Genomic DNA, 72,089 nt, shown 5'->3' on the forward strand with positions numbered 1-72,089 from the left:
TTGAGCCCCTACCACATATAAAAATGTGTGTAATTCCTACACCATTCACCCAATTTGGATGTAACTACCTTCAAATAAAACATGCAAGATACACTTAAAGCACATCTGGATTGTTTCCTTTCAAATCCACTGTGGTGGCATACAGAGCCAAAATGGTGATAATTGTGTCACTGTCCAAATATTTATGGACCTAACTGTGTTTTTTTAAATTTTAAATGTACATTGTTTCCAAAACAGCAGTAATATAATTGCCTGATGTGATGTAATTTACAAAATGTTTGTCCATATACATGTAACATAATTACTGGGTCATCATTCCTTTGTGTTTTGCACATATCCTCAAAAACCCCAGTAGACTCTGAAACTGTACATATCCTTTCGAAAAGGGGCTTTTGATGATGATCACACCTTCTGATACATGTTTCATATTCTGTTAAACGTTTTTATTTGCATCTGCAGTTTTTAATACTGACTTGAAAAATGTGAAAAAACGTCAAAATCTCAACATGGTGTCTGCATAGCCACAGATATCCATGATGTAGTTAGAGCTTGCACCCAGCAAAATGAATACCTATAATCATCACCTTCACATATTTGAACACATTCATATTTCATATACAGTGAGGGAAAAAAGTATTTGATCCCCTGCTGATTTTGTACGTTTGCCCACAGAGTGAGAGACAGAATAACAGCAAAAAAATCCAGAAAAACGCATTTCAAAAAAAGTTATAAATTGATTTGCATGTTAATGAGGGAAATAAGTATTTGATCCCCTATCAATCAGCAAGATTTCTGGCTCCCAGGTGTCTTTTATACAGGTAACGAGCTGAGATTAGGAGCACTCTCTTAAAGGGAGTGAGGTGAGGGATCAGTCCAGAACTACACGAGAGGATCTTGTTAATGATCTCAAGGCAGCTGGGACCATAGTCACCAAGAAAACAATTGGTAACACACTACGCCGTGAAGGACTGAAATCCTGCAGCGCCCGCAAGGCCCCCCTGCTCAAGAAAGCACATGTACAGGCCCGTCTGAAGTTTGCCAACATCTGAATGATTCAGAGGAGAACGGGGTTAAAGTGTTGTGGTCAGATGAGACCAAAATCAAGATCTTTGGCATCATCTCAACTCACTGTGTTTGGAGGAGGAGGAATGACCCCAAGAACACCATCCACACCGTCAAACATGGAGGTGGAAACATTATGCTTTGGGGGTATTTTTCTGCTAAGGGGACAGGACAACTGCACCGCATCAAAGGGACGATGGACGGGGCCATGTACCGTCAAATCTTGGGTGAGAACCTCCTTCCCTCAGCCAGGGCATTGAAAATGGGTCGTGGATGGGTATTCCAGCATGACAAAGACCCAAAACACACAGCCAAGGCAACAAAGGAGTGGCTCAAGAAGAAGCACATTAAGGTCCTGGAGTGGCCTAGCCAGTCACCAGACCTTAATCCCATAGAAAATCTGTGGAGGGAGCTGAAGGTTCGAGTTGCCAAACGTCAGCCTCGAAAACTTAATGACTTGGAGAGGATCTGCAAAGAGGAGTGGGACAAAATCCCTCCTGAGATGTGTGCAAACCTGGTGGCCAACTACAAGAAACGTCTGACCTCGACTAAGTCGAAGGGGTCAAATACTTATTTCCCTCAATAACATGCAAATCAATTTATAACGTTTTTGAAATGCATTTTTCTGGATTTTTTTGTTGTTATTCTGTCTCTCACTGTTAAAATACACCTACCATTAAAATTAGAGACTGATCATTTCTTTGTCATTGGGCAAACGTACAAAATCAGCAGGGGATCAAATACTTTTTTCCCCCACTGTAGAAACGCGTATAATGCCATGTCGTACCCAGGGCAAGCAATAATCCTTAAGGCAGCTAGTGTTGGTATCCTGATTGTATCTCAAAATGTGGATGTGGTATTCAATTTATTTTCCCTATGTAACCCGTTTTGTTCATCTGACAGAAAATGACAACATATTTTTGCAAGTACTGACAAATGACAAACCATTTTTGAATTAAAACCAATGTCACCGATTATTTGTTTTTCGCATGGATTTCATAGCATGGTACCACAGATATCAGTATATAGAGTAATTTCCCTGTATTTTGTAATATTTCTGTTTGCAAAGGATTTTGACACTTTAAGCATAACATGGATACATATGTTCAAACATGACAGTAATGAAAAGCATGTTTATTTCAGAAAAAGTGAAAAACTAAGTCTTTAAATAAAAGTGTAACTACACTTGCATTGCTCTCCCGGGTACCAGATTTCCTCTTTGGCACCCTGTGTTTGAACTGGTTTGCTCAACATTACATTTTTCTGTTATAATAGTTACACACATATCAAAGAATACCACATGCCTTGACACAAACTGAGTGGTTACAGTACACATAAAAACATAAAGAGTACTGGACGATGAAGAAAAATTACTCAATTCCCATGATTGTGGATAATGACATATAAAATCAAGGTTCAATAGTGGCACAAGCTAATTAAACCATTCTGCTCAAGTCCATCATTTTCAATTAATGCTTCGGCTCTTCATAGTAGCGCTGCTTCATGGCTCTGTACTTTCTAAGGTAATACAAGGCCTCCAACTCCTTAATCACAAATTCCCCGCGATCGATCAGTTTTTTTATCTTTTCAGGGTCTGTGACATCTTTGTTTTTCATGAAGGCTGTCTTCAGACGATCTCTGAAATAATCTGCTCCTTTGGGGTATTCCCTTCCCAGATAAAGCAGCTTTAAGTGAAAAACAGACAGAGAAACAAATGCCAATTTAAAAGTACTGTAATGTACAGAACAATCAACAGAAAGAAACTAAACCAAAACCAAAACAACATGGACAAAACAACATGGACTGTTACACTCCAATTTATTTAAAATATATTTATGTCTAAACAGAAAAGGGCATGCAACAGTATTTATGCAATAAGGCCTGGTTTCAACATTTTTCATACTGTTCAGTGAATGATATTATGAATATTACTATATATATACACTCACCTAAAGGATTATTAGGAACACCTATTCAATTTCTCATTAATGCAATTATCTAACCAACCAATCACATGGCAGTTGCTTCAATGCATTTAGGGGTGTGGTCCTGGTCAAGACAATCTCCTGAACTCCAAACTGAATGTCTGAATGGGAAAGAAAGGTGATTTAAGCAATTTTGAGCGTGGCATGGTTGTTGGTGCCAGACGGGCCGGTCTGAGTATTTCACAATCTGCTCAGTTACTGGGATTTTCACGCACAACCATTTCTAGGGTTTACAAAGAATGGTGTGAAAAGGGAAAAACATCCAGTATGCGGCAGTCCTGTGGGCGAAAATGCCTTGTTGATGCTAGAGGTTAGAGGAGAATGGACCGACTGATTCAAGCTGATAGAAGAGCAACTTTGACTGAAATAACCACTCATTACAACCGAGGTATGCAGCAAAGCATTTGTGAAGCCACAACACGTACAACCTTGAGGCGGATGGGCTACAACAGCAGAAGACCCCACCGGGTACCACTCATCTCCACTACAAATGGGAAAAAGAGGCTACAATTTGCACAAGCTCACCAAAATTGGACAGTTGAAGACTGGAAAAATGTTGCCTGGTCTGATGAGTCTCGATTTCTGTTGAGACATTCAGATGGTAGAGTCAGAATTTGGCATAAACAGAATGAGAACATGGATCCATCATGCCTTGTTACCACTGTGCAGGCTGGTGGTGGTGGTGTAATGGTGTGGGGGATGTTTTCTTGGCACACTTTAGGCCCCTTAGTGCCAATTGGGCATCGTTTAAATGCCACGGCCTACCTGAGCATTGTTTCTGACCATGTCCATCCCTTTATGACCACCATGTACCCATCCTCTGATGGCTACTTCCAGCAGGATAATGCACCATGTCACAAAGGTCGAATCATTTCAAATTGGTTTCTTGAACATGACAATGAGTTCTCTGTACTAAACTGGCCCCCACAGTCACCAGATCTCAACCCAATAGAGCATCTTTGGGATGTGGTGGAACGGGAGCTTCGTGCCCTGGATGTGCATCCCACAAATCTCCATCAACTGCAAGATGCTATCCTATCAATATGGGCCAACATTTCTAAAGAATGCTTTCAGCACCTTGTTGAATCAATGCCACATAGAATTAAGGCAGTTCTGAAGGCGAAAGGGGTCAAACACAGTATTAGTATGGTGTTCCTAATAATCCTTTAGGTGAGTGTATATATATATATATATTAATACAACATCTGAACATTCTCCATATCAGGAATACTTCACTGAAATGGGTGAAGAGGAGACTAAAATGAAGTTCAGTTGGACAAGAACAAAGAAATTGCGTACATTCTTGTATAGCCTGACCACTTCTCCTCTTAATGGGTTGGCCATCATCGGCCTCCGCTCATTTATATGGGACCACTTTCGGTCTTCCAAAAGTTGAAACTGAAAAACATGGGGGAATTAATGTTGTTAACAATTACAAATCAATGAACTACAACAACGCAGAAAATATTGTATTAGTTATTGGTGTGTTGTTATACATCGATTGTTCAACCCATGACGTCATTCAGCAACCATCCACTTGTACAATGTGGCGAGAAAAGGTAACTGCGAGGTTTGCAGTAAAAACAAGTCGACTGCAGCAGGGCATTGGGACCAAACAGCGCCATTGTCTTTTGGATTTCTAATTTCGTTCTTTCTAGATTCATATAGAATGTATTTTCGGTTTAGACAGATTTAGAACATGGAGCTTGTATGGCCATTAGCCAACTCCTACTGTGTAAAGGAGTTGCAATCTTTCCCTTTTTCGCATTTTTTGTCACAACCTACATGACAGTTTGTAGTCAGTCAAAATGCAGCTACATTATTCGTTCTAAATTACAATTAAGACGGAAAAAAGTATATATGATGCCGTGTTTCATTTCATTATTTGTGTTATTTAGAAGTGTGCCTATATACTTCCATGACACTGTACCTTCTGAACAGCTTGCCCTTCGTCCAGGGATCTCATAAGCAACGTCGTAAATCGTCCCGAACCGTCGTGATTGACACCATCTTGGTTTATGTGCTACATCCGCATTCCAATACGGCCGTGTTGCTTCAGAGTCACTTTAGAAATGCGGTCACGTCAGAGAAACCAAGCCGGTGTCGTGCGCCCGCTGCGCTACGGCACACAGTTCATTTAGCTGCGCATGCCCCAGTTCCCATAGCACCGTGGACGCTAAACACAGTTTTGCTGGTCAAGTGAAACTGAAAGATGGTGAGTTTGGACGTGTTTCTCTGTCGGTAATGATGCCGCTCAAATATCCTTTGATGTTTGTAACATACGTGCATCACGCGCTTGGTATCTTATAACATATTTTGTGTTTAAATATATAGCCATAGATCTGTTTTCTTTAACCAGTTATGAACACAGTGTGTCATACATGTCACTTACAGTTACACATATGTGGTTAAAGGGGATCATATATATATATATTGTCAAGCCTGTGTTAAAGTGTTTATGACATACATGTCAAAGTAGGTTTTCAAGTGTAAAAACAGAAAACATCAATACAAAGCATTGTGAAATTTGATACAATTAAAAAAAGAATAGCCTAAACGTTAGAGCAATTGTCATAGCTGCATTTCTTCTGAAATAGTTTCCAATTTAACATCTGTCTGGTGCCGATCTATCATTCATCTGTCTATCCATTTGTATCCATCTTAAACTAAACCATAAAAATCAACTCTTATTCTCACCATGCATGCCAACTGAGCTATGTATTTCCGGTTAATCCCTTCCAGTGCCAGTGACTGTCCACCTTTCTCTTCTCTCTAATTGTCTGCTTTGCTTTTTCATCTTTGCCTGCTGTTAGCCTCCGAAGCATAAAAAGGTAGGGATTGCGAGGAACTCCGTTATCAGAGATCCATATATACAGCTCTGGAAAAAATGTAGACCACTTAACATTGATTTCTGAACTTGGAGTGGTCTCTTATTTTTTCCAGAGCTGTATATATATATATATATATATATATATATATATATATATATATATATATATATATATATATAAAACAACCTTTAATTAATCGATTCATTCAGAATATAATTAAGTTGACATATAGTCCACCACAGCATTTTCATACTAATACTATTCTTCTACAACCATTACTAACAATAATAATAATAATATTCATAGAAATAATAATATTAATCATAATAAATGTCATCCTAACCATGCTCAAGTATATATAATGTAGGTAATGCAGGCTAAATAATTTGATTTACTGAGTATATTAACTTACTTCAAGTCTGCAAAGAAGAAAGGCAAGCTCAGTAAAGCTGAACGGGACAGAATAAAAAATGAAGAGGAGGAGAAGAGACAAAAGGAGGAAGGTAGTAACTATTTATTCTATAATGTAATGTCAATGCAGATTATTCATAATAAATTACAATTGGTTTGTTCTGTACTATCTTCAGCCATGTAATTTTGTCCCTGAACTATACATGTATATGTCCTGATATTCTTGTGGTGATGTTTTATTGTGTGCTTTACTGATTAAAGAACAAGCACGTCTGATTGCGGAGCAAGAGGAAGCAGAAAGAGCAGAGAAGGAGCGGAAGGTGCAGGAGGAACATGAGAGACTTGAGTCAAAGGTCTGTGTTTGTGTGGGACTCTTGTGGAGAGTATGTGCATGTAAAGACTACTTTCATTTGGAAAGATATACAAATCGAAAGAGTCAAAATATTATGAGGCCAATGGGCCGGACATATTTCAAGAAGAACAGATCAAAGATGGACAAAGGAAGCTATTGAATGGATCTCGAGAGACCACATAATAGATGGGAAGATTAAATAATAAACTTTGCTGGCGTGACATGGAAGAGAGAAGCTGTAGATCTGAAAAAGTGGAAACATCTTGGGGAGGCCTTCATCCAGCAGTGGATCAATATAGGCTACTGTATATATACATATAATATATATAACATGTTGAGCACTAGTGGGTAAGACTGTGACACCAGAGCGGGTCTAACTCATCTCTGCACTGTGTGAACAGGACAGAGAGCGCAGGGACGATGAGCTCAATGAACTTCGCCTCACAGTTGAAGAAAACCAGCTTTCTGCCAGCAGATGGCATAGTGACCTCAGAGCCAAGGCTAAGGTAAACCAGAGATACACTGAGAAGGTAGTGACCAGTTTATATACACATCACTGTTCAAACATCTCTCCTTATGGACAGTTTTTAAACAAAGGATTATATGCATTATATGGGGGTTGTGAATTAGCCTTGGCTAACAGGGTTTAACAATGCATCTGAGGTTTTTATTTTTCACAGTGAATCCAATGATACAATTGTGCACACAAATGTCTACATGCAAACCTAAACATGCTTTTGTTCTTTTTGTTCCAGTGGGATCGGTACATGCGATGTGACGGCAGCCCAGATCCATCTGTGCCACAGGAGATTAACACCTACATCAGCCTCTGGAGAGAAATGAATGATGTGGAGATCAATGATGTTCTGTCTCAGTGTGCATTAGCATTCTGTGTAAGTGTCGCCTACAACACAACACCAACAGGCTGCAAAGACATGGGTAGAAAGTATAGAGGTGTCTCGGACTGCTAGTCAGTTGTAGCTAATAACATATGTGTGTCTTCTGTAGTTATTATCATTATTATTATCATCATTATTATTATCATTATTATCAGGTTAATGAGGGACATCAAGTATATTGAAAGCAAGGTGTTTCACATGCATTAATTAAGCACATAACATCCCAGCATGCTTAGGGACATGTATAAAAATGCTGGACAGGCCTGGTAACCTATAAGTATGGCTAGCATGGCTACAAGAGGATATGTCAGTGACTTTGTCAGTGATTTTTGGAGCGCATTTGGCAGGAGCTTCAGTGACCAAGATAGCACAACTTGCGGATGTTTTACGAACACCAACCAGGCATGAGTTCATTGACTTGTTTGTGGAAGAATGGTTCCGCATCCCTCCTGCAGAATTCCAGATGCTGATAGACTCTGTGCCACAGTGCATACAGGTAAAGGGAAGACCTAACTCATGTTATATTCTTTCAGCTTATAGATGAGCTGGAGTTCCTCTTGAATGAAACACCTAGTTCTGAGCTGAATGAAGAAGACGTGCTGCAGTACAAGGAGACCATCCTTACCTTGCAAAGCCTCATACACTCTAAACATAACAAAGCCACTGAAGAAATACTGAAGGTACTGCACTGATAGAGTTTTTATTGAATGAATGCTCTTTCGAGATAATGCATTTAAATACATGTACAGCCCTCACTATAGCCTACTAACTATAGACTTAATATGATGGGTTTAAATGCACATATTAGTCATGGTTTTATGCCTTAACTTGTGAGATGAAAAGTGACACTTAGTCCCTTACTTATCTTGACTACGCCAGGACGAGGTGGGGGGGGACCAGGACATACCCTTTATCAGCAGGTTCAAATAAGACCTAAATGCTCCCAATCACAGACACCAACATAGAAGCAGTTAGAACAGTGTATTAAATCTTTGTTCAGATAGCAACAAACAAGAAGCAGGGTAAGACTTCTATTTTTATATACAGAAAGGGGGTTAAACGAATAAAAGTAAAATACGCAATTTATTAAAATCGCCTTTAATGACCCAGGCGAATAAAATACTCCATCCCCGATCCCCAAACTCCAGCTACCGCCCCCTTTTTAATAGGGAGTCTTAATGGGGCCAAGTGGGCCCAATAAAAATGTACATAATTAATATCTTCATCTTAAGCCTCACTTGGGCTTTTATGTTTCATTAGCATTCTAGTGCTCTTGCAGACATAGAGACTGGGAATATGCAAACTGTGATCAAGACCAAAGATGTTACTCTGTGTCTCTGGGCAAACCTCAACAAGAACCCAAGGTATTTTTTCTTGTTGTTAAAAATACAAAACGCGTGGGAATACATTTTTCCTTAAAACATGCATTACTGTTCAACATCTCCCTGTCGATGTAAATGGCCACTGAAAAGCAAATGGAAAGCTGATGAAAACAGGGTGAATTTCTATATTTTTTATCATAATCTTGATACACTGAAATATTAAATTCAAGATTATGTATATCTATTCATTTATATCATAGATGGGTGAAAATATGCTACACCAGAGCAAGATTATACTTTAAAACCTACCACTACTTTTTTGTAAATTGCACCAAGCAGTGCCTAAATAATTAAATATTTTTCTAATTTTGATTTTGATCAAGTGGTAGAGCTTTAATGCAGAGAACTTATGCATTTGATGATATTTGTATGGCTGTATCTCAACTATCTACAGATTCAAAGGATACAAATTCCAGGAAGCTGGAATGGCCTTTGAGCTGTCCAAACAGTTAGCTGTGAGTGACATTGCCGTGCGGCTCCTCCACACTCGGTACGACCACCTGTCCCCACCCAGCCCCCCACTCCAGACACACACGAGCCCCTCCATCGCAGAGAGCTGGCCTGCATCTCTGGCGGAGAGCAGGCAGGGACAGGGCGAGCAGGAAGGGGAACACGGGGAAGAGACGGACAGTGTTCTGGTGGCTGAGGAAGAAAACCAGTCTGTCAAATCTGAAGGCAGGAAGGTAAACATTTTTTTTATTTGAAGCACATTCCTTTTTGAAGCACTTAAACATCAACTCACGTAGAAGTGTGAAGTAAGCTTATGGGGGTTGTAAGTATTAGTCTGAGAATGCATTTGTGTTAAATAGACCCAAAATGGTAAGAAGAATGCCAGTTTGATGACTAAGTGCTTCATTATTGTCTCCTAGAGCACCCAGAGTGCTGTGTCGGTAAAAGAGGAAGCGAGTTCTGCAGAGATGAAGGCAGAGGGCGATGGGGAGAAGAAGCCAGAGAGCCCTGGGGGGAAGACAGCTGATGGTAGGTGATTCAAAGCCCGCGGGGACACGTTTGGAGAAGATGTGCCTTTGATTGCCAGGGCGTTTCATGAGATGTGTGGTTGCTTGAGCGTGGATGCGCTTTATGATGTCTGTGCGGTTTCTGCGTAGGTCAGGATGAGTCAACTGCAGCTCCCCAGGAGAGAGAGGAGGATGTTATGGAGGAAGATGCAGTGGACCTGCACCAGTACACACCACTCGGAGGAGTCTTTTACTTTGATGTGTTCAAGCTGCCACCTCAGCCCTCGCTTATCAAAGGTTGGACAATCACGAAGGTAAATATTTCATTAGTACAGGGAGATAGAAATAGAAATATATAAACAAATGCTTGTTGAAATCCCAGGACAGGCAAGGGTGCAGGGAATATAACCTGTAATTCAGTTTATCAAAAAGGCAAAGGGAAATACTTGTTTCAAGGCTTTCAAGGGATGGGCAGCTATTGCTCTAAAGACACCCAGAGTGAAGCAGGCTGGGGCTTCAGGCAAGGTTTATTCTGAATGCTGGAATTCGTTTTTAAAAGGGCAGCTTTCACATTCCTGTATAGAACTTTGTGCTCAATATTTAGATTTGTATCACGTGATTTTATTATTTATTAGAGGAAAATGAGCCCACTAACTAACAGCCCCAGTGTGTGTGTGTATATATATATATATATATATATATATATATATATATATATATACACTCACCTAAAGGATTATTAGGAACACCTGTTCAATTTCTCATTAATGCAATTATCTAACCAACCAATCACATGGCAGTTGCTTCAATGCATTTAGGGGTGTGGTCCTGGTCAAGACAATCTCCTGAACTCCAAACTGAATGTCTGAATGGGAAAGAAAGGTGATTTAAGCAATTTTGAGCGTGGCATGGTTGTTGGTGCCAGACGGGCCGGTCTGAGTATTTCACAATCTGCTCAGTTACTGGGATTTTCACGCACAACCATTTCTAGGGTTTACAAAGAATGGTGTGAAAAGGGAAAAACATCCAGTATGCGGCAGTCCTGTGGGCGAAAATGCCTTGTTGATGCTAGAGGTCAGAGGAGAATGGGCCGACTGATTCAAGCTGATAGAAGAGCAACTTTGACTGAAATAACCACTCGTTACAACTGAGGTATGCAGCAAAGCATTTGTGAAGCCACAACACGTACAACCTTGAGGCGGATGGGCTACAACAGCAGAAGACCCCACCGGGTACCACTCATCTCCACTACAAATAGGAAAAAGAGGCTACAATTTGCACAAGCTCACCAAAATTGGACAGTTGAAGACTGGAAAAATGTTGCCTGGTCTGATGAGTCTCGATTTCTGTTGAGACATTCAGATGGTAGAGTCAGAATTTGGCGTAAACAGAATGAGAACATGGATCCATCATGCCTTGTTACCACTGTGCAGGCTGGTGGTGGTGGTGTAATGGTGTGGGGGATGTTTTCTTGGCACACTTTAGGCCCCTTAGTGCCAATTGGGCATCGTTTAAATGCCACGGCCTACCTGAGCATTGTTTCTGACCATGTCCATCCCTTTATGACCACCATGTACCCATCCTCTGATGGCTACTTCCAGCAGGATAATGCACCATGTCACAAAGGTCGAATCATTTCAAATTGGTTTCTTGAACATGACAATGAGTTCACTGTACTAAACTGGCCCCCACAGTCACCAGATCTCAACCCAATAGAGCATCTTTGGGATGTGGTGGAACGGGAGCTTCGTGCCCTGGATGTGCATCCCACAAATCTCCATCAACTGTAAGATGCTATCCTATCAATATGGGCCAACATTTCTAAAGAATGCTTTCAGCACCTTGTTGAATCAATGCCACATAGAATTAAGGCAGTTCTGAAGGCGAAAGGGGGTCAAACACAGTATTAGTATGGTGTTCCTAATAATCCTTTAGGTGAGTGTGTATATATATATATATATATATATATATATATATATATATATATATACACACAAACACACACACATATACACAGTGCTTATAGAAAGTCTACACCCCTTTTGACAATTCTTCTCTACAAAACTGTTCAAGCTCTGTCAAGGCCCTTGGGGAGTGTTGATGGACATCAATCTTCAAGTCATGCCACACATTATTGATTGGATTAGGTCAGGGCTCTGACTAGGCCACTCAAGGACATTTACCTTTTTGTTCCTTAGCCACCCCAGTGTGACTTTGGATGTGTGCTTTGGGTGATTGTCATGTTGAAAATTCCATCCTAGTTTCTCCAGTTTGAAGGGATTAATTGATCCAGGCTCTTGGTGGTGCCATACACCTTCCACATCTGAATAATCACTTTGACCATGCTCTAAGGTTGAATCTTTGCTTTGCAATGCACTACCCAGCAGAGGGAACGTACAGGAAGTGAAAGCATGTGAATCACTACAATTTAACATGGGGGAAACCACTTAATCTGGTGTGATACTGAAAGCAATTAGCTACACCTGAGCTAATTTGGAATTGCTATTACAAAGGGGGGGAAAGATGAGTAGATAAATAATTTAAAAACACAATAGGAAATGTGTGTAGATATATATATATATACACTACCGTAAATGCGCAGTCTGCTCAGGGGGGTTCATTCAGACGGTTACAGATCACTCAGTTTTGACTGGGTTTCTTTGCAAATAGGCTTGTTTTGTTCAGAACAAGCTAACAATTAATCCAGTATGTATTATTTGATGTTCTATTAAACACAGAGAAGTTCCAATCCAATTATATAAAATCGTTGTGTATTAGTACACTGTAAACAGAGTTTTCCATCTTCACATTTTGAGCTCTCTACAGGTATATGTTGCTTCTACCAAACATGGATGGTCTTGTTTTGATCAGTAGACAGTCTGGTTCGAGAATATGTCATAATTGTCAATATTATCTGAGATTTTTCATTCCTACTCAGACCCCCAGTATCTCCCCATCCCCCATTTCAGAATGAGGGGGGTGTACATTTTTCACATAAGAGAATGCTTCACATCATTAGAAAGCTGAGAGTCTCATCTTTCATGGGATACCAAACACTTGGCAAACAACACAACAGTGAAGAGTACACATGGGATTAAAGAGAAGCACACAGATTTGGTGTCCTTTTAAGGGTATCAGAGGGGTTTGTCAGCTTAAGGGGTTACATTTTGTTAAACAAAACAATTCCATGATTTATTTTTTATCTCCAATTGTTTATTTGTTCTATGTTTTAATTTCAGAGTACATTGAGACATTAAACTGTGTATATTTCAATAAAAACTGGAAAAATTGAGGTGTTCTAAAAGTGTTGACCGGTAGTGTATATTCTATTGAAAAGGTGTTCTTCCTTTGCTTTGGCAACAGCTGTCAGAAACAGGACTACAGGTGTTTCCATACCCTGTGGAACTCACTCCTCCTCAGATCTCAGGCTCAGGGAAGCTAGAGGACAAAGAAGCTGATAGTTTGACCTCTCCACCAGTAGTGGTCACCATTACCCTTCCTGAGGGTGTCATGTTCTTGGAGGAGCCTCAGGTTGCTAGATGGGATGCCACAGGTACTATTTTAACCTTTGTGTACAGGATATTACATTGGATTTAGTTTTTGTTTGTGTGGCTCAGTTTGTGTGTGTGTGTGTGTAGTAACTTTTTAAAGTAATGCTATGTTAAAACACTGACTCTGATTACAGAAACCTCAGAGGTTACAAGAAGTTTTAATTAAGATTCATTCTACATCTGCGTGGTAAACACAAATGATAAAATCTGTTAATCTGTATTTGACTCACTGTCTTACGTTGACCAGGGTGGATCTATCTCTATATGTTTGAATGCTGTGTACAGAAAGGAAGAATTATGCATATATGCAGCAAAACCACCTGCCTTATAAATCTATTAAGCACACGTTGAACTAAATTAAATTATAATAACCAAACCTGTGCATTCAGACTGTGTATGTTTGTTTGACAGGTTGATAATTTTAACTTGTCAATTGCAGGTCAGCAGTGGAAAACAGACTGTATTAGTGATGTGAAGCATGATAAAGAGGAAGGGAAGATCTCCTTCAAGATGAGCACGTTCCATGCTTTCACGCTCCTGCAGGACTCGTACGTGAACATGCCCTTTCAGTCCTGGGAGCTGCGGCCACTAGGACCAAACTCAGCTCTTCTCACCATCACAGCCGCCATCTCAGAAGTTCAAATAACAATAAAGGCGAGTATGATTCCAGAAAAGTAGGGCCCTTGTTCTGTGGCCGTCAAACCTGTCATTCCACTCGCCTTCAAGTGAATGGCTGATCAGATTTAGTTTGGTTTGTGGTTTCATGCAGTCTAGGGTCAGGCCCAGGATTATGAATGTTTTTTTCACCACCCTTGTATCTTCATGGAGCTATAGTATCTAGGGTCTGTGTTAATTCCACTACTGTCTGTTCATTTCAAAGGACACCAGGGTCTGTCTCCTCCACCCAAAAATGCCTTGTAGCCCAAATAGCTTTACCACAAGAGATGGATCTTGAAGGGGCCCTTGTCTCAATAATACCTCTGATCTTTAAGTTGTGTCTGGAGACTCCCAAGCTAGTCAGTTTTATAGGTCCACCAAAATCACCAAGTTAAAACAGCTGGAAAACACATTAGTTACTGTTCAATTAAGCATGAGTTTCAGGAGGTCGGACAACCCCAGTAGATGTATGTACTTGTCGTTAAAGAGAGTTGATTTTGGCCCAGAGTCACTTGACTAAGGAAACGATGACCTAGCCATGAGGATGAGGCCATCAGAACCACCCCTCCACTAGGTAGAAGGAGCACAGGAGCTGCTGAAAAGGCAGAGTGTGGGGTGGATGAGGGATGAAAAACAAAGCATGCTGGGAAAGTGTATTTGTCACTGGACACTTCTGCTTAGGAAGACAGAAGTCAGGCACAAAATTGAGCTTGTCCTCCTCCAGAAGGTCAGTTTAGAACTCCCTTCATCAAAATGCCTGCTTAAGTGATCAGGGTTAAATGTCATTATGAATGTATGGTTCCATGTTGATAAAGAACAGCTGTGAGACCAGAGCTCTTCAGAAATAGGGTTGGACAGCCCTGCAGCATACAATAGATACATGCATAGTAATCCCAGCTTTCTTGTGAGTCCAGGATGACCAGTGCATGCTGAATATTGCAAACACAGAGAACAACCTTTCCCACATCAGAGGACACTGGATGACCCCTTCCGGCCTCATGAGAGCAATGAGAAGGGCTGGGGTGAACGTATTTGCAGATGAACATTCAGACAGATACGTCAGTGTTAATGAGAAGGTATGGGGATGAGATAGACCTGGAGGCAGAGCTGGGGTGCATTTTTCATTGTGTAATATGTGATTAGTTACATGTATATAGATTTGCAAAGTTTTGACTACAATTATCAATTACAAATGAAGAATATGCCTTTTGTTTTGGTGGCTGATGTATAAAAATCTCATTACAATATTAATATATTTAGTACAACAGCAACTAGCATACTTGAAAAAATTAGAAAAAAAAATATCTGTAAACTGAGATCTCGGTCGTACCGCTGCTCATTTCTGTTGCATTAGTTTTCCTGAGCCAATATCAGAGAGAGAATGTAGACCACAATCTTCTGTACATTTTGATAATTCTGAAACAGCACTAACTTTCAGTATTTAAATGTGTTTGTATACTTTAATACAACAATCAATATTTTCCAATTCTGTCAGGCTCACCAAGCAGAGCAGGCTGCATATGAACAGATGGCCTTGCTCTCCTCTGTGTTCGCCTTTGCGTGGAGCCGCTGGAACGCAGCATGTGGGAAAGATCACCTTGTGATACAGGTGAGTTCAGAACAAAAGCCTCTCCTCAGAGAATGTGAACCACCTATTTGATTTGAACTAATAAATGACCTAGGGCAGATTAAACTGTTGAAATATTAGTATTGTGAATCAGGAACAAGGAAACCAATTCTAAATGAAAGGCTCCACTGTAGGTTGTCATACCATGGCAATGCAGTGGGAGAACTGGTTTTTGTTGAACATTTACATAAGCAGTAGATAGAGATCTCTCTCCTAGTGCAGCTTTGGTTCTTATTCCACCTGAGCATATAACCATGTAATTTGGGAAGTATTTATCCAAATACCACCAATTTGTACTGCGCATTCCGGTCAGTGATTGAAAGAGCAGGAAAACACAGTCCTCCAGGATCAGGCATAGGGACCCCCAATTCAATGTTTTTTAAATGATGTATAACTGAGGAACTTCAGAACCAGGACTCAGGAGAAGTAGTGGAATATAGGAGGGTATACACAAGAATTCTAAATGAAATCATTCTGAAATCATCTGTATTACTGCCTTATGTAATGGTATGTTATTTCTGATTAGACTACACATTTTGAGAGGAAAAAAAAATAAAATAAAAATGTAACTACTTGTATTTTAAAACCACAACAGTCCTACAAAATGTTCCTGTCTGCAGGTGAGCGAACACCTCAAGACTGAACCCGTGGCAGAGGAAGAGTGGGCACTGTATCTGCTCAGTGCCCGGAGGAGTCTGCGTCTGAAGATCACCGAGTACAGCAGCGCTTTCGAAGCGGACCTGGCCGAGGGCACAGAGTTCCACTCCACCTTTCTCCACATGGTGAAAGATGGAATCAGCGACTCTGTTCTGGAGAGGGTCAACCAGTCACGCCCTCTGTTTATTGATTGTGTGCACAAACTGTTGTGTGCAACCAGAGTGTTAACATACTCATGACTTCCAAGTTTAAATAGAATAATTTCTTTATTGTGCACAATTCCTTTTTTCCCCCCACCTTCTTAATCTTCTTTCTGAAAGACATTCATCTACAGTGTTTGCATTGATCAGGATTTACACAGCAAACTTTTTGAAAATACAAACGCTAGTTACCACAAACAATTGGTGGACAAACCCAAGCTACAAACCTCCCTAAGGAGAGAGGGAAAAAATATATAATATTATAATATAAACAATTTTAATGCATTAAAAATGTAAAACCATAAGTTAACATTTAGTTCACAAATCCTAAAAATAATCAATTAACTTAATTACAGTAATAAAATCTGGGCTCATGTTAGGACTATATAATGGTCTTTAAAAAAAAGTTCTGTGAACTAAAGTGCCATCATCTGAATAATAACATTTTTAAAAAAGGATACTTTTATCAACAGCCATCAAATCTGTGCTCAGTTTGCTCAGTCATTAGCTACTTGACAAATCATAATGTATTTTTTAATGTAATGTCAAAAGGGGGCTGTTGTCTCTTTTTCAGGAGAATGAAAACACTTGGGGTACAGTCTCAAAGTGCCAGTTTCACACCGCTATCAGTGGCCTATTACAAGTCATAATAAAATGATAAAAAGTGAAAGATTTTCCTCAAAACAGGAGGTCTGAAATCCTGAATGCTCCATAGCATTCCTGAGATTCCTCATACAGGGGGCTGGCCGTTGTGCCTCAGTCCAGTGTAAGGCCACAGGAGCTGCTGTATGGCCATCCAGGAGTCTCCAGTCCCCACCGGTGCCGCGTCCACAGAGGGCTGGAACGCAAAGCTGGCGATCAGGCCAATGAGAGCAGCAAAAAGTATTGTGAACACAATGGAGATCCACAGGCCCTTGTTGCTCTTGGAGACCAAGTGGCGGATATCTGAAAGGCGGGAACTGATCTGGTCACAGCTGCGGAGAAGAGTAGAAAATAGAAATAAGTTTGATGGCAACGTTGAGCGATGGAGTTGTAAATGATATAGTGTAGTAGCAGCAGCAGTACAGCAAGGCCAAGGCAAGGCTGGTCAAAGTACGAAGACAAGGCAAATTGTTAAGTTAGTACACCGGACAAATTTCTTTAATCAGGAGGAAATTCATAATTAAACATTTTCAATGAAAGGAAAACCTGGTTCCACAACCAAGTTGAATGTTCAGCATACTGCACATTACCACTGATACAAAAGCACAGACGTCAACCACCACACATTTAAATGAGCAGAAGTGGAGTAACGGCATCAGATTTTGTATAAACCCCAAGCAAACAGCTTCCGAGAACCCAAAAAGAAGCAAAGCTGGCAAGAAAGCTTTAAAACAGGTTAGGAAATGTCCCACAAAGCCAGCGTTTGATCACATTTATTTTTTTTGGCAGAGATGCGGCATTAAAAACAGAGAACTAACGTTGTGGAAGTTAAAACAGATGAAATTTTATTCCCCATTTCTGTTAAGCTTGACCTCCTTTCCACAATTTCCTCTTTCTTTTCCTCTGGGGGAGTGGACTCCATTTCTTGTTCATACCTGCAAACACATTAGTATTCAAGAAACAGTTTTGTTTTTGTCAAGATTGCCCGTTGCTTACAATTTTGACCAAGTGCAGTACTCTTATAGTGAAGAGGATGCAGCCAATGGCATTAAAACAAACTACAAGTCCACAAGTAAACAAGTCTACAAGTGCAAGTCCACCTGTATAACAGAAATGACTGCCCAGATTCTGCTTTATTTATTATTACAATTACCAACCCTGAGAGGAGCATTATTTTTGCATTTATAAGATACCACTACAGAATGCACAGTCAAAATAGCATATTCTCTCTACAATTCACCTGGTTTGGAAGCATACCAGTAGCCTAGAAAATGTATTATAGTAGAAAACTAATTCTCAGTATTTATTTAGACACTAAATATAATTTTCCAAATATAAAAGTGTGCCAATCTAAAGTTATATATTAATGTACACAATACACAGTATGAATGCTGTAACAATAATCCTTACCCTTTCATTAAAGAGGGCTCATCAGATTCCGCCCAAGCACAAGAGCTAATGAACCGTTGTAATGTAGGACGGGCAACATTTTGCTTCGCTCCTATTAACCTCCTGTAACAGTTTGATATCAAACACATGGTGATTTCAAGGTTTACACAACATGGCTTGACTTCTGGTGTATCGATTATGAATGGTAGAAAAAAGTCGAATCAATGTAATCACTGTAAAAAATATTCAATTATAATCTAATCCTGCAGAATGTGAGTAACAGCAGGGATGCAATCTTCTGCATACCCAAGACTGATTTTTTAGTTTTTAAACCGTGTCCATCTTTAATAACCCTTTTAAACAATACAAATAAACCTCCAAAAGAATACCTCATATAGTTTGATTTGGTTCTTACCAGTTGCTATTTCTTCTAGTCAATTTGTCAGCTTCAGTTTCTGCTGCTTCATGTAGCTTTGGCTGAGAAGGAAAAAACAATAAAAGTAAAGATGTGGTTTTAGACTTGTCATTTAACAGTATTGCAATTGACCATTATAGTAAAAACAATGTTCATCATTTTCTTTTTACAAACAGCCTTCTTGTGGTACAAGTACAACTTGACCGTACATGTAGTGATCATCGAAACATTCCTTTTGAGATAAGTGATAAAAGTGTGCAGCATGTTGACATTCCTTAGCACATGAGACAACTCACCATTTCAAAATGAGCAGCAGCTCCAACATTTCTGGGTATAGCAGCAATGCTCACGCGACGTGCCGACTGCTGGGAGGTGAAAGTCGGAGGGACAGGAAAAGCAACAAAAATGTTTTCAATGAATATGCAAGCTTCTTATATGTACATAAACATTTTTGCAAGAGTCTAAGGGCAAATGAAAAATTGTATTTTAAGGGGATCTAACAAAAAACATGAATCTGACTTACTTTATAGTACTGAGATCCTGAATTCTTCTTGCTTCGGAGATCATCTGGGGAAGATTTTGAGTAATACTGATTATTTCTGTAGCATCTTTAAATAATATATATACACACACACACATATCTTGTATTTGAGTCAGGCCACAAAGGGCAATCATACATGACTCTTGCTCAGTTAAGTGTTAAACAGCAATGTTTTCTTATTAGAATTACATAGAAAAGGAAGTGATGAATGTTAAACTTAACTCAAATTAAACATTTGCAGATTTAGTTCTTACAGGGAACTATGAGAAGCTGCTTCATTTGATTACCATCTATACATGGTGCTCCAAGAAAAAAAAAAACATCTGTCAAATATCACTTTTTTTTTTTTTTTTAACACAGGAACTATAGATTGGGATGGCAGATCTTGCCCAACGACCTCCGTATACGGCATAAAATGAAAGGATAAACAAGCCATAACTAGTTAAATCTCTTTACCTCTGTCTGTATAGGATCCAAAAGATCTTTCATTCTGGACGATGGTCCCTTTGAGTTCCAGTAGTTCATCGTGCTCCTTTCTGTACATTCGCTTCAGATTGTCAACATGCTGGATCATAATCTCAATAGCCTTACCGACACGATTCTCCTGAAAACAGAGACAAGTTAATAAAATCCTCACCACCACCACCAAGTCACGTAGCTAAATCCTATCTAATTATCTCCCGTTTTTCCATTTTTTAAATCTTAAACATTTAGCCGCTGGGTTGTAGCAATAATAATCATTATAACAAGAGGCTGTGGAAAGATTTCTCCGATCACCTGATGAATTGCTCCCAGCATTTCTGATCTGCTGGAGACTCTGGTCATGGACTGGACTAGAACCTCTAAATTATCTCTCAGCCTCTGGATAATCTCCATTGACTGGTTATCTTCTTCACAGAGGGGCACAAGGTTCTGGGGAGAAAAGCACAAGTATCACTCATCACTGATTGAAAGGAGCAAACTGCTCTCCATTTATAATACATTTATGAATCCATACTCCTTAATGGAGATCCCCAGCAGTCAAGCATTGAAAACAAAATGGCTGCTTGGGTTAATTTTGTATTCCAGTGGTTCATAGGGGATATTAGTATTTGTATCACTAAACATTACTGCAGACGTAAACTGTGCAATTGCACTGTTTTCATATTTGGTAAAAGTAAGCTATCGGTCACAAATACCCTTAAAGTATCTGGCCGGTATCTACCCCCCTTACTGGAAAGATTTACATGCCTCTCACCTCCAATAAAGCTTTGCAGTTGTCAATCTCCTTTTTCAGGTTTTCTTCGGCTAGGTCCCTGGACCTCTGCTCCAACCGGAGTCGCTTCTCCAGAGTGAACATGTCGCATTTAAACCCCAGAGACAAACGGTCAAACTCGGACTGAGAAGAGAGAAGCCATGCTGTAGGAATCCACAAGTTTGACAGAATTGTAGCCGTGTGACAATGGCAACAGGAAACTGATACGAATAAATTAGATATTACACAGGTGTTATTCAACATCAAGAAACCCCACCCATCTTATTTAATCTGATATTTAATAAAAGCATTATCCACATTAATTCTCAATTGACAAGTATTGCACATCTGTCCTCAGTTTTACAATGTATTAGTCAGTCTGACAAAGACATTAAATGTAAAAACCAGCTCACCTCAATTGCCTTTTCATCAGCAGAGAAACTAGAGAGCAAGGAAAATATATACATTTATCTTTTAGGGAAAAAACAGCTAGATAAGCCACTAGATCTCTACTTCCATAATATACATTGCTAATTTTATATATATATATATATATATATATATATATATATATATATACACACACATACATACATACATACATACACACACACACATATATACATATACACACACACACACACACACATACATACATACATACACACACAATCTAAAAGTATACGAAGTTATAGTAACTCATGCAGATTTTAGAAGTGGGATATCCACTTACATGTTTTTTTCCACAGCCACAGATTCATCGTTCTGCTCCTCTGTATTCTTGGTAGGAGTACCAGCTAGACATCGGAAATGAAAAGTTTTAGAATGAGATTTGTGTAAAGAAATATCACCTGTCCCCCAAGCAAACACAACTGTGGTTTGGCATAGGAAAAGGGTTAGGTGCCTGTTTTTAACATTAACACAAGATCACACTAACAGTCCCAATCAAATCTGTTTACTTTGAATTGCACCAACATGTTTTGAGGTCAGCAAGCGGACCTTTACAAGGCTCGCAAAACCTACCTTCTTTTTTGGAACTATCAGTCGATTCACTCTGTTCTTCCTGGGCGTTGTGTTCTTTGATGGCTTCCATATTTCGAGACAGTTCCTTGACAAAATGAATTGGAGTAGTCATAATATAATGGTAATGGGTCTTTGTTTAACTACAGGAAGAACAAGCGTCATTTGCGTTCATTTTCCACTGAAAATAAAGTGAACTTCAACAATTTGTGACCCTCGCGAGAAAAAGATCCACTCTTGCGCCTCCATCAGGAGTGGGTAAAGTGATGCAGAAAAAAAAAAAAACTTTCAAACTGCAAACTACAATCACAACTCCTTTCAACAAATGGATCCCTGAATTCAGCCGTAGTACCCCTCGGCTCTTACCATTCACCATTCAGGAAAAATCCTGCTGTACAGCTAGTTCAGGAAGTTATCAGCTTAACGTCTATTTTTCCTTATCGAGTTGCAGCTGTTTGAGTCCCTCCTGTATTCAGTATATGTGAGACAGTATAGGTCTCTAACGAGTACAGAGGCTTCACTGGTTAAAGCTTTGAATGTAATAATGCTACACCTAATGTATCACCTACAGAATAAAAGGGAAATAAGTATAGATTAGGTTTCTCACCAGGTGTTTTTTAAATTTACTTCTTGGGGTTAGTGTGTCCTTTTTTGGCACAACTCCACAAGGGCCTTGGTTTCCAGTGACTGGAGACAGAATCCCATCTGTAACATCAGCAAAACAAAGATGAAAACAATATGAAAAAAAGAAAGCAAAGGAACTACAGTGCAAATGTATATTACAAGTTTTTCTATTTATTATTTTGCATTAGCTGTATGTGACTGAAGACCTAACAGTTCTTCCTCCTAAAAGTGCAATGACAAAAACGCTTTCACAGCTCCTCACACACCAGGAACTAACTCTTGCAACTTGTGGTATAAGTGACTAGAGGGAAAACACACATTGAGCAACACTGTAGAGGAAGTGGTAGTAGACGCGTACAAGGGACACGTTCAGTCATCAGGTTTACTGAAAGCTAAAACTTTCCTCCCATCACAAAAATCACAAATGTTTGTCCGTCTTCTCAAATCCAAGATCCTAGCAGTGACGATTGATTGGGTCAGTTTTACACTTTCCAAATTAAGACTTGTACTGAAAATGGTACCAGAGGAAAATCGCCCTTTCATCTGACAAGAGCAGTACTGCGATCTCAGTAAGTGCGATCTTGTGAAACTCGTGGAATTCAGTGGTTGCACTTTTTCATTCTGAAGTAATGTTAATATCCATCAAGAGTGATGGCAAGGAAATTCAAAAGCAATTTGATTGTAGCCATCAGTGTGATGATTACATTTAATTTCAAATTTTAAAACATTCGTACATTGGAGCCTTGACTTCAAATGAGATGCTTGTTTAAAAAATTATGCTGAAATAATATTGTGCTAGAGGAGCAAAGCCTATGTTCAGACTCCAAGCCATGAATCTTCAGAGAAGTCTACTTTGGCCATGAAGCATTTTTAATGGCACCCATTATTTCACTAGTAAAGTTCTCAATGAAGACTAACATTCAGTCAGGCTACACACAAGCAGGTTCCAAATTCATACATACCACATCTGCGTCATATGAATGATAGGATGAACTTTGCGCCTTTCGTTTTCCAAAGACACAGTGTATATCAAGTCGTATATCGCATGACAACTTAAGTCCATTATCAGTAAACACACAAAAAGACCTCCAAGAAAAAAAAAAAATATATTCAGTAAAGAATTCATAAAATAAATAACCTGAGAAACTTGTGCTCAACGAGGCCGTCTTGTTTACATCTTGAACGCTCTCGTTTTCCGTCGTGCAGCTCTTCTCGCCGGCAGGGATCTGGAGGGCACTTCCCCCGGAGCGTTTAACATTTTCCCCCTGTGACGCACCATCTACCTCGGCCAAGAGCAAAACATTTTTTTTTATTTTTTTTATTCGAGACGCCTCCTGTAAGAACTTCCCCTTGGAGGGTGGCCAGCAAGTCAGTCAGTTGGTTGAACTTGAACACCACTTCCTCTCACCTGACATATCAGACAGCACTGGAGACACCTGATCCGGCTCCTGCACAGACACACTCTCCTGATTGTCACTGGAGAATCAATGACGAGAGAGAGATTACATCACAGGAAGGTTCAGTTCAATCACATACTGTAGCAAACCCTTCTCAAATCAGCTACCCCAGGCTACAGAGAAATGTACATACCTGTCTGATGTCACTGAGCTCACAGGCAAGGTAGGCAATTCCTGAAGACAAAAAACAATTGGGATTTACTAATGAATGTAAATGCACCCCCCCCCCATACTTCTTACAGTCAACACCAAAGATCAAAATCTTTTACAAGGAGGTCACGTGTGTTTTAAATAGAATTAAAAATATTGCTTACACAAACACTATGCTTATATGTATTCACCCCCCCTTGGACATTTTCACTTTTTGTTGCGTTTTGATGCATTATGATTTTTTTCCCTCTTTTGATCTACACAACTTACTACACACTTTCAATGTGTGAAAATATAGGTTGGGGGTGAAAAAATAAATTATCAATATAAACCTGAAAAGTGTTCATTAGAGAAGTATTAACCCCCTTCACTTTGACGCTTCTAAATAAGGTCAGGTGCAACCAATTGCCTTCAGAAATGGTTCACAATTTCCCAGCTTTTGCCCCTTAACTTAATACACAGTTTAAATACACCAATCTCTAAAGTTTCTACAGCTGGGGAGTATATTCACATTCAAAGAAAATATATATTATAACCATTTATACCATTTCATATTATGTCCATCCAGTGGTAGAAATGGGCCAATATACAAAGGTATGCCATACTGGCACATCTCATAAATACCAAATGTATGCTGTACATCGAAAAAGTTTATACATTTAAAATATATTTAAGAAAAAATGGCAGCCCTATTATTCATTGTAAAAAAATAATAATAATTAAAAGAAAAAAAAAAGTATAGTAGTTATAGTGTTGCACTTTATAGTAGTGCTGTGTTTCCATGGCAATGTGCCGTCTCCATAACTCAAGCCTTCTTCGTGCGCAAATGCTTACATGCATTGAAAAACTATGTACTAGATTGATTTTTCAAGTGAGAGAACCGGAAAAAAATCAAGTAATGGATCGATTTGTTATTAAACAACCAAAACTAGTGGAGGATATATACAAGGTTCCTGCATCTGTGGATGATGAAGGAAGAAACATGATGAAGGAAGAAAACAAAATCAACTTGGCTAATGTGAGCAATCTTCTTTGAGGGAGAGAACAAACGTCGACTGACACTCATTAATGCAAATTAATCTTGCGGTGGACATTTTCTTAGTTACTAGAACAGTGGTTGGAGATAAAAAAAAAGAACATGATTTAATGATAGTGATTTAATGTAAGCACAATTTAACATCTTAAAAACACATTAACTAGTATATAATAGGCATTTCTATTTTTTATTTTTGTTAAACTTACGTTAAAATATAAAATGAAAAACTTTATTCTCTCTCTCAGATGCGAAACAGTTAACACAGGACTTTCCACACGGGTACTTTTGAATTTCCATTTCGACCACTGTGTCCATATATTAAAAGCATATGTCCTAAGTGATACTAGCATTTGTAGTGTACAACAACATTCAGATGCAAATAAGTCCTCATAATAAAATAAATCGAAAACTGCAGTGCAAGCAAACTAAAGATTTTCAAACACCTGCTCATCCCAGTACAGTGCAAAGTAGTGCAGCCTTGGTAACCAGAGTCATTACTGCTATTTACAATAGGATCTTTATATATAAAAAAACACTTAAAGATCTCTCTACTTTTATTTTACCATTGTGTAAATTTGCAAAATTCAAGCACTGAAATTAAGTGGGGGCTTCATCAATATTTTGTTACTCTACTTCAAGAAAACTTTATCCATTAGTCATAATATGAGAATGACCACAACAACCCAAAACAAACACTGGAAATGTCAACTTCTAGCATAAAGCGTTTGCTTAAGTTAGAAATACCGTTTTACTTATTTTAAAGAATATTATAGTGGAATCCAGATGTATATCTATACAGTGTGAGATGGTGCTATATTACAGTCTAAGCACCACACTTTGAAACACTTAAGCATGGGAATGGAAACTGCAGCAGGAGCGGGGCCTCTTAAGCAAACTATTCGCAATTATGTGAGACTTTTAGGATAAAAGGGCGTCTAGGATAAATCCACAGACAAACCACGAACACAACCAACACCCATTTTCTTCTGTATTTTTTATAAATTCAAGTACACTAATTACTCCCATAAACATGATTTGAAGCATTTGCTAAAGCTTACATTGAATAAAATACAATGAGTACCATTTCAAAAAACAAAACAAAAACATTAAGGATCTGATTAATTTGGTAGAGAATTCCTACGTTTCCTACAGTATACATTTATATAACATGAATTGCCACAACTCCCTGCTATCTCAAAGTTGCTAAATTACAGGCATCTGATTAACCAAATAAAATACCAGTGCTGAATTATGCTCAGTTCTAAAATTCCACCTGCAATGAATATTTATGCTTATACGATACACTGAAAGAGCAAACCAGCCTGCTGAAATTATTCATTTTTCCCTGGTTTGCAAGCTTTAGACAAGTGCTTTGTTTCCTAGGGGAAGTCTTTAGGAAATCCTTAGAACTGCAGGAAAGGCAACGTTCAAAACTGAAATCATTTAACCTTCGAATCCTCTTCGAATTCCCCACATTCCCCTCTCCAGTCTCTTGAGGGCGTGCTTTATGTTTTAAACTTATTCACATCTATCCCGCTTAGCCAGTTCTCTGCTAACAGTCTCTGAAGACACTGTAGCCTTGAAGGAGTTGAGGCTCTGAAGCAACCCTGGAGACTCAATATAGACCTCAAAGATATTCTTACTATTGCAGTTATCCAAACTACTCCCTGCACATGATGCATCTTATTCAATTAAAATAAGTACATACATAAATACCCTATTTAACTAGACAACATAGCAGAGGTATACTGTAAGGCATCAATGAAATCGCTAGGATTTTGGTAAAGAAATTGCACAGCCGTGTTCAGCAAGAAACACTGCAGTACAGTAACAGTGTAGGAGAGGACAGACTCTTCTGCCTTACCTTAGCAAGCTTCACTCAGCTCTTGTCCGGTAGATTTTTCTATGATATTTCCATGAACCCCCAAATCAATATTTTGAAACAAAATACATCAAGAAAAATTAAAAAATAGATAAGTGTGATACAATAAGGTAGCTTGTTACTGTAACAAGGAAAAAAAGAAAGAGGAAGTTCTGAAACACACAACTCAGCACAGCTATGACAAGTAAAATAAAGGAAGCTTTCCCCTCAGATGTACTTCCTGAACACTACCTTCATGTCGCTCATGCTGAATAGAGTGGAGACGTCTTCAACTTGCACACCAACTGACAGTGTCTCGCAGCTGCAGGGAAAAAGCACAAAATTGACTGATGAGGATGAACTTGTGTGTGTGTGTGTGGGGGGGGGGGATCTCTTCCTTAAAATTAACCAAACTTCCTGAAAAAGTATTTTCCAGTTCAATTGTACAGTCTGGCATCAGTCTTCTGCAAAAGGCTTTTAAGGGATCAGTAAAGTTCAGGGAAGCTGTGAGGACCACAGTTCTAGCTCAGAGATCAGCGTATGCAAAGCTGCTCCTGCTAAAATGAAAAACCACAGCAAATCGATGACAATGAGCTCCCACAAGCACACCCTAAGAGAGAAAATACTGCTTTGCATTGCAAAAAGCTTGGGCATTTCCACAGATGGGAAAATAAGTAGGATGGTGTGAACATTGGACACACAATATGATGCAAGCTTCACGAGGCCACCTAAAATCTAGATACCTACAAAGAGGATTAAAAAGTGGTGTTCAATTAATCGATTTGAAAACGTACTACACGATCAATGCAACCTGGGTAAGGGAGTCTGCTAACAAATAATAAATAAAATCAACATTCATTAATAGTCTTATTTGATTCGGATTTTCCCGAGAAAATCGAAGCATATTGTGCAATTCAGACTTTTTACAATCAGCAAATAATTCTTAGCCAGCTTGAAAGCGTACAGTGATTTTGTGTTGTGTGGTCTCACCCTGGCCTAGGCCACGCCACCAAGCGCCTGCCTTTCGCCATTAGATATTGGCGCCATTTGCTCACCTGCTGATTTTAGATAGTGTCTTCTCCACGGTTGGATGTGGTTCAAATAACTGCTTGATGCTCCGAAACACAGATCCTAGCCTTTTTGAGCTTTGTGTTTCTAGTCTTGGGCAAATATGCAGAAGGTCCAAAGTCAATGCATCTGAAAGAAAGTCATTGAAATGTTTCAGGTTAATTAAACTCAAACACATTCAGGACTAACTGCTTAATAAGTACATATGACATTACTTAAATGGAGAAGTGTTTAATTAAGTGACTGCACTTGGTGTCTCATATTGTATTCTCACTGGCCAAACAGAAGTGCACTTACCTCTGAAAAGAGCACAAGAGGAGGGCTTTTCCTTTAGAAATTCAGTACAAAAGATTGATAAAGAATTACCAAAGACATAGAAAGCCTATATAATTGGACAAATTGATGTGAGGACGAAAGGCACAGTAATGGTCAAAAACTGTGCTATACCCCTAGCAATAGGGATAGTGACAACTCAAGCAAAATATTGGCCATTGCTGTAGTCAAAATAAACTACCATAAAGAGATACATTTTGCATTTTTGCTTCTGGAAAGAGAACCAGGAAAAAGAGCATGCTGAACACCACAAGCAAACTAAGTACAGATCATGGAAAGCTTACCAAAAAGTTGGGTATACGAGCAAGAGTGAACCACAGACATGCAGTGTGGACCCTGGACGGCATTGTGGTCGCTTTCTCCAGCCCTTGAGAATCTCCACCAGATGTGTTCCTACAACACAAATGCAACACAATGATAACTGCTGCATTTGCCAAGATAACACTTACACAGACCTTTGCCATTCTTAAAAAATAAAATAAAAAACAAACTATAATAGTATTGCACCAGCACAAGATCTGATCACGTGTTAAACAATTAAGTACTAGTAAGGATTTATACATACACACTCTCACACACACACACACACACACACACACACACACACACACATTGTGCAACATATTTTTCAGTTTCTGTGAAGCACATATGATGGTTAATTTATTAGAATACAAAGCAACCTCTGAAACCTAATTCCTTGGAGGTTGTGCTAAGACAGGAAGCAGCAGACCAATTCCCAAACACTGGAATCAGAATCACATAGTGACCAAAGCAATTGCATTTTCATAAAATTTGTTTAGCAAATCCTTCCCCTGATGCAATCTGTCAAGGCCATTTCAAGGACATTTATACCAGGAGAACTCTACATTATAACAAAATACATAATGTATGGAATAATGAAAACACTGAAAACTGTAAGTCTTTCTATAACTATAGACCGATATAATGAATACAATATGAAAAACTTATCCTGATCATTCAGTACTTATGGAATATTTTGCTCATTTTGTGGGAAGTCACATGGAAACACAGGTCAAAGGACAAGAGATCTCTAATTCTGGCACCATTCTGAGCTTCTCAAATCTCTATGGCCATCGCACTAAACAGAGATGGGTGTGGATGTTATTATCCATAGAGCACAGCTTTTTCCTGCCTAGTTCTGTTTTTTGCCTGTGTTCAGGAAAGAAGCGCTTCTTAAATCTGTCAGCATCGTGGATGCGCTCAAACACAGGAAGTGACATATTTGGTAGCATCACAGCCCCCCAAAAAAGGGTAGGATTTAAATTATTTATGACACATGAGGCCAAGGTAGCAGATGTAACTGCGGTTGTGTGTGCTCCATTTTGTGCTTAGTGTTTTGACACACTTGAATGATCTCTATGTCAAGGCTACCATTTTAAAAGCCAGAGGACTAGCATACATGAAATTGGAAAACAAATCAACAGCAAGGCATTGTGCAACTGAACAAAAAGTTTATTTAAATAACCCAGCCTGAAATCTTACAGTACATCTACATATTAAGAAGTGCAACCTATGCTGCGGAGACTTTACATCATACAGGTAAACTCCTGACAAGGGCTTGCATTACTTGTTTTGCATTACTTTTTCTTTTAGAAGATATTTTCAATACAGTATAATTAAACCTTACTTTAATGTTGTTTGCTTTTAATAAAACACTCTGGAACTGCACTGGCTCATAAAAAAAATTAAACCCGGAAACAGGTGTTGTAAAGAATTAAACTGTAGCCTAAAAGAAACCTGACCATTACACACACAACCTACCTCGTCAATCAATCCGGGATGCTGTCTTTTATGCTTTTGGGTCAGTGTATTTTCAGTTCCTGGAAAGATATTTTATTAAACAAAATACAATGCATTAAGTGGAGCTCCTCTCACAATCACAATGCACCTCAATTTTACATGTCTGGTATAAAAATCGAATGAGTTTGCTTTAAAAAGTAAAAAAAGGTGAACATTTCATAAGGTTAACAAATCTCAGGGCTTCTGAGCTGACCTCACCTCAAACTAACATCAAAAATCACATTTTTACATTGGCATCACATAGCGACTCAAGTGGAGAGGTTTGTACTTCTTGATCCCGTGGCGTTTTGCTGTTTTCTCCATAGAAGGCAAGTAGTGCCAGAGTAGAAACCAGCTTCAGCCTCCACACATCGTTGGGTTTCAAGGATCACTTGCTATTCCATTACCCTCTGGCTAATCCACTCTTGTGCAAAGGCCAAGAGACACAGACTGTCAATTCCATTGCCCGAGTTGCTAACCCAGAACAACTGGAAACATCATGGGTTTTGAAAAGCAATTAGCTCAATAAAATGCACATGCAGCACTACACATTTAATTAACTAAATCAATTTATTTATTTTGTCATTTCTATAAAATCTATATTTTGTGTATACCCCCAATTGATTATTATGAAGTTAATGCTATTAGATGTAAAAAGAAACTAACCAAAAAAAGGCCAGCATGAGAAAAAGCTGAAAACCGATGCATCTGTGCCCAAAATCCCCACTTTATAACTATAGTGAGCTAGAATGTGAAAGTTTTTGCTAATCCAAAAAATTGCAAATGGGGTGAACAATAATTATGTAATCTTCACATTTTAAAGGAGAAAGTTCTACCTTCTTTGAAAAACACAAATTAGTCATCATTCATCACATTAAATGAATTAAGGTTAAAGGGTAAATATTCAGGAAATAGATTAAACAAAGAGGAACCTGCCATTTAGTGCAAACATATCAGCGCACTCTTTTGAACTAGTGAATTATAAAAATAGTTATCTTTGGTTTATTACTTTGCATTGTGCGTCATTTCAAGATTCATTTGAGGCGATTTAAAAACACCAGACAGCAACAAAACGTTCTGATCATGTAGGGGCTACATTGCACTACAATTAAAATAAACATGTTTGATTAAGTATTAAAATGAAGTGTGCTTTTAATAGATAATTTGGTATTAGCTGGAACAATTGCACTAAAAGCCAACTTCTCCTTTATTTAAAATCATATTATTTCCGAATCTTTACATTCACACAGTGATAGAGAAAAAACATACCTGCTTATCAGCCATGTGTGACAGAGACCTCATTACTTAAGGCACTCAAAGCTTAGCAGCAACAAAGTTAGTCTATTCTCAACAGTTTTGTAATATTAGAGTCAACCAATTGCATTTCTGTTGGTGCGAAGCAGAACTTTTTGGTTTCATGGTGGAAAGATGAAAGACGTTTCACTTGCAATTTGGTCCAAATGACACAGAACAAATGCAACCTGTAGTCTGTACATTGCAGACCTTTAATTAATTACTTTGGTAAAGTAATACATGGGAATTCTACTTATTTTCCCCAATAACTCATTTTAAATGCAGAAATCTCATCAGACCAGGTCACTAGAAACTACTTCCTCCCTGTGATTTTGCTATAAAGATCCATCTGAGGAACAGCACTTACCCTGATGGGCTTCCACTCGGCAAAGTTCTCCACAGCTCCCAGACACAGTGCCTGCTTTCCCTAGTTTGTATCTCCGTGAAGACTCCTCTGTCCAAGGCAGTGCTGTTGACTCTGCAATCTGAATGTACAGCATGAAATTGCGCTCAATAATTCAGAAAATAAACCTTAGGTTCTTATAACCTTTGCTACCTTTCATACTACCTCTCTAGAAAAGGAAAAGCCATCATCTTACATTCATGACTGTTTTGCTATGCCTATAGCTACTTGCTTAAAAAAAATAATAAAAAAAAAATATATATATAAATATTCAGTTACATATCTGTAGTAAGAAGCGGGGTTTTTTTTTTAACCCCCCACCAAATAATAAATAAATGCAAGCTGTTTAAGTTCAGTAACAGAACCACCCACATACACCACCTACTCAAACAGCTCTCAACATCCTTCTAAAAACCCTTCTGCCGGTCGAGTTATTCTACTCGAAAGAACGCTCTTCTGGGAGGGGAGACGCCACGTTGGAGAAATTCCCATCTGAGGCACAGGTAAGTCCAAGACTCCCACTCTACCTGTGGCAGTTGGCTCTCGGTCTGGGAAGCCACCTCTCTGAATTTGTGCTGCAGTCGCTCTTGCAGTTTGTCTGCCTCCTGTTGCAGCTGCTTCTGGCCCTCCAGCTCTTGAAGTCTGTGAAGTGAGACAAAAACCACACAAGCGGACTGACGTTTAAGAAAGGCCCAACACCTGGGCATCAACCCCCCTGCCCTCTCACTGCAGTTCCGCAAGCAGCGATCCTCACTAAACCAAAGCGTCCGCGCGAGTGCGTGCGTGCGTGGACATACAGACACAGACACACACACACACACACACACACACACACACACACACACACACACACACACACACACACACACACACACACACACACACACACACACACACACACACACACACACACACACACACAATATCGAGTTTAAGAGTGAAAAAACAGAGGAGGGGAAAGCTGTTTTTAATGCATAAAATTGTTCTGTTGGTTGAGATCTTTGTTCAAATCAGCAGGACCCAACAGCCTGCTTTTAACGGTGAGATCGTAAGTTTGGCTATTCACGCTGTGAAGGTGAAGAACATTTTGAATGAATCCAACAAGAGGTCTGGTTTTAGTATTCATCAGGGGAAATCTTTACATTTCTTTTGGTTGGTTATAAAGCAGAGCAAGGCTACAGAATTGGAAGATAAGCCTGCTTAAAACATCATAGAGAGATGAAGACAGTTACAGTTCGGTCGAGACTACAGCATCCTTGGCCTGCCGAACATAACCAGAACATGAAAGGTTAGCTAAACCAAAAAATAAATAAAAGACAAATTTCTAAAGCGGAATTACATTTGTGAAGACCCTTTAGGAACAGAATTGAATATGGCTCATTTATGGATGTGGTCAATTTGTTTTCTCTCATGAGACAGAGCCGGAAACTACCAAGTTACTCAGCAACCAGAGCTGTGAATCACAGGACAGAGTTAGTTTTGTTGGTGTTTAAAAAAAAAAAAAAAAAAAAAAATGCATATAATTATCAGGGTGGATATGATAAATACATAAAAGAAATGTCAAACACTTGCAGTTGAAAGGGCTCATCTAGTTTATCTTGTAAAACATAAAAGAACGGATGTCAGCTGTGAGGAAAGCAAGAAGTGTGATTAAAATGTACAAAGTGTGATATTTTCTGCCGTTTATACTCATGCTCTTTCCACACGCTAAATTCAACTGTTCCCCTACACACGTCTCACCTGACAGACAGCTCTTTCTTCAGGTGAAGCATATCTGTTCTGGACCTTCGTATATTGCTTGCCATTTTAATTAACTCCTTCTCCATCGAACATTTATATTGGTCAAGCAGCTCGATGCTGTGAATCCACATATTCCTCTTTTCTTCCAGTTCACTTTGTACTTTCTATTTCAAAAGAAACCACAACAACCACCAACAGATAAGTCTTCAATCACTTACAACTGTAACAAGACACAAAGGATATTATATCATTACAGTAGACAATGAAGAATCTAAAGTATTTACACTATTATGTAAAACAAATGTCTTGTGTATGAACTGTACATTTACAATATTTTGTTGCATGATGTGGTGACAAGGAAAAACAAATACTTTGTTAACATATACATAAGATGTATAGATGTATAGATTATTTTAGACCGCATTTTGCTAAATCAATGTATAGCTACAGTATACAGAGTCGTTCATGTGACTTGAAATTGTGAATCTCTGAAGGAAGGGGATTTTTTTTTGTTGTTGTTTGTTCTAAATATACAAAACGAAAATGTGCCCACACATTTTTTAACATTAGCATTTTGGATAATTTCAAAACATGAAAATACCCTTTCTAGCAATCCACAGGGGTATGGTACATCTAAAACCAGTACAAAAAAGGAGAAAAAACTCCTAAAAAAAAATTAATAAAAAAAAAAAAAAAAAACTTACCTCAAAACTCTTCTCAGATGGGGTTTCATTTCCTATATTTGCTTCAATAAATCCTTTTAGTATACACATAATCGTGTAAATGTCCTCCCTAAAGTCTTGATGCTGATAAAATAAAAAAATACATCATGAACATAAAAATATAAGAGTCCTTCAGAAGCTTTTGGCATTCAGTTCTAACAAGGCAGCATTCCATTAATATTCAGTTTAGCATAGAATTACAATGTATGCTTTACTGTAAAATCTTGACAAAATTAAATGTTACTGTAAAAAGTTTATTAGTGAATCGCTTCATTATTGGAACAGATGGTTAATTTAAAACGTTTTTTCATAACACGAAAGCAATTGCACTAGAGCCCGACCGATGCAGGTTTTCTTGGCTCCGATACCGATAATTGGGAAGCAAAATTTCCCGATTACCGATATATCTGCCGATATTTACTTTTTTGTTAGCATGCAAAACAGACATTCTAGCATGGATCCCTCAAATCTCTCCCTGACAGAGACAAATTGTCTCAAATATGCACTGAAGACAGGACTTTTACATTTTAACATGTTACATAAAACTTTAACATTAATTTTCATCATCAATAGCAACAACAAATCAAACATTGTAAAAATTATTTAGAATAAGGGAGAATAAAGGAAACATGTGCATGTTCTATACATTAGAACAAAGACCAAGGTATATGAGCAATTTCACACACAAATAGAATAATGTGCCTGTTCTATACACGAGATCAAATAAGATAGTGTTAAGTGCTGGTTTGGCTTATATTTGCATTTTACACACGTCAGGTTCTCTCAGGTATCAAGTCCTGCAGGTTATAGTTTTTTTTTTTTTTTTTAAGAAATGTCTTATGGGCATTTAAAAAAAATATGTATTTAAAAAACGTATTTAATAAGTATGAATACAAATCACAGTCACAACATGATGTAGGATTTGAAATAGTTATGTATGTATATTTTCAGTTTTATCCAACATTGTCTGAGATGCGTTTTTTACTAAGATCTGAGCTTGCTTGACATTTTTTTTTTTTTTTTGCTGATATCCAAGTCAATATCCTCAGAGAACATTTAGTGTTTATTTTATTTTAATTGCTATTGTGAATTTTGAAAAGCAATTTAACTTTTCAGTGAAAATGCAACTCTATGCCATAGTATACGGTAGTGGTTTTCAAACTTGTCCGGAGGTACCCCCTGCGCTGCTGGTTTTTGTTCCAACCGAGGTCTTAATTACTTAACTGTATATTGCTTTATTAGTTCAATTACGGATTCGATTAAGCAAGCATCATAACTATGTTAAAGAATGGTAAATAATGATAATGACTGTAAATCCAAAGAAACAGGTATTTATTTATTACGTCTGATGAAGATTTTTATAATTTGAAAAAAAATATTTAGCCGATAGTTTGAGAAAATACATCAGTGCATTATCGGTGGAATACGTGCTGATATTTATTTCTGTAAAAGGCAAATATCGGACGATACTTTCGGAGTTCCAATATATCGGTTGGGCCCTACTACCAACCCCCCCTAGTACTTTTTAAGACCTAAATATTATGAGATTACTACAGTGAAGAAAGTGGTACTCAGAGCAGGTATATGAACCTAACTGGATTAAATAAACTGAAGGCTTTTTTGCTAGAGATTTTTAAAAGGCAAAATGGGAAAAATGCCAGTAACGACAAGCAAAGTGATATTTATTTTCATATTGTCATGTGATTCTCCTGAGAAGGTCAGGCATTCGCACCAGGTGAGCTAGGCTTCAATAATGGGCCACAGTACAATAGGATTGACAGAAACCACAAAACAGTGGAAAAATTTCAATAAAAAGTAAATTTAAAGCACTCTCGATTGACAAGCCTTATATTCTGTCAGTTCCAAACCACTGCTCGGTCTCCCAGGATCATACCAGCTTCTGTATGATGGTCTTGAATTCAGCAGACATTTGTTCTGGTGCAGGCCCTTGAAGCAGCAACAGCACCTCCCTGTCTAAGGTTTCATCTAAAGACGGCGTGTGACATGGTGAAGCGGACACACGCTCTGCGCCATGAACCTGCAGCACACAAAACACACTTGTTTAAGAAGGCAAGTGTAAACAGACCATTAAAAAGCTGATATCTGTAACGCTGGCACTCAGACAAATACCTTCTTTCGGCAAAATGACTTTCACACTCTTTCGCATTTCACATTCATAATCTTTAGCGGCACAGCCTCTGCCTACTTCCTGCAGACCTTCAGAAATTCAGAAAGTCTGGGAGCAGAGCTCAGAGAGGAATGCAGATTAAAGTGATATGACTGGCTCCCTTAGGAGAATGCATTCATCGTCACATCACCTAGAGTGAATATAATACGTCTCACTGCAAAGCAAGCCAGATACAATCACCTTGAACTCCAGCTCACAATGTAGGTCTGCATACCCAACCACACTTTAGACAACAAGACTAAGCAACACAATTTCAAGACACTACATGCCACAGCAGCTTTGCAACAAATTTCACTAGAATTTTATACTACCACAATCACACACCCACCATCTACACTTCAGATATAACAATCACAAACCTCTGGTGCCTGCTGGGCAAGTGCCAGCTCAGTTTGTAGTGAACCTGAGATGCTCTGGTTAAGTCTGTAGGCCACAGAGAGACTCATACCCCCCCTAGAGATTTTAACAAGAGAAAACACTTGGTTATCGAAAAGAAAACACTGGAGAAAACACCAACCAACAAATGCAGTCCAACGTTTATAAATGAGGCTCCCCTCCCATGCCTTGACTACTCACGAAGCCAGGTCAGGCTGAAGCATCTCCATGTGGTTTTCCAGTTTGCTCTTCTCAGCCCTCAGCAACTGTCGTGAGTCAAAAGAAAAAAAAAAAAGTTACATAAACTCAAAATGCATGCACATGCACCACTTTAAAATCATAAATGAAATGGAAGACTGCAATGAGGCCTCGTTCAAGAACACAGAAAAGTTAACCCTAACTTTCAGTCGATTTTCAGTCTTCAACAGCTAATTTCTTCAACATAAATGCCATAAAAGACCCAATTGATATATAAAACATTGAACGGGGTAAACTGGTCTAAGCATGTACGCATGAGATTTAAAAAGCTCACCTCGGTAACTGAAGAATATTCCACAATGGTAGTCTTCAGCTCTTGAATTTGGGCATTTTTCTATGGATAAATTAGTAAGGAATAAAAAATGAATTTAAAATGTAATGATAGTAGTACACAGGCTGCAAGTACTGAAAACAAAGGTAAAACATGCCTTGTACTTTTCAGTTGGGTGACCTTTTAATTGGTCTAAGCTGCGGCCTCTTTGAAAAAAGGCTATGCCCATTTCCGTCACCACAAAAGTGTTCAAATTGTTTTTTTTCCCCATGTTTAAACAAATTTACTTTGCTCATTAACTATGATACATCAAAATAAAGATAAAGGCATCTGACCTCACTTTCAAGCTAAAGCTACAATTTGCTTGATGAAAGGAGAGAGATTTTATAGTCTACTTTCAGTTTCCTTTCATCGCACTCTTAATTGTAATGAGTTTCTTTTGATCTATAATAAATACCGCTATCCTCCATTCCAATTTGGTATTTGAAGTTCTTAGTTAGAAATAAGTTCCTATTGAAATGTATATAAAAACTATAGCTGCTTAACAATTGAAGATATAATGAGCATGATTAAAACAAAACTAAAAGAAACTAAAACAGTCAAAGCCACTAGCCTGACACTTAACAAAGACTAAAGCACCAAACAAGATGCACAGTAAGTTTAACTTGTGTGTAATAGTTTTTCTCCTGGCACAAATACAAAAGTTGTCAGCCATTTTCAATCAAGTTCATCTAATCAAAGCTTTCAGGTTTTCGGTTGAGTAATTCAGTATTTTCTTAATATTAATTTTTAATGAAAGTAAACACAAAAGACAACAGAGAGATTCAAAAAAGATCTGCAATTGAATATTCATCTTTGCTCAACCACCCTGGCTTCCGAGAAATAGATTCTGTGGTTTCTGGGACTTGAACAATAACAGAATCTCATTAACAGACAGTCCTGTTATAAAATTAACAATTTCTCACTTTAATGTGCTTCTGAAGCTTCTCGTGAATGTCTGTGTAATAAAAATCGGCAAAGACAGGGCACCAGTGCTTTAACACTTACACACATTTCTGTGAAAAAGGCCAAAAATTGTCAACTAAATTTTGATTTTGAAAGGTAGGAATGTCATGAACTGATGAAAATAAGGGATAAATGTTCAGATCTAGACAAAGAGCAACATTTACAGAAATAAATGTATAAACTAACCTCACACAGGAGCACTTCCTTTGCACTGATGATGGCATCAAATGAATGCATCTGGATCTGAAGAGGAGGAAAAAGACTTGCGAAAATCAAATTGAGCTGGTGTTACTGTTGAGGGGATGAGGTGCTACATTACTGTGGTACATCCGACAGCAGGGAGGTGAATTACATTTACCCCTGTCATAGATGACTTTGGCAGCACAGAACAGAGCACATAGTTCAACAACAAGAGATCAAATGCATCATATAATTTGCCACGGTAAGAGATTTAAGTAAACCTTTCATAGAGGGAAAAAAAAAAAAAAAAACAGGGTGACAGACTGAGACCAACATATTCTTTCATCTTTCAAATTGAGATTTTCCTAAAGAGAATCTAATGCATAATGAATCTAATTCTCTTAACTCCAATGTACCTGAAGATCAGCATTGACTTTACACAGCTCAGCGATCTTCTTTTGAAGATCATCGATATCCACAGTGTTCTTAATATTCTGACAAACAGCAAAATAGTGTGATGAAAAAGCTAATTAAACAGGACTTAAAAAACATACAGAACAATTTGAGAAAGCAGAGCATACGATTAGTTTATTCATGGATATATAGAGTAGTGTTTTAAGCTGACTGTAGGCCTTCGAAGAAATGATACATGTTTTTCACAAATTGCTCCAATGTAGCTGATGTAGGAATGTAGCTCTAATGTAGTCTTATTGATAAATGATCAAAATGTCCTTGCGATTCTACATTACATAAAACTATACCAATATTAATGACTATGTTAACAAACAGATTTTGACGTCATCGCCTTAAAGTCAAAATAAATACTTTAATACTTAAATACTTTAAATAGTAAATAGTTTTAGAAAGGTGAGATTGCCCCCTTAAAAACCCATACTACGCAGACTGTAAAGAGGGCAAAGTTGGTCTATAAATCACACCTAAATCATGTGAAGCTTCATTATACAAAGGCATACCTCCTCCTGCAAAGATGTGATCTTCGAAACAAGACTCTGATTCTCCCTTTCCTGTAAGTTTACAAAAATATCAACAATTAATACAAATCATAATGAAGAAAATCAACTGGACTTGTTTCCTGCGCATTAGCACATGAAATAATTTTAAATCGCATACTGATTCCCCGATACAGAAGTAGTCTGAAGCTGTAATGGGTAAAAAATATTGTTTTGACTATTTCAACAGAATTGGTTTTATTTTTTATTTTTATTAGCAGAACATGCACCTTCACATCAGATCTGAGCAGGTTTATACATTACAAGGGTAACACTACATATATATTTTTAAATCATCCATGCATTAGAGTGAACAGAAAGTATAATAGAAGATAAAAATGGTAATTGAATTATTGCTACTACAATTTCTAAATCCCCCTGCATTGCCCCTTCATGGATTTTGTAGGTTTGTTTCCTGCATTACAGTCATACCATCTGTTTGTTTTGTGCCACTGATCTGGCTCTGCTCTCCTCCACATTGCTAAGGTTTGCTTTCATTTCCTCCAGTTCTTCCTTTAACAGTTTCTCCTTCATCGCAGACTGCTGGCCACTGAAACACAGCAAACCTCAAAGTGAACTGACCAAGTCACATTCAGCAGGGAAAAAAACGCAAAAATCACTGATTTGGTGTATTTAAATTTGAAACCTATATTGTGCTGCAAGAAAACTCACTTGCATTTTAATGGTGCAAATTCAGTACTATTTATTTGAGAGGGAATCTTTAAATAAACCAGCCTAGACACATTGTACATTGATTGCATACAGTATGTATATATTGAAAGCCATCCAGGAAACAACTGTCAACTTTCAAGACATGGTATGACTCACTCAACAACACAATACCATGCATTCATACACTTTTAAGACAAAAGACATTAATATTATTCATGGAATAATATCATATTTTAATTGATATATGGGTACATACATAATTTGATAATTCCAGTATGCTATTATTGCAAATAAAACTTTAAATACTGTAAACATTCTGAACGATTAGAAGTTTCCCCTTTTCCCCACTTAAGATTTTCCATTATACAAGAGCAAACTATTTTACCTGTAAATGACTAATATTGCGATTAGTTGCACACCAGTATACAAGGAAGGCAATACATTACACTTGTCACTACCTTTTAGCCTGTGCCCTGAGGTCTTCGTTTTCCTCCATTAACTTATTGTTGGTCTCCTCCATAGTTTCCACCGCCAGTTTCACTTTTCGGACCTCGTCTTGCAGTTTTTGGTTGTTAAACTGCAGGTCAGCTACACAGTATACCAGATCCGACGTCTCTCTACACAGGTCATTTTCATGATTAGGGAGGTATTGTGTCCATGTATTGTGATTACTGGCTAAACATACTTGGATTAAATCTCAAAATCCTATCTCTCGCTATATCTATAGAGCTACAGTTCGGTCCATAAATATTTGTGACAATCAAATTGACACAGTGACACAATTGTTATCATTTTGGCTCTGAATCATGAATTAATTTATGAGTTTCAATACTTGGTTGCAAACCCTTTGCAGTCAATGACTGCCTGAAGTCTGGAACCCATAGACATCACCAGATGCTGGGTTTCTTCCCTGGTGATGCTCTGCCAGGCCTGCACTGCAGCTGTCTTTAGTTCCTGCTTGTTCTTGGGGCGTTTTGCCTTCAGTTTTGCCTAAAGCAAGTGATATGCATGCTCAATTGGATTCAGGTCAGGTAATTGACTTAGCCAATGCAGAACATTTCACTTCTTCGCCTTAAAAAAGTCTTGGGTTGCTTTGGCAGTATGCTTTGGGTCATTGTCCATCTGCACTGTGAGGCGCCATGCAATGAGTTTTGAAGCATTTGGCTGAATCTGAACAGATAATCTAGACCTAAATACTTCAGAATTCATCCTGCTGCTTTTGTCAGCAGTCACATCATCAATAAATACAAGGGAACCAGTTCCTTTGGCAGCCATACATGCCCATGCCATAACATGCTTCACAGATAAGGTGGTATACTTCCCGTTTACATCTTGTGGTAAACCCTCTGTATTTACTCTGGTGAAGTCTTCTCTTGATTGTTGAATTTGTCACAAATACGCCTACCTCCTGAAGAGTATTCTTGATTTGACCAACTGTTGTGAAGGGTTTTTTCTTCACCAGGGAAATAATTATTCTGTCATCCACCACAGTTGTTTTCCATGGTCTTCTGGGCCTTTTGATGTTCCTGAGCTCACCAGTGTGTTCTTTCTTTTTAAGAATGTACAAAACAGTTGATTTGGCCACACCCAGTGTTTTTGCTCTCTCTGATTGGTTTGTTTTGATTTCTAAGACAAAATTGAAGGCAAAATGCCCCAAGAACAAGCAGTAACTAAAGACAGCTGCAGTATAGGCCTGGCAGAGCATCACCAGGGAAGAAACCCAGCATCTGGTGATGTCTATGGGTTGCAGACTTCAGACAGTCATTGATGACTGCAACCAAGTACTGAAAATCACAATTTAATTAATGATTATGATCATTTGTCTAAATAATTTTGAGCCCCTAAAATTGGGGGGGACCACATATAAAAATGCATGTAATTCCTACACCGTTCACCCAATTTGGATGTAAGTACCCTAAAATAAAAGATGAAAGTCTACACTTACAGAACATCTTGAGTGTTTCCTTTCAAATCCATTATGGTGGCGTACAGAGCCAAAATGACAATTGTGTCACTGTCCAAATATTTATGGACCTAACTGTATATCTGTATATCTATATACACACACATTCAGAACATGCACATAACAGAACATTAAAACATAATGCAACTCCCACGGACTACAGTGAAAAACTCCAACTGTTCTACTTACAGGTCCCCTCTGGACACTTCTCCTCCAAACGCCTCCAAGCTGCCAGCTGTCATGTTCATCAGGGCTGGTTTCCTGGCTGTAAAAATAACCGATCCAGGAGTGATTATTGAATCTTTACTGGCTGGATTCACTGATTAAAAAATAAATAAATAAAGAGCAGGCCTTTTGTCCCCGTTAACTGAACCATGAAAGCATTCTATGCATTACAGCGATGAGGAAAGTCAAACTGCAGATGTTTTAGAGTTGAATGAACATAAGAAGGGGATCCCTACTTTGTTTCCTCCTAGAATCAAAAGAGCATTGCTAACTTCTCACCACACAAACACTAAAGGCTCAAGTAGAACCTGAATTAAATGCCTGCAAGGGTATGCTCATAAAAAGGGTGTATGCAATATGCCATTTTTATTATGTCAGTTCCTTTATGTCCATACAAAACTCACATGTTGTATTGATCCAGAATGGAGGTTTTTAAGAAACTATGGAGATGCTGCAAGTGAAATGCCAACTATGAGCCACCAGTGGTTATTTCCAGGCAAGAATCTTACCTGACAGACTGTCTCGCAGCTTCTGAGAATCTTCCATCAGGTCTTCAGCTGTTGTCTCATCACTACAAAACAAAATAACGCAATTACAACTAAATCGTATGTGCATTATGAAATACAGCAGGTTCTTACCATAACATTTGTTGAACTTTAGCCTTTTGCATATCTGCAAGTGTTTAAGACAAACATTTCTTACAAGACTTAATTTTTCCAGCTTTATTTTATAAAGCACAACTTGAAAACATGAAATAAACATTTGCTATCATACCAAGTGATTGTGCAAATTGCCTAGTAACAAGACCTTGCAAGTTAAACAATTCTTAAACAAGGTGAATCAGATTACTATAGTCACACTGAAACCAATACCCTCCCAATAATAGAGGGAACATGGGGCCTATGAGAATTTGTTCCTTAATATAATCCAACTTCAGGTTTCTACGATTTGGTTTTATAACTTGATCTGTACTTACGGCTAGGTATTTTAATCTACCCTGATCAAATACCAAATGCGATATCAATAATTAATCAAGAGTAAGAGAAAGAGGGGAAAATACTTTTAAACACTTTAAAAGCATTTGAAATATTTAAACCTAGAGTAAAAATTAGCCAATATTGGACAAAAATACAAACACTTTCAAGATCTTCCATGGAATTTCTGTAAATTACAATATCAATCATGTATGATGTAAAATAGATTAACCAGATCGTTAATTGTGTAAAGAAATGCTATAGAAATGTTAATGAGAGGGCTATAGCAGCATCAGGAAGCATAAAGCTGTATGTTCTGTAACACTACAAGCACCTTTAGCTTTGAATGCTCGACTCGAATGCCAAAAAGGAGTTGTCACTTGCCATAACAGCTGCTTGCTTTATAATCTCACCAGTACAATAGGCTGCACTGGCTATGCATGCCCTGGAAACCACAGATCTCTTTATTAATAAAACTGGAGCCTTTGCGTTTTCTATTTTATTATAATTATTTAGAATGCTGTTACCCATGGTTGCGGCAGTCGTCAATCCACTCCTTCATGATGGCATGGTAGGTGTCCAGGTCGATGGAGATGTCTCTGTGCTCTGGGTCCAGCATGTTGCATAACTCCTCAAGGCCACTGTCCTCCGAGCCCCGGCTCGTGGTGTGGCGGAGGTAATCAACGATCCTCGAAACATACACCTTACCTGGGGGAGAGGGATCACAGTCTGTCTTCGACTCAGCGGCTGCCATCAGCAAGGTTTTATTAGATCTCTTTTGCTTAATTTTAATGATTTTTTTTTTTTTTTTGGTTTCCCCCCTTCTAACAACCACTTGAAAGGATCTCGAACAAGCAGATGAGGCAGACTGATTGACCACTTTAGATTTCAACCAAAATTAAAATCCGCCCACCCTTTCTGTGGGAAAAAATGACAACTGCGCACATTTTTCGGTGAATCATACTCTCCAGAGATTAAAAAATGGAAATAAATGCATAAAAACACATTATGTAAAACCTTATGTATCCTTTTTTGTTGTTATTTTAAACCAACAACAAAAAAAATGCTAAAGGCAGGTAAACTACTAATGCAATAAAATTGTATAGGGTAAGGTCTCTCCTTTTATAGTTGGGAAGATAAAGATTCTGGATATTACTTATAAGAATCATTGCCATCTCTGTGTAAAATTAAGATTTGGATGTTTAAGGAAGAAATCCTGATGAAAATAAATAAATGCTAAAATTAGAACATTTGTCCAAAGTTGTTCTTAAATTTGATTAGGTTGATAGGGTATTATTTGGAATAGTTCAGCTTTCAAATTAGGAATACATTTTGGCCAGGGCTAGGTTTAGGGTTAGCTTACCCGGTAATTTTAGGCTTTAGTTAAGGTTACTAAGCTTACTCGAGTGTGGATTTGTTTGGGCCTAGCTTGACAACTTGAGTAACAAGGTTGGGGCTTGAGTTGTTTTGGTCTAAAATGGGGCCTACTGATGCAATACAATCGTGTCAGGTTTCTCCTTTTGACACTGCAATGCAATAAAGACTAGGTTTATTAAGTTTGGGTTGAATACATTTCAGTGTTTAAGATAGGTGAGCAAACTATTGATGCAATACAGTAAGGTACACATTGTAGATTCTCAGTTATTGCATTTATGGCCACTAATATTCAGAATACAGAACATTTCAAACATACATATTCCACCATGAAAACCCATCCATCTGACAGGAGTGACATATCAATTATACAAGTGCACCTTGTGCTGGGGCCACTGTAAAATGTGTAGTTTTGTGTCACAACCCAATGGCACACATGTCAAGTTTTGAGGGAGGGTGCAATTGGCATTCTGACTGCAGGAATGTCCACCAGGGCTGTTGCCAGAGAATTGAACATTCATTTCTCTACCATAAGCCACCTCCAATGTGGTTTTAGAGAATTTGGCAGTTCGTCCAAACAGCCTCACAACCGCAGACCACATGTAACCACGCCAAGCCAGGACCTCCACATCCTTCTTCTTAACCTGCTCGATCATCTAAGACCAGCCACCTGTTGATGAAACTGTGCAGAAATTCTTCAGTTGCGCAAACTCAAACTGTCAGAAAGTGTCTCTGGGAAGTTCATCTGTGACACGTTATCCTCACCAGGGTCTTGACCTGTCTGCAGCTCTGGTGTATATTCCTGCAGTCAACATGCCAGTTGCAGCTCCCTCAAAACCTGAGACTTGAAATCCATAGATCAGGGCCTAATGAATGTATTTCAATTGACTAATTTCCTTATATGAACTAACTCAGTCAAATCTTTAAAATTCTTGCATGTTGCATTTATATTTTTGTTCAGTGTAAAATATGAAATGCTAAACAGAATGGCACAACATAATGTACTTACCTCTACGTTGCGTGTCACAGGCATGAAAGATAGTATCCAGCAAATCCTCTTCACAAATTAGACTAATTTCTGACGTGTCTTTCCTGCTTTCAGATGAATATAGATTCCCTGCATTCAAAATCAAGCAAATAATAAAATAAACAAACATGGGGAAGCGATTCAGGTTAAGTCTCGCTATATCTAGACTTTAACATTTCAAGAACCTAAATCGACAGATAGCTCTAATACAATTAAACACATGTAGACATTCACAATGGTGAATGAAAGGAAAAGTTTATGATTTTACAAGCAGCACACTTATCTAAACCAAGGTTGGCAGCAAGCACATTCCTCTACTCAAATATGGCCAATTATAGCAGGACAATACATGGACAGTTTTCCTCCTTCATCGGTACAGGAGGTGAGAGGACTCTAAACATATTCCTTGGTTCTATAACAGAAAGCACAAACATTACCGGGACCATCGCCCATTGAAAGTCTTTTAACCACTAGGGCTTGATAAGTCAGGTCACACTGGAGGTTCTCCGAGGGGTGGCAGAGGTGCAAACTGTAAGGCCCCAGGCTAGGCACAGAGCTTTCGCTTTTGTGAAAACTGTAGCCCCCTCTTCCCTCGGTTTGGCTGAGGTTGGAGAGGCAAGACAAGCTGAAATAGTTCTCTCCCATCTGATTGGTGGGTGTGGAGCAGCTCTGGGACCATGGGCGTGCCTGCCTGGGCTTGCCAGTCAAGCCGGAGGTGGTGTAGGTGGTGTTGGCCGGGGACCTTCCATTGGGAGGACAGCGTGAGCCTGGGGAGTCTTTGGGAGTCAGCATACCAGGCCTCCCAGGGCTCGCGAAAAACACAGAATCACCGTCACTCTTCACAGTCCTGTTCTTAAGAATGGCCTCCATGTTCTTCTTCAGACTGGCATGCGGGCTGTCATAGTTCCTAGACTGGAATTTGGGAATCTGAAAGGTGGAGTTAGTCTCTTGGTCCCTCCTCTGAATGGTCTGGATCTTCCGACATATGCTGTCCACGGGGTTGTGACGCCTCTGACTGGCTGCGATGTCTGAAGCCATTTTCCAGTGACTTTTGGAAATCTTCTTTCTGCAAAAACAGGTTAAAAATGAGGCAAAGTTACAAAATTAGAACACCTAATTTTATCATTTTTATTTAAATTTACACAGTTTAATGTTTTAATGTATTTTTTCTACAATGGAAATCAAATATTGTTTGGAAAGTTCTTCCCAACACTGTCGCAGAAGTTCCCACAAATGTGTTGCACTTTCTTGTTTCTTCTTTGTTGCTTTTTCTTTCACCCTTCTGTTCAGGTCATCCAATGTTTTGGGTCATTATCTTGCTGTAGGATGAACCCCTGACCAACTAGGCGTATATCAGAGGGTATTGCATGGCGCTGCAAAATACTCTGGTAGTTGTTTTGGTTCAGGGAGCCACTCACACTGTGCAAGCTGCCAACTCTAGATCCAGCAAAAGCGCCCCAGACCATCACCTCCTCCATGTTTGAAAGTTGGCGTCACACACTGAGGAACCATTCTTTCGCCTACACAACAGCATACGAAAAACCCTGCGTGATGAATGGAAGATTTCAAATTTTGATTCATCAGTCCATAAGACCTTCTTCCAGTCTTAAGTAGTCCACTGGCGGTGCTTTATGGCCCAAGAAAGCCTCTTTTTCTTATTTAGCCAACTTAGCATTGGCTTTCTTACTGCCACTCGACCTGTCAAACCTGCAGCTCAAAGTCTTCTCTTCACAGTCAAATCTGAGACTTGCAAGCTGTTGACTCTCAGAAACTTGTCTTCCGATTCTGCTGTGTCTTTGGGTCTGCCAGACCTCTTCCTGTCAGTTTCCTCCAGTTTCCAAGTACCTTTTGATGGTGTAGGAATCTGTACTTAAAAAAAAACTGCTAAAATTTCAATAAAAACTGGGAAAATGGGTCTGTTCTAAAACTTTTGACCAGTAGTGTATATTGGTGGCTAACATTCCACCTCGGATCTAATCTCATTATCTGGGTAAAAAGTCAAATCATATGCCCTTTCAATTTTTTGGGGGGCTATTAATTGAAAGGTAAAGCAACATCTAAAATGCACAAGTATCTGTCTCTCAAGGATGGGGGTTGCCTGTCTGACTCTGAAGATATTAGTGATGCACAAAACTATTATTCAAGTTAGATAGTGTATTCTCAGGGAAGGGGTGTGGGTATGACACCCATGGCAGTGATTGAGACTTGAAACTGAAGAACAGCTACAGTTGGAATTGGTTGTTAAGTACTACTGGAACAAATGAGGGTTGGGGAAGCATTCCTCTAGTGAGAAATTAAAATGTATAGAAAGGGCTGCCACATGCAGTAAACATCCCCAATTGTTCTAATCTACCCCATGCATGGAAAATTGTTTAAGACTATTGCAGCAATTGTAGTTGCACATCTGTCCCCAGAGTTTTATAATAAGCTTTCAGCAATATAGCTTAGAAGTCCTTGCACTCGTGTAACTAATGTTGTAAAGACATGCACATTTGTAAAGGACACCTGCATTTGAAGGCGTTTAGTCGACAGTATAAATCTGAGATACAGTACATCTGTCTATTATACTGCATTAGTCAATTATGTTAAGAAGTTAATCGATTTTTAAATACGCATTAGCAGACTAGTGAAGCAAACTCTGGCACTGAAACGTGGTCCAGTTGAATCACAAAATGGAACTTAAAACCCAATTATCATTTAAATAACACTTGCGTTATTTATACATACATACAGGTCTACACACAAACACACACAATAATTAGCATTTAAATCCTGTAATGAACTAAATAAATTATCAACTGGAACTGCAATCGATTCGTTTAAATACTTTGCATAGATGTATTTTTGTTGATATGGGATGAAAAGAAAAAGTTTCACAAGCCTCAAATCCGTAAGGCAATGCAAAGGAGAAGCAATTAAAAAAAATCATTCGGACGAGAAAGAGAATTAAAGCAATATCGAGAGTGGGTTTTGCGATAATTCAAATCCAGCACTGCACTATTTCAAACTGAAAATGCTTAAGGTGATGTTTTGATTAAACACACACACACACACACACACACGGATATGATTTTACAACTACAGGAACATACTGACTGATCGATTGTTTCTATCTTCTAGCTCAGTCGCTACCAACGCAACAAAACAACATTAAAATACACTGTCGCCATGTTGTTGTTGTTGTCGTTTTGTTGCATTTGTCCCATCCCAGACCATCTTACTGTTTTTTTTTCCTTCTCAATACTCCAATCTCTCGTATAAAGTTGCAACACAGGTCGATTTAGTTACAATCCAATGCGGTCTGGAACTCCCGTGTGATTTCAAAAGAGCGCGCCAGAATGACGTCAGTGCATTTAAAGGCCACGCTCCTCAATCACACATGCGCTCAGCGCCCCCGTGTGGGTAAAGCTTCGCAGAAAACCAAGGGAAAAGGCAATAATTTAAATAACATTTCAAATCTATTTTCTGAGGTAATATTTAATACTACAGTTACTATGCACATCTATTCAAGCTTATACAAATCAGAACTATATACAATTAAAATAGAATGCATTCCATTACAGTTAAATAAACAGTTCTGGTCTGAACTGTTGGCAACAAATGCACTCAATTAGCTATGAATAGAGGAGCACTGCGTCTGCTGTGAAAGCCCTGTCAGGTAAGGTAAAAGGTGTGCAAGAAACCTCCACATTTAAAAGGTTTATAACCAGAGGATTGGATACAGGATGAATGTGCAAAGCTGATCAACCCTGTATTCTGTCCTTATACGTAACAATTGTGTTACATTACATTACAGTCTTTGTAATGCAATCCAATCAATCACTGTCTTGTCCTTAAATATTCAGTCCACATTCAGGGAAATGTTTCACCTGCGAAAGTTAATGTCTGCTTTACAACAAAAGTCTCACGTCTTGTCTTTTCTTGCATATCGACAGGTTACGTAGTGCCCCCTCTTTGTTGTCTGTTTCTTCATAAAACTGCATGTTATAGATATATAGGTAGATATATTGTGGCTTAAAGTTATTAGTTTCAATGTTTTATGAACTACAGCCATTGAATTAGATGTGTCAATCTTACAGCCTTACAGCGTCCCATGCCTTTGGCTCTTTGCATGTCCTATTTCATTGCAATATTTGTTCTAAAAGGTGCAGTGTAAAAATACATTAATCCAGATCGACAGGCTTTAAGCCATGTCCAGCTGAGAACAATGTTTAAAATAGCTCTTGATTACTGGGCATTGAGATAAGACCAAGTGTAATCCTTAGCTGTTAACAGGACAGGTTTCCTTGTAAAATCAGAAGATATCTGAGATTTAGATTACTTGTAACAGTCACTGACATTTCCCAATTTTTAACGTCTTATTCCTGCACATTTCATTCATTGTGAGCCAGGGAATAAAATTAACATCTGTCAATCTTACCAGCCACTTTGGCGGGTGGAAAACAAGTGTACGGGAACTCAACTCGTTTTAATTGCCCCTGCCATATTGGTCGATATGTTTCAAATTACGAATGAATTTGTTGACGTTGTAGTGTTGGTATGTTAGTTAATTTGGCAAACCGCAATATCATTTTTTTTTTTTTTTAATATTTTGCATCTGGACAGCCTTCGGTCCAGGAGGACATTGTTCATGGAGAGCAATGAAGCAGAAGCAAGGTTCCTGCAGATTAAGGATGTGGGGGAAAAAAATACTTTTAATTACTTTTATTGTCTTAATTACTGGCTTTTTAATGACCTGGATCAAAGTGTTGTAGAATTATAATAGTTACATTGACAAAGTCCATATACGCACAATCGGTGGAATTCTGCAGATATGCGCATGTCTGCGGAAATCTGCGATACAACGCGCCCAACGGCTTCCTTACGGAGATGCACATACGTGTATAATATGTGCAGTGCAATTAAACTATCACAAATCTACAGCTGGCATATTAACCCACCTAAAAGCCAAACACCCTTCTGCGACACTAGCAATGACAGAAAAGGAAAGAGGAGCAACAAACACATTCATATTACATACACAGCCGGCCATTGCTATTTATTTTGTATTCGCCGTAACTCGGACGCACAGCGGCAGCGTGTTGAGTGAGGTGTGGAGAGGAAAAGCAAACCGTTTAGTCAACTAGATTGTATAAATCAGCAAGCTAGACAGGTCTTACACATTTTGTACTTCGCTGTTGTGACCGGAAAACATTGCCACAAGGACGCTAATGTTAAGGCATTTTCGTTGCAGCTCACACTGCTAAACAGGCAATTGAAAGAAAATGTATACAAATTGAAAAAGAAACACATACTGGTCGGTTAGTTACAGATGCAATTGCAAAATATTCATTTATCAACAAATAGTCACAACCTTTATAGTTAATTTGAAATTGTGACAATAAAAAGTTGTGATATTGTCGAGACTGACGAGATGCGCAAGAGTTGACAGGTCTGCTGTCATTATGCCATTTCCATACGTCTTCTAATAATGTATTTTTACATAGATATTTATTTAACAACGTTGTTATGTTAAATAAGTATTCATCAATTACACAGCATTCATTTATGGGGAAACGATTTGTGATAGAGACATTTATGTTTGCTGCGTAAATGAGATGTTGCTGAAGAGAACCATGTGCGCTTTGTTTACATTCCGTCTTTGCTGGCGTTTGCGCAACTGCAGAAGCTAGGCATGGTATTGACCAATGGAAAGGACGTTACTATGGGTCTGTCATTATCCCTACAGATTATATATTTTTTTACCCAATCACAGACCGTGACTTTCTGGAGCCATGGCACTCCCAGCTGATAAGGCAGGTGTCAGGTTATGTGCTGCTGCGAGAGCAGTGGCCAGTGTGCAGATGAGAGAGAGAGAAACAGACTTTTATATTGTAGCTGATAAACAAAGACAACAACATTCATTTGAATGACTTTTAAGGGCCTTAAGAAAATACTTTGAAATGGAATGACTTTTAATGACGTGCGGAAACCCAGAGAAGGGAGTAGCAGTGAAAAGGAAGAGGAGTATGAAGAGCGACAATGTGTCACCATATAACACCCCTTCTCATGTGTTAGCTTAGTGTGTTTATACAGATCCCTATTAGCTGCCATGTTATAGCCTATGTGATTGATTCATTTGAAAACGATGCGCCTGAACACACTGTCTCTACTTGCAAGTGTTGTAATTCAACAGAATGCAATGTTTTGGTCAAAGACCTTATAACACTTGCAAGTAGAAACTGTGTGGGAGTTATGTTTTTCTGTCCAGATCCTTTTCCCTCATACACACCTGTCTAAGAGTCTATACAGGTGTGCGATTAGCTTTTGTTATTGTGATTGATTAATTACCTGAATAAATGTCATGTTTAACATGTGTACCCTCATGCATTTTTGGTGATGTTTGCCTTTGGCTGGTAAAAATACGAAGTGACAGGTACGTTTTTTTCTTCTATCAGACACAGTGACTAGTGGCCAAAAAAGTTAATTTCATCCCCTGGTGTGAGGAATCATATAGGACACGGGTAAGGTTTCTGCAGATCATGTAGGTACCTTTAAATTAGCAACTGATTTAGACCTGGAATAAGCAGGTGATTAGACTTCCTATAGTAATAAAAACTTCAATTGGGCAATTAAGGCCTGGAATCAAAACCACGACTGATCTTTGAGGACTACGAACAAATGCCATTATGCCACAGTACTTCCCTAGACCTCTTGTGCCAATATTGTACTCTAAACAGCCCTAGTACTATGGAGATCTGTTTAACTGGGGTCTCTTCACCTTGTAATGGTATTATTTCAAAGCCCTCACTGAGCTATCTTTTTAACATCTTCATCCATAGTATGGAAGGGTGGGGGGTCTGACAAGCAGAAGGCTACCTCCTTAGATTTCAGTGTTATTTCAGCCTGTAGTGTGGGTGGGTGCTTGTCCTAGATTGCTGAGATGAAGCAATGTTTTGGACACCCGAGAGAAAATCGCACGTAGAAAAAATTAAATAATACAGAAATAAACAGTTCTAATTTCCTGGTGTTCCACGCAACATTTGAAAGTTAAGACGGTGTGCCTTGAGCTTTACATGTTTGGAAAACAACAGCCTGCCTTGTCTTGCTTTGGAAGATCAAAGCTAGAGTCTGGGCTAGGACCAGGGCCAGATTATGACACAATGAGGCCCTAAACTACATCAATATTAACAAGACCCATAGCATTTCCAAAAAGTGTATTATTCTCAAAGAAATACCTAGGGTTCTTTACTAGATGAAAACCATTTATTTAAACCCCAGTGCACAAACTCTCTCTTGTGAGACTCCACATGATCACAACTTTTTATTGTCACAATTTCAAATTAACTATAAAGGTTGTGACTATTTGTTGATAAATGAATATTTTGCAATTGCATCTGTAACTAACCGACCAGTAGGTGTTTCTTTTTCAATTTGTATACATTTTCTTTCAATTGCCTGTTTAGCAGTGTGAGCTGCAACGAAAATGCCTTAACATTAGCGTCCTTGTGGCAATGTTTTCCGGTCACAACAGCGAAGTACAAAATGTGTAAGACCTGTCTAGCTTGCTGATTTATACAATCTAGTTGACTAAACGGTTTGCTTTTCCTCTCCACACCTCACTCAACACGCTGCCGCTGTGCGTCCGAGTTACGGCGAATACAAAATAAATAGCAATGGCCGGCTGTGTATGTAATATGAATGTGTTTGTTGCTCCTCTTTCCTTTTCTGTCATTGCTAGTGTCGCAGAAGGGTGTTTGGCTTTTAGGTGGGTTAATATGCCAGCTGTAGATTTGTGATAGTTTAATTGCACTGCACATATTATACACGTATGTGCATCTCCGTAAGGAAGCCGTTGGGCGCGTTGTATCGCAGATTTCCGCAGACATGCGCATATCTGCAGAATTCCACCGATTGTGCGTATATGGACTTTGTCAATGTAACTATTATAATTCTACAACACTTTGATCCAGGTCATTAAAAAGCCAGTAATTAAGACAATAAAAGTAATTAAAAGTATTTTTTTCCCCACATCCTTAATCTGCAGGAACCTTGCTTCTGCTTCATTGCTCTCCATGAACAATGTCCTCCTGGACCGAAGGCTGTCCAGATGCAAAATATATAAAAATAAAAAAATTAACTAATTAACACTTGTTTTCCACCCGCCAAAGTGGCCGGTAAGATTGACAGATTTACCCGCCACTGGCTAAATCTACCCGCATTTTTCGAGTGGCGGGTGTTCATTTTATTCCCTGATTATCGTTAATCCGGCACATATTTATGTGGCAAATAGTTATGTACCCATAGAAGTAGATAGATTCTATATCAAAATGAAAATATCTAGACTCTTTTTTTTTCTCCTATGTCCCCTTTCAACTTATTATGTAATACTGTAAATGTAGTATTGTTTCCCCTTCTTCATATATTCAGGCTATCAACTGAAATTGGCTTAGCGTTTTGTGGCTAAGGCAGTGTCTGACCACAGTAAAGTGTGGGAGAGTTTTTTGGCAAGCTGTAGGTGTTAGAAGAGGAGTTGTACAGAAACTGACAGTGGGGAGGCAGATCACATAAGGGATCCTCTGAGGACAGATGCTCCCGTAGTGCTCTTTCTCTTGTCGTGCCCCCACAGTGGGGAAATAAGCTACCAGAGAGAGCTACCTTGCCAAATCTCCTTAAAGGACGACTCCCAACAACAGAAAAAAACAGCATTATATTCTAGAAGTGTTGTAATTACGTATTTCTAAAGAATACAATGCATGGTATGCGAAAAAAAAAAACTTTACTTCCGTAATGTTATATTAATCCTCCAACACAATCATTACCTTATGTGGGGGGAATTGCTTTCATGTTTGTGTTATAGTTGAAATTAATACAGAAAACAAACAATATCTCAACCCTTTCCCCAGAAGGTCCACAGCTGAGAATAAGACTGTGAGCGCCCCTTAAGCCCCAGTTCTGGGGGTTGCGTCTCAGTCACTCTCTGGATGCGCCCAACGGAGATCTCAAATATAACTGGTTTATTTGAGACAACAATCCGGGACAGTAGTTTATTTCTTAACATAGTAATGATATGCAATGTAGTTGATAATGTTTAATCTGTAATCGCTTTAATCCTCAGTGACAGCAGCGCTGGTTTTCCATATTCATCATGGCGAGTGTCGAAGCGGCTCCTTCTGCAGCTCCCACTGCATCACGCCAGGTAATCCTGACTGTCCATCTCAATGTACCGGCACATCACAGGACAGCCGTGTGTCCGGTCGGGGGGTGTATTGAAATCTTGGCACAGGTCAAATGATAATGCAGTAGTCAGTCCATAAATCTTGGGGGGTCATGTGTGCGCAGGGGGATTAAAACGTTTTAATCTGTTTTATGAGCTAGCTGTCCGCCAAGACAGAGTGTGTGCTTAAAGGCAATTTATAATATTTCGTGCTAACCGTTAATTTATGGTTTCCCTCCTCCCCTTTTTTGTGCAAAGGGACATTCATGATTCTAAAAAGGAAAAAACAAAACAAACCATGACCTACATTTGTAGTGTAGGCTACACCAAGATATATAACATGCCCTCTTATTTATTATTGTTATATTTTTATGTGTACATGCGTAGAAGCAAGGGAATGTGTACACCATTTTTAATATGAATAAATATGTGTATATTATCGCTACATGTTTTATGATAACAGGCCGGCATACGTATTGTACATGTATATAGTTGTTGACAGCGTGTGATTATGCAACGCAGCTGTGTCGCACTGCTATATTGCAAAAATAGATCTGATGGCTTGCCTCAGGTTCGCTGTGTCCATATTGACTGAAGCGTGCAATTCACACACCAGAGTCTTTTTGAAATTTACAATAATTATGCGGTTAAACAAATAAAACAGTGTCTTACACACACACACACACACACACACACACACACAGTGTTGCTCCAGTGCAAGATTGTGTCAAATTTTATTTATCCTAATACAATTACCCAGACTATATTTTAATTAAGAAAACAAATGTAACTTTTAAGTCTAAATTTATATATACACACACACTCACTCACACACACACACACACACACACACACACACACACACATATATATAGACACACACACTACCGTTCAAATGTTTGGGGTCACTTTTCTTGTTTTCCATGAAAACATACATGAGTTTGAATAGGAAATATAGCAAAATCAATAGGAAATATAGTCATTGACAAGTTTAGAAATAATGATTTTTAATTGACATAATAATCGTGTCCTTCAAACTTTGCTTGCGTCAAAGAATCCTCCATTTGCAGTATTTACAGCCTTGCAGAGCTTTGGCATTTTGGTTGTCAATTTGTTGAGGTAATCTGAAGAGATTTCACCCCATGCTTCCTGAAGCACCTCCCACAAGTTGGATAGGCTTGATGGGCACTTCTTATATACCATACGGTCAAGCTGCTCCCACAACAGCTCAACAGGGTTGAGATCCGGTGACTGTGTTGGCCACTCCATTATAGACAGAATACCAGCTGACTGCTTCTTCCCTAAATAGTTCTTGCATATGCACATGTTCTGTGAAGGGAGTAGTACACAGCGTTGTACGAGATCTTCAGTTTCTTAACAATTTCTCGCATGGAATAGCCTTCATTTATCAGAACAAGAATAGACTGAAGAGTTTCACAAGAAAGTTCTTTGTTTCTGGCCATTTTGAGCTGATGCTCCAGATACTCAACTAGTCTAAAGAAGGCCAGTTTTACTGCTTATTTAATCAGCACAACAGTTTTTAGCTGTGCTAACATAATTGCAAAAGGGTTTTCTAATGATCAATTAGTGTTTTAAAATAAACTTGGATTAGCAAACACAACATGCCATTGGAACACAGGACTGATGGTTGCTGATAATGGGCCTCTGTACGCCTATGTAGATATTCCATTACAAATCAGCTGTTTCCAGCTACAATAGTCATTTACAACATTAACAATGTCTACACTGTATTTCTGATCAATTTGATGTTATTTTAATGGAGAAAAAAATGCTTTTCTTATGAAAACAAGGACATTTCTAAGTGACCCCAAACTTTTGAACAGTAGTGTATATATATATATATATATATACACACATATATATATATATATATATATATATATATATATATATATATATATATATATATATATATATACACACACAGTGAGGGAAAAAAGTATTTGATCCCCTGCTGATTTTGTACGTTTGCCCACTGACAAAGAAATGATCAGTCTATAATTTTAATGGTAGGTGTATTTTAACAGTGAGAGACAGAATAACAACAAACAAATCCAGAAAAACGCATTTAAAAAAAGTTATACATTGATTTGCATGTTAATGAGGGAAATAAGTATTTGACCCCTTCGACTTAGTACTTGGTGGCAAAACCCTTGTTGGCAATCACAGAGGTCAGATGTTTCTTGTAGTTGGCCACCAGGTTTGCACACATCTCAGGAGGGATTTTGTCCCACTCCTCTTTGCAGATCCTCTCCAAGTCATTAAGGTTTCGAGGCTGACGTTTGGCAACTCGAACCCTCAGCTCCCTCCACAGATTTTCTATGGGATTAAGGTCTGGAGACTGGCTAGGCCACTCCAGGACCTTAATGTGCTTCTTCTTGAGCCACTCCTTTGTTGCCTTGGCTGTGTGTTTTGGGTCATTGTCATGCTGGAATACCCATTCACGACCCATTTTCAATGCCCTGGCTGAGGGAAGGAGGTTCTCACCCAAGATTTGACGGTACATGGCCCCGTCCATCATCCCTTTGATGCGGTGCAGTTGTCCTGTCCCCTTAGCAGAAAAACACCCCCAAAGCATAATGTTTCCACCTCCATGTTTGACGGTGGGGATGGTGTTCTTGGGGTCATTCCTCCTCCTCCAAACACGGCGAGTTGAGTTGATGCCAAAGAGCTTGATTTTGGTCTCATCTGACCACAACACTTTCACCCAGTTCTCCTCTGAATCATTCAGATGTTCATTGGCAAAATTCAGACGGGCCTGTACATGTGCTTTCTTGAGCAGGGGGACCTTGCGGGCGCTGCAGGATTTCAGTCCTTCACGGCGTAGTGTGTTACCAATTGTTTTCTTGGTGACTATGGTCCCAGCTGCCTTGAGATCATTAACAAGATCCTCCCGTGTAGTTCTGGGCTGATTCCTCACCGTTCTCATGATCATTGAAACTCCACAAGGTGAGATATTGCATGGAGCCCCAGACCAAGGGAGACTGACAGTTATTTTGTGTTTCTTCCATTTGCAAATAATTGCACCAACTGTTGTCACCTTCTCACCAAGCTGCTTGGCGATGGTCTTGTAGCCCATTCCAGCCTTGTGTAGGTCTACAATCTTGTCCCTGACATCCTTGGACAGCTCTTTGGTCTTGGCCATGGTGGAGAGTTTGGAATCTGATTGATTGATTGATTGCTTCTGTGGACAGGTGTCTTTTATACAGGCAACGAGCTGAGATTATGAGCACTCCCTTTAAGACACCTGTATAAAAGACACCTGGGAGCCAGAAATCTTGCTGATTGATAGGGGATCAAATACTTATTTCCCTTGCAAATCAATTTATAACTTTTTTGAAATGCGTTTTTCTGGATTTTTTTGTTGTTATTCTGTCTCTCACTGTTAAAATACACCTACCATTAAAATTATAGACTGATCATTTCTTTGTCATTGGGCAAACGTACAAAATCAGCAGGGGATCAAATACTTTTTTCCCTCACTGTATATAATTTAGACTATCTGATATGTTAAATTTCTTGCTACATTTGTACGCAACTTTAATATTTTACAGTGCATTTGAGAAATTCAGACCAAATGTTGCTCTGAAGGGGGTAAAACAAGTTTTCTAAAGATCTCTTTGTTAATCTTTATCTTTGGGAAAAGAATATTGGTCACTGATTCAAGAACTCGCCTCTGTTAATGTAACACGTTTGTGTTATATTAACGTTGCAACACGCCAGAGACTAGAACAGTGAGAATCCTTCACTTCCCTTCCAGGCACTCCAGCAAATAATGAGAACCCGAGTCCCTAAGTTCAGTTCGTTCATTAATTTTTTATCAAAGAAATACACACTCCATAAAGTATTATCACCCCTCATTAGGTGTTTCCAGTATCAATTACACAGTATTTGCAGTTTCAATCCAAGTAAGAAAAAAAAATAAACATAAAAAATGAAAGTTAACTAAACTAGTTAACTAAAATGAACTCAACATCAGTTTTCATTGTTTCTTTTCATTTTACTACAGAACAGTGTTGTAAGATTAATATATAATAATAATAATAATATTATTATTATTATTATTATTATTATTATTATTAATAATAATAATAATAATAATAATATCATCATCATAAAACATGACATACAAGCAAATCACTTAATGTTGTCAAACTGAAGATGATCTAATGAGCTACATATGGTAATCACTACCCTTTAGAAGTGTGAGTGTTGAACCATGCCTTTATTCTTCAGATATTTTAATATTGCATCTGATGTACCACTCTTTCTAGGGTTCCGGCAAAAACTGTTCCAGTAATGGCTCAACAGGATGTAAGCAGAACTCTCCCCCCAGTTTTAAGGTATCACTATTTGTCATTCATGGTCTAACTGCACAGCATTTACAGGAAGTTATGAGCTCAAAAAAGTCTATCATGAAAACCAACATCTGCTTCCCTGTCGACTGCTGCATGTTGTCAGAGCTCAATTAAAAAACAAGCCTCACAAAATATGTGTTCACTAATTATCCTGGGTTTATTTTAGGTGAAGCTTATGAAGATAATATTAGAAGACACTCAACATAATGGCTGTGGCATCCACACTGTCAAATGAATTTAGCCTGAGATTTTGTGTAGTAGCAGGAAGGCATACGGGCCTGTGTCCTGTATTGCCATTGTTATTATCTTAGGATATGTTAAAAATATGTATACGCACCAATTCAGGTAGAAAACGCAGGTTATACTCCCAAATCTTCCTCAAAGCCCATTATTCTCATTGAGGTGTATAGCATTTTGGTCTTATTGTTCTTAATATTATGATGATAAGGACAATTGCAATTATTATTAGTAGTAAAGGCAATTGCAGCAAGGGTAGCTGTAGTATTATATAAATACTGCATGAATCTAATCTGAAGTACATGGGTCTCCACTTCATGGTTGGAGCTCTAAAAAACAATTAATTATCTTGGAGTCCCAGGTGATTCAAAAGTCCTGAGCATTATGGATTTTTAAAATATTTTTTTACTGAACTGTTCATATTTCAAAAACGGTCTTAAGACCGCAGCAGTTAAAAGACCGCAGTCACTTCTTCAGACATTTCATTTTGCTGACATCAAAGTCTAAATCTACAAAAGTGTTGATCTCAATTGGGTAATGGTTTCCGGTTTTGTCTACAGAGCAAAGATGTACTTGCCTTTGATCTGAGATGTGGTTGTTGCATTTTGGTAATGCACAGGTGTGGCGGGTTGGTGTGAAATCAAAATCTTCCTGTAAAGTCATCCAAAAAACATCCAGATGGCACAGAGGGAGTTGTTTAACAACCTGTCCCTGATTGATGTATCAGAACATTAAACACTGCAATGAAAGTCAATAAAATCCAAAAGGGTTTAACCGCCAAAGCACATGGTTTGCTTTTTTGAGGATGGAGGCTCATTGAATTCATGCTGATTGTAATCCATCAGTGACCCCTATTCAACTACAACAGAAAGTATATTTGTGAAGATCACGTGCATAGTGTGTGTACTGCATCTAACTCCTGCAGCTGACAGCAGATTTGAAAAGGTTTCCTTCAGGGGAATCCACTTTCCCTGATCACCATAAGCCTGTGTCAATCAGGATTGGAAGCTTGCTGTTGCATGTATTTCTTGTCCAGGACTGTGGGGGTAAGATTAAGAAACTGTAGTGCACAAAAAGCTGATGATTTATGAGTAAATAAGCATTAATTATTATGTATTTTTTCCAGCGATGTGCATACTATTCTTGTACACCTTCACTCATTCATGTAATTTTCTATTTACTAATAACTGCACTAGAAGACCCATGTTATACACATACAGTTGTCTTCAGGGAAAGAGGGGGTTGGGGGTTGGAGGACATGGTTACCCCCTCGGGAAGAATACTTTAAATCTAGTCAAAATGCCAGTGATGTCTGAGCTGCATTCACATTGTAGTTCAACATGACAAACTCCACTGAAATATGTAAAGTATGCCAGAAACATCTGCCAACACCTTATGAATGTTTTATTTATTAAGTTATTTAAGTATTTATTTATTGCTTTCATTTTTAAAAGCTTTTTTCCTCTCTAATAAGGTGCCAAATGTTCAGTCTGACAAACAGTTTGTAAGTCACTTGGCACACACTGCATGAATCTCCGTCAACCCGACGAGCTCCTAACCTTCACGCAAATATGAGCGGGATAGCGGACTGCCTTGTGATAGTAGTGTTAATTGAAATCAATTACTGTGGCTGCCCATGTCACAAAGGACTAAGTCCCAAGGCACAATTGGATGTAAAGTATTTATATCCTATGCAACAGGGTTTAGCAGCTGTCCAATCAGAGATCCCCATCCACATGGTGAAGATGGAAGGTATCTTTGATCTTGATGCTGAAACATCAGTTTACCACTGTGTATGTCTGCATAATAGCAATCCTGCTGCCGTCGACTCTAGAAACAGAACCATCAAAGATGTTCCCACAGAGCCTTTATGATTGTTTTGTGATGCAGTTAAGCAGTGGTTTAAATGATATGTGGAACCATACTTTATTCCCAGGTTAGTGTGAGTGACAATGCCTGAGTGGGAGCCTTCTGTCCAGTTCCCGTAAAAATTGACAGGTCTGGCATATCCAACTTTTTCGTAAACCTCAATAAGCATTCTGATTTACATATTGCTAAAGTTTGGCTTCCTTCTGTGAGAACTTGCTGGTTTTGTCACATTCATAATTTTAATCCAATGATTTAATTTTGTCTGTCCTCAGTTTTGTCTGTCCCCCGGGTGTCTCCTGCTTTTTGCCCCTACAGGCACTGTCAATTAGTCCATTAATTTATTTATTTTCTTAGTTAGGCTTATTTAAGATTTTCACATACTATTGTTAACAGCTGATAACTATGTTGAAAGAAATATGTTGATTTCTGATATTAGATCCACACATCAGAGTACACCACAGCCCTCCAGGATGAGAGTTTGACCCCTGTTTCTCTAGTTGGGCTCTGTCAACATGATATGGAAACAAGGCAACCCATTTCAAATGAAATGTTTATATTGGACTTAATTGTGGCCAACTCAATTATTTGCCATTGTGTATTTCAAACTTAAAAGTCTGAAGTAACTGCATCTACATAGTCTTATGGAATAAGACTGGCTTATTTCATTCTTATTGACGATTTGGACTTATGCCTGCTTGGTGGAACCCAGCTTTGGGGACAGCTGCTCAAAGTATATGGTCAAGCCAATGAAACTGGCCGTATTCCCAGAGCAACTGTGAGCTCAGCAGATACAGACAGTGTGTTTCAAGAGAAGTGCCCAAAACGCACAGAATCCAGCCTCCTGTGCCATATATAGTGAGGAAGTCCTAGCGACTAAACAGACTGAAGACATTTATTTGCAGTGTATTTTCACACATGCATTTACAAAGTGAAAAAACACTTACAGATTCTGAAAATAGCTATAGTAAAAAAAACAGTGACATTTTAGATATTTGTGAGGAGAGTTCTAAAAAGGTAGATTTCAAGGTGTCATAAATACATTTATTAAATTTCTTAAATAACAAAACTGTTCAAGTGATCAATAATAACTGGATGGACTTGTGTCCTTAAATATCTTAATCTGAAAAGTTCCCATCTTGCCATCCTCCTACTTATGACTTTGAAAATGTTTCAGCATCCCGAGTGTTGCCTTTTTGTTGACTGTGCTCTAAGCACTTGTTTTCACTGTGCACTGAACAGCGCTGGGGTGACACCTGCAGCAGAAAGTCTGCCTGAGCCACAGTGATGAGTGTCTGTCTTGAGATGTGACAGGCAGCATGCTTTAATATTATGCAAAATGCTCTTGCTAAAGGTAAAATTCTTTATTTGAACAGACGTGTTTAATAATTTCGCCTGGGTAGAAACGCTGAGCAAATCTTAAGCCTGAGTCATTATTTGATGTGGCTGCTGCCGCCGAGTCAGAGTGCATTAGTGTCAATTAGTTCCGGCTGAAGAAGCCGAGTTGAAGAATAGGATGCATTAATACTGTACAAACAGCTGAAGTGTATAGAAATTGGCACTGCGCTGTATAAGATGAAGCATCTCAGTACAGACAGAGCAAGAGTTGGTGTTTGCACAGGCATTAAGGACCATTAACAGGCCACAGTCAATGAGCTGAGCTGCAAAAGACCGAACTAAAGAGATATGTCGCCGACTCCGAGCACAATAACTCCTCATTTTCTGACATAAAGTATTTCCTATTGAGCTGTAGTTAATAACATGAAAATAAATGGAGCTTTTATACTTAACATCTCAGTCTAGGCAGCTTTCTCTCTCCATTTTTATTTTTTATTGTTTGCAAGCAGATAACCGTGATTTTACTGTCTACAAAAAAGGTATCTGTGTACAAAAGTGTGAACTCAGATTTTTGGCTTATCTCCATTTTGTTTTTGCAAAATGGCAGTATAGTTTGTCTGTCATTACTTTTACGTAGGAACTTGGTTCATCCTACTGTATTATTGTTTCTGTAACATATTTACAACTTATCTTCTCACTAGAAAAGCTGAAAATCCCCATAAATGATCTTAATCTGAAAAACTGCAAAATGTAATGTGTTGAATTCATACTTCTAATCTTAATCTTGATTTATCAGACTCTTAGTTGCAAATAAATCCAGTACTGTAGTTTCACCCACATCATTTCTTGGGGAACCCAGATTATCTACTTCAACTTCTTGGCTGGGCACTTTCTTATCCTAGACCTCACACGTGCCTTCATGTGAAGATAGTTTTAAACATAGTGCAACATTTTGTCCTTGTATTGTACTTCTAAAAATGGTGGGCTCATGTCAAGCAAATTGAACAACTGATATTTTTCTCTCCTCCAAGGCAGTGGATACTGTCATTGAACTGGCACCAACTCTTATGGAGAAGCCCATTCCATCCAGTCTAGTTTTTGGGACAGTCTTTACTGACCACATGCTCACCATCGAATGGACATGCAGGGAAGGATGGCATAAGCCTTGCATTGGGCCCTTTAAAAACCTGTCTCTTCACCCAGCATCTTCTACCCTGCATTATGCCGTGGAAGTGAGTATAGACCAGTCAGTCAGTGGGCTTCAAAAGCAAAGCAGTCTTTCGGTCCCTTTAGCTGCATTTGAGCATTTCAATGAGTCACTGTGTTACAAAAAAGTGATCATGCATACTTTACAATAGCTAAGTCAAAGCCCCCAGCCCACCTCTGAGAGCCAAACTTCCACCCACAATTTACAAAGCTAGTACGTGGTGGTGGGTTTGTGCAACAAATGTACTCGGTTTATAATGTTCGACAGGTGAATAGGTCAGAGTTTTGATTTAATCTTCATATATACCAATTGTGAGTGTGTTCTGACAATTTTTCTGCCCATAAACATATTTGACACACATCCCTCCAATATTAAGATCTGTGGACTTGCTGGTCTGCAATTTAAAATGAGAACCTACAGCTTAGCATCACATGGTAAATCAGTAAATTAATCAAAACAGGATTTCTTTCATTTAAAAATATGTTCACAAATACTAAAAATATATAAAATGTTCCAAGAAATCGTGTAAGTGTTTTGATTTTGAGCTTTTTCTTGAATTGGTTTTTAGTTCATTATCAGGGAAAGCATTACGAGCGAGGGCATTATTACAAGTTCTTTGTTCTCCTTCTCTTTTAGTTCTATAAGGCTGCAAGGCATACATAGAGAAGCAGAAGCACGCCTTGCAGATTAATCCATCATTTGACATTCATTTTTAAATATCTTTAACTCCTTTTTGCCAGATTTTAATGAAGCAACCTAAGATTAGTCAAACAGTTAAAATGTGCAGATTTTTTATTATTATGATAATTGTATTATTTCACTTACACTACTTCTGATCTTCACAAATGGATCATGCAGGCCAGAGCAGAAATTATACATTTCAGATCCACACTGATGTCTCTCAAGTGTAGTTTTAGTTACTTGCATATTAACTAACCATTTTACATTACTCTTCAAAAACACCCTGAGGAGTTGACATTAGTGGGGCTGTTCATATTTTGTTATAAGGTGACTGTAAGACCTTTAATTATCAGTTGAATGTTGTGCAAGGTGCACAGTGACACCATGGCTGCAGAGAAGTGCTCTTGTGATAGGTGTACCTAACCCAACCCCAAGGCCTGTTCTGTGTTACTACTTTGGAACATTTTAAACACAATATCTTTACACCTTAAAATCACTAATGAAAATTGTGTCTGTCCTCGATAAGCCTGTTCTTCTTTTATGTGTGGTTCTTTTTTCCACTGTTCAGTTGTTTGAAGGCTTGAAGGCCTACCGGGGAACTGATGGCCAAATTCGACTCTTCCGGCCCATGCTGAATATGGAGAGGATGCTGAGGTCAGCTTGCCGAGCATCTCTACCTGTAAGCAAGAAGGATTACTATTAAACAACATATTGTTCAAGTGCAGAGGAATTTAACTCGATTCTCCTACAGCTTCGGTAACAGTGACAAAGACACATGTGCAGAAATCTTGTCATCTTTCTCTGTTGTCTCATGCAGATATTAACAAGTATTTTATGATGGGCTACCCAAACCAACCATCATCGAAACTAATGAAAGTAGTGCGTGTTTGTCTTGGAATTTAAAAGTTAAATTTACGTGGTATAGCTTCATGAAGTGTCATGCATTCCTGTTTGAAGCCAAATTCTTTTGTTTTTGTGCTTCTTCCCTAAATGGAGTCACTCTGTCTGCCAAGCTAGGTGATAAAACCCTCAAGCTAATCCTTTTGTTTTCATTAAATACCAGCTAATATCAACAAGGTAAGAGCATGTCCTGGACACAAAGCAGACCAAGACACTTCATCTCAGCATGTGATTTGCCAGTGACAATTTATAAATCATCTGACATACAGATCAGCCATCAACCATTGGCTGGATACCCAACCAATCAACGATGGTGGGCTGTCCTCTGACTAGAAACACCTATGAGGAACATCCACATCACCTAAAATCATAGCCCACAAATTTAAACTGTCCAATTGCCTTGGACAATCGGAGTGTGATGAAAAGCGCTGGCATGCTCATCCTCCATGTTCTTTAATCTGTACCTCCAAGAAAGGTCCCAACGAAGTCAATCCACTTCGGAAGCTGCTAGAATCATCCTAATCCAAAAAATAAGATGAGTCAGCAGCTAGCCTCGACTTATAGCGAACATACTTGTTATTTGTGCAAATTCCATTTAAACAAATAACTTTTATTGCCATGCATTCTTTAAACTGAGTTTCCTCTGATGGAAGGACACCTAACAGTTTGAAACCTTCCAACTCTGTCACCATCCCTGGTAGACTCAGAAGACCTACAGATGTTTCCCAGAAGAAAAACCTTAGTTGTTACTTTGATAAAATCTGTTATTTTGTATTTCTTTGAACTTGCACCAGTTTTCATTTATTCTAATACATTTGGGCTCTACTGATTAAGGAACACCCTATTTGTTTATTGCCACTTCATGGCCATCAACACTACATCACTTTGTGTTCTCCATCAGAACTTCGATAAGAAGGAGCTGCTGGATTGCATTAGGAAGCTGGTGGAGATTGAGCAGGAGTGGGTCCCTTATTCTGACACTGCTAGTCTATACATTCGGCCCACTTTTATTGGAACTGAGGTAAGGAAGTCGGAACCAGATATATGGACCTACATTTGAATATCAGCTGTTATTTAAGATCAATCAATTATTTTGATATCTTTTTTGTTCTTTAGCCTTCCCTGGGAGTGAAGAAGCCATCACAGGCTCTCCTGTATGTGATTCTCAGTCCGGTGGGCTCTTACTTCTCTACCGGCAGTTTCAACCCTGTGTCCCTGTGGGCAGATACAAAATACATCCGAGCCTGGAAAGGAGGGACTGGAGATTGCAAATTGGGAGGGTAAGAACCTGTCTGAAATTACACGATGAAAGTGATTCTGACAGATTAGACTATATGAAGGATATTCCATGACAAACTTAAAAAAACATATTGAAATAAGGACATTAATTAATTAATTAATTAATTAATACATGCTTTTCCTATTAATTAATGTATTTATTTGGTAACACTTAATAAATAAGATGACACAAAAGGGTCATCATTCCAAATGAATCCCACAGGACTCACTCATGAATGCTTCATGAACTTCCACTAAGTTCTAATGTTGATCACATGTAGAAGCCCTAACCCCAAACCTAGGCTGGGATTAAATCAAAACATTGACCCACCCTCTAATAGAAAACTAAAGAACTGTACTCAGTTGCGGCTTCATTTTTAGTATGATACCACTTTCTTCTAATCATAAATGTAACCGCTATGATGAACAGGTTTGTAGTTTTCTATTAGCGAGTGGGTCAAAGTTTTGATTTAATCCGGACCCTAGTCTGTAACCCTTAATGAACCCTACACCCTACTGTGTTGTTTTAAATAAATCGTATTAATTTTGTGAAATTGAATATCTTCCATATGATTAAGACTCTAATACTTTTTCACAGCTGTCTGCAGTATGTTCTGGTTTTCAGTCCTGGCCCTTAAGATTAGAAAACTTATTTTCATACCCTACTTCTTCTTAATACCTGAAGTTTACAAACCGGGTTGTGTGCCTTTTTCTGAAGTGTTTTACTTTGTGAGTGCTTGTGACCTTAAATACTTTTAATGCTATTTACCACATTCCTTTTCAGATGGCTTGTGTGGAATTAGTAGCCTGTGTGAATGATGCAGAAGTATTCATTTGACTTGTTTTACTGATTTTCATTAGGCATACACAAGCAGTGCTATAAAATGATCAATTTAAGTTTGGCCGTCTGGAGCAGGTGGAGTTTTGGCCATAAGCAATGCACAGGAGACTTCCTCGTTCAGTTTATGCACAAATGAGAACAGAATGGCATTGACAGTTTGAAACAGAGCTGTGAAAACTATAGACATGTAGTAAATGGAATGCTGTAATGAGTTTTGGAACTGTCTATATGTTCTAAATTGCACTCAGCTCTCCTTTTCGATGCCTGTTATATATTTCTTAATTTTAAATGATCATCTTAAACTCTACAGAGTTCACTGGAAATGAAACAATTCATATACGTGTCAGTTCTTAACCAATTTCATTTCCTGAAATTATATTTGCTTAATGAATTAAACATTTTACTGCTCAAATGATCATGGTGTAGATTTCTTGTAGTTCAGGGGGACATTTTAAATCCAGAGGGGGTAACATAATTAGTGGGGGGCTATTACTTTCTGGGTTCACAATATATGATAGTAAGGTGTCTTGAAATAACAGTAAATAAAACCTCTGATGAAGATAAGAAAAGAGTATTAAAAAAATTATTAAGATTTTTAATTACTTGACACAATTTTGACGTGATAAAAAAACTCGTAGGAACATAGGTGCAATTATTTTTTTCCTTCCAGTCTGAAGTAGGTTCATTAAGATTCACCACAAATTTGATGGAAATGTATGTTTTTTAATATTTTCAAAATCTCTGAAATTAACCCCCACAGTGAATAGCTTCATTATGACAGTGCCATTTCATAGTTTTAATTTCCTTGAGCTACTTGAGGTGACACTCACATTTTCATGGTCTTCCAGGGAGCTGCACTGATGTGAGATCAACTGCTAGTATTATTATTTACAATACTGTATGCATATCTGTTGTAATGTTTGGAACATAGAACTGTATGATCATTAAGCCGAGGAACAAGCTATGGCAATATGCTTCTGGGATCCCTATTAATGAGAAACTAATTCAATTCAATAAATTTTTAACTAGCTTAAATTATTAAAAGCTTTTCACTTTATCATATGATTTGCATTAGATCATTCCGGGCTGCCTCAGTTTTCTTAAAAATTCATTGAAGGCAGCAAGGAGTCCTGTACTTTTTGCATCATCTTTCAATTAGGAATTTAATTAATCAAAGTTTGGTGTCTAGGGATAAAACTGTGCATAGTTTTGAAAAGCTCTGCTGGAGCCCAGAAATTTATATTTATGATGGGTAGGACAGTCATAAATAGGCTGTCTCGTTATCGCTCGTTGTGTAGTATCTTCATAACTTGTGAATGTTACTCTGTGCTAGGCTGATTATTTATTAGTTCAGATATATTGTTTTAAGTAAAATGTTTTATCGTATTTCCGTGTTGTTAAGAAACTACGGCGCATCAATATATGCCCAGGATGAAGCCATGAAAGCAGGGTGTCAGCAAGTCCTTTGGCTCTATGGAGAAAACCACCAGATCACTGAAGTTGGGACCATGAACCTGTTCCTTTACTGGACAAATGAGAATGGAGGTAAATGTAAAAATGGTGTATGCCCACCAAAAGCCATGAAATGTTTTCTTCCATGTATGATCATTCAGTTGTTCACACCAGAACAATCTGTGCTCATACACTGATTACATTGGGCCATGAGGAATGTATAGGTTGTTTTTGAGAACACAATACATTTGTAGAAATGAAAGCAAAATACAGTATGGCAAATACATTATATGTAATGGAAAAGGGACAAATTGAACATAGCTCCTCATGCAAGTTTTATTTACTAATTTAAATACTCATTAAACAATTCAGTTTATTTATTTATTGTTTACAATATTAGCATGCTTCCTGACCCAAGTCTGAAGCACACCTGACATTTCAGAATTCAAAGAGAGCTTTCTAAAGCATTTAACATCCTGCAGGGCGTATTAATAAAACAAGAAAAAAGTTCTGGAGAATTTGATGAAGTGGTCCAGACTGTATGATATCTTCAGCTCCTGACCAGTGATGGATTTACACAGGAGATTTGGTAACAAGAAATTATGCAAATGTTTAATTGTGTATGAGCATGTTTAATATTAATTGAAAGGAGAAGGCATTTATTAAAAAAAAGTTTGGATTCCGTGTCTCACAAAATATCTAATGGAGAGAATGGGCATCCGCCAAAACCAAATGCCACACAGCTGAATGCCATGCATATGTAGCTCAAAACCACAACAATTACATCATGGAAAGCTACGTTTTCCATTACAGTGTAGTCATCAAAATGCATTGCAATGCTTATTTAATAAACATATTAGGATCAACTGTGGTTTTGCTATCTTTGTCTAAATTCTGTGTACTATTTGGCTTAATTCTCATTTGGTGAAGATCTTTGTAACTGTTTAACTATCATTTGACCGTTTACAGTTTTGCTAACAGCTTACTAATGTGCAAACTGTAAAAGCTTTAGAAATATCAAATATTTGTTGTTTTCTCTCCTTGCTGTTTATTATTGACCTTTCTTCAATTCTAAAGCAGTTTTGTTTGTCATTTTCTTTACTTTATTTTTGTAGAGGAAGAGCTGGCAACACCACCATTGGATGGGGTTATTTTACCTGGAGTTACTCGGCAGAGTATTATCGAACTTTCTAAGAAATGGGTAAGAGTTCATTGAGCGTTTCCTGTCTCATCCAGTGTTGATGGTATCAGGTTGAAAAAGTAGGGTGTTAAAAATAACTGCATCATCCTAATTTGGAGAAACATCCTAATTTTCACGTGAGAGGTAGTGTTCCAACCTAATGAGGTACTCACACTTATCTCAATTAATACCCTTGTAATAATGAAGGATTGATATGGATATGGTGACTCAACCTATAGTCCTCAAAGGGATAAGTGTCTAATGAGTGGAGCTCATTTTGAGATTTAATGCACCGACTGCAAGACGCTCTTTAAAATGGGCAATATGTTTTGCGAACCTCAATTCTTTAGGTATGAGTTTCCTTTCTTAGTAGGGTTTTGGCAAGATTTTCAGGCGGGTCTGTAATTTTAAGAAGGGGGGGTTCAATGCTGTGCTGATGCTGATGATGAGATGTCTGGAGTGGACGTAGGGTGAATGGTTGATGAACTGGCTCTACAACTTGACCCCACCAATACAACAGTCCCTGCCAGTCGCGCATACAACTCAGAGATTGTTAAACACCCATCCTTTGTTGGGGGAGAGCTGCAGTAACGTGAAAGAATGCAAGTTACGTCCGCCTCGTCCTTCAAGAACAAAGCTTTTTCAGTGAGCGGCACTCTATAGCAGGATACCAAAGGTTTACAGCAGGGGTGGGGAATGTCTGGCCTCCAGGCCGTATACGGCCCCTCAGGCTGTTTGCTCCGGCCCTAGAGTATATTTGAAAAAAAATATTTCTGTGACATACACTTAACACTAGAAGCGTCGAGTTCATGTAATAAACATCTCTACTGCGTTTTAACTACATAAACATGAAAATAAATAAGTTTTAAACACATTTACCTAGAATAGCCAAAATCTGGTTATTTTCACTAGTCATTAAAATACATAATAACACAAATATAACGCATAATCCTGCCTGCCCTTTACAATACAGTCAGTCTGGTGCTCAAGTGGCGATCTCTACCTGTCTGCAGTTTTTCATGTGCTTGAAAAACACAGGCATTGTACAGCATTGCAGGTGTTTTCTTACAACTGTAGTCAGATTGAGTGGATACAGTGATTACCCGCAAATAAACATGGATTGGAAACGGATATTGAAGAGAGCTCGGTTTGGAAATGCCGTGTATATGAACATGACTGATTCAGGGGCATCAGTGATACTGGGAATGACAGATCATTCGTGGGTTTGTGCCAGTGCTGTGAAAACATTGCCAGTGAAACGCCAGGTACAAATGGCACTGAGTGCTTTTACTCCACTGATCACTAAGTGATTGCTACTGCACAGTACAGAGTGCAATAGCGCAGGCACATTGCACACAAAATAATGATTCATGGACATTATCAGTGGAGGAGCATTTATTGAGATGCTATATATTCATGGAGTAAAAGTGTTCACCTGGAGAGGCTGTCAAAATGCAGTGTGAGGTACGAGCTCATGCAGGGAAAGTGCAGAAACGTGTCCTGTGTGGACTGTCCCGAAGCTGTCAGGTATGCAGGCTAGATATATAGTAAATAGTTTATTGAAATACACTGATTTTATTCACTGTAACTGTGTATGTTGAAAACAAAGTTTACACAGTGTTGAAAATGTTTACTTTAGTGTACAATTATGTTTTGATAAATGCAGTATAAAGGCAGGTATTTTTGAACTATATAATATTGCTTTTGAGCATTA

The 72,089-nt window shown here is 38.4% G+C and overlaps 4 protein-coding genes across 7 annotated transcripts in view; 2 read left to right on the plus strand and 2 right to left on the minus strand.

The window, feature by feature from the left end:
- Positions 1 to 2,180: 2,180 nt before the first annotated feature.
- On the minus strand, positions 2,181 to 5,083 carry LOC136750349 (LYR motif-containing protein 5A). The gene is made up of 3 exons (XM_066705351.1): positions 4,978 to 5,083; positions 4,347 to 4,445; positions 2,181 to 2,747 (listed from the first exon to the last, which is right to left on the minus strand). Exons 1-3 carry the CDS (start codon positions 5,011 to 5,013, stop codon positions 2,532 to 2,534), a joined length of 351 nt encoding a protein of 116 aa, XP_066561448.1. The 5' UTR covers positions 5,014 to 5,083; the 3' UTR covers positions 2,181 to 2,531.
- Positions 5,084 to 5,174: 91 nt separating this feature from the next.
- Positions 5,175 to 19,112, plus strand: dnai7 (dynein axonemal intermediate chain 7). Of its 2 annotated transcripts, XM_066705349.1 has the most exons (15): positions 5,175 to 5,262; positions 6,297 to 6,381; positions 6,551 to 6,642; positions 7,043 to 7,147; positions 7,397 to 7,534; positions 8,074 to 8,220; positions 8,801 to 8,904; positions 9,317 to 9,605; positions 9,792 to 9,900; positions 10,029 to 10,192; positions 13,242 to 13,431; positions 13,869 to 14,083; positions 15,001 to 15,162; positions 15,582 to 15,695; positions 16,334 to 19,112. In XM_066705349.1, exons 1-15 carry the CDS (start codon positions 5,260 to 5,262, stop codon positions 16,607 to 16,609), a joined length of 2,193 nt encoding a protein of 730 aa, XP_066561446.1. In that variant the 5' UTR covers positions 5,175 to 5,259; the 3' UTR covers positions 16,610 to 19,112. The 2 variants fall into 2 exon arrangements, with proteins under 2 accessions (XP_066561446.1, XP_066561447.1); XM_066705350.1 differs by lacking the exon at positions 7,043 to 7,147.
- On the minus strand, positions 16,618 to 46,880 carry lrmp (lymphoid-restricted membrane protein). 3 transcript variants are annotated; one of them, XM_066705347.1, is made up of 38 exons: positions 46,258 to 46,880; positions 45,803 to 45,910; positions 43,947 to 44,127; positions 42,955 to 43,016; positions 42,410 to 42,485; positions 40,716 to 40,874; positions 40,018 to 40,135; positions 39,550 to 39,600; positions 38,992 to 39,069; positions 38,582 to 38,638; positions 37,394 to 37,453; positions 37,063 to 37,127; positions 36,846 to 36,939; positions 36,193 to 36,336; positions 34,281 to 34,382; positions 33,577 to 33,740; positions 32,364 to 32,478; positions 31,801 to 31,918; positions 30,123 to 30,181; positions 28,625 to 28,733; positions 27,995 to 28,136; positions 27,192 to 27,261; positions 24,026 to 24,066; positions 23,844 to 23,911; positions 23,574 to 23,714; positions 22,419 to 22,516; positions 21,815 to 21,899; positions 21,525 to 21,588; positions 21,205 to 21,232; positions 20,795 to 20,935; positions 20,335 to 20,469; positions 20,014 to 20,161; positions 19,540 to 19,583; positions 19,313 to 19,378; positions 19,017 to 19,078; positions 18,623 to 18,724; positions 18,031 to 18,147; positions 16,618 to 17,544 (listed from the first exon to the last, which is right to left on the minus strand). In XM_066705347.1, exons 1-38 carry the CDS (start codon positions 46,856 to 46,858, stop codon positions 17,301 to 17,303), a joined length of 4,317 nt encoding a protein of 1,438 aa, XP_066561444.1. In that variant the 5' UTR covers positions 46,859 to 46,880; the 3' UTR covers positions 16,618 to 17,300. The 3 variants fall into 3 exon arrangements, with proteins under 3 accessions (XP_066561444.1, XP_066561443.1, XP_066561445.1); XM_066705346.1 differs by having other exon boundaries at positions 19,313 to 19,381; XM_066705348.1 differs by lacking the exons at positions 18,031 to 18,147; positions 18,623 to 18,724 and having other exon boundaries at positions 19,313 to 19,381.
- A 7,850-nt stretch (positions 46,881 to 54,730) lies between these two features.
- The window catches only part of bcat1 (branched chain amino-acid transaminase 1, cytosolic), a 26,892-nt gene continuing 9,533 nt past the window's right edge, over positions 54,731 to 72,089 (plus strand). Inside the window, exons 1-8 of the mRNA XM_066705353.1 lie at positions 54,731 to 54,998; positions 59,312 to 59,380; positions 63,868 to 64,068; positions 65,293 to 65,403; positions 66,526 to 66,645; positions 66,741 to 66,904; positions 69,146 to 69,288; positions 70,311 to 70,396. Coding sequence (XP_066561450.1) covers positions 54,948 to 54,998; positions 59,312 to 59,380; positions 63,868 to 64,068; positions 65,293 to 65,403; positions 66,526 to 66,645; positions 66,741 to 66,904; positions 69,146 to 69,288; positions 70,311 to 70,396 — 945 coding nt within the window. The 5' untranslated portion in view covers positions 54,731 to 54,947. The remainder of the gene's footprint in view (positions 54,999 to 59,311; positions 59,381 to 63,867; positions 64,069 to 65,292; positions 65,404 to 66,525; positions 66,646 to 66,740; positions 66,905 to 69,145; positions 69,289 to 70,310; positions 70,397 to 72,089) is intronic.

The sequence above is a fragment of the Amia ocellicauda genome, chromosome 5, assembly GCF_036373705.1.
Source record: "Amia ocellicauda isolate fAmiCal2 chromosome 5, fAmiCal2.hap1, whole genome shotgun sequence".
NCBI lineage: Eukaryota > Metazoa > Chordata > Actinopteri > Amiiformes > Amiidae > Amia > Amia ocellicauda.

Bases quoted from the DNA above. Each gene is read 5' to 3' on its own strand.
- LOC136750349 (XM_066705351.1), bottom strand. From the start codon at position 5,013: ATGAGATCCCTGGACGAAGGGCAAGCTGTTCAGAAG. The intron at 4,446-4,977 runs GTACAGTGTCAT...CATGTTTTTCAG, and splicing joins AAGGGCAAGCTGTTCAGAAG to TTTCAACTTTTGGAAGACCG. The intron at 2,748-4,346 runs GTACGCAATTTC...TTTCACTTAAAG, and splicing joins TGGTCAGGCTATACAAGAAT to CTGCTTTATCTGGGAAGGGA.
- dnai7 (XM_066705349.1), top strand. The intron at 9,606-9,791 runs GTAAACATTTTT...ATTGTCTCCTAG, and splicing joins TCAAATCTGAAGGCAGGAAG to AGCACCCAGAGTGCTGTGTC. The intron at 14,084-15,000 runs GCGAGTATGATT...TTGTGAGTCCAG, and splicing joins AAGTTCAAATAACAATAAAG to GATGACCAGTGCATGCTGAA.
- lrmp (XM_066705346.1), bottom strand. From the start codon at position 46,858: ATGGCTTCAGACATCGCAGCCAGTCAGAGGCGTCACAACCCCGTGGAC. The intron at 45,911-46,257 runs GTAATGTTTGTG...TTTTGAATGCAG, and splicing joins TTCAATGGGCGATGGTCCCG to GGAATCTATATTCATCTGAA. The intron at 21,233-21,524 runs GTAAGTGGATAT...CTTGCTCTCTAG, and splicing joins GTGGCTGTGGAAAAAAACAT to TTTCTCTGCTGATGAAAAGG.